General features: G+C 35.1%; 2 protein-coding genes across 2 annotated transcripts; one reads left to right on the top strand and one right to left on the bottom strand.

Annotated features, from left to right (window-relative positions):
- Positions 1–23,231: 23,231 nt before the first annotated feature.
- Positions 23,232–24,577, top strand: LOC113353938 (protein PLANT CADMIUM RESISTANCE 8-like). Its single transcript, XM_026597407.1, has 4 exons — positions 23,232–23,532; positions 23,664–23,735; positions 23,845–24,057; positions 24,202–24,577. The coding sequence occupies exons 1-4, from the start codon at positions 23,436–23,438 to the stop codon at positions 24,267–24,269; spliced, it is 450 nt and encodes a 149-aa protein (XP_026453192.1). The 5' UTR covers positions 23,232–23,435; the 3' UTR covers positions 24,270–24,577.
- Positions 24,578–25,655: 1,078 nt separating this feature from the next.
- Positions 25,656–26,792, bottom strand: LOC113353937 (probable xyloglucan endotransglucosylase/hydrolase protein 26). Its single transcript, XM_026597406.1, has 4 exons — positions 26,613–26,792; positions 26,440–26,571; positions 26,146–26,339; positions 25,656–26,058 (listed from the first exon to the last, which is right to left on the bottom strand). Exons 1-4 carry the CDS (start codon positions 26,790–26,792, stop codon positions 25,656–25,658), a joined length of 909 nt encoding a protein of 302 aa, XP_026453191.1.
- Positions 26,793–72,089: the final 45,297 nt, after the last annotated feature.

Here is a 72,089-nt window from a genome sequence, read left to right as displayed (position 1 = left end):
ACTGTTCGACAGAAGTACCCAAAGAGAGAACAGAAGCATTAAGAGTTCATATATGCAGTAGTAGCTAAAGTTTTCTTGCAACAAGGCGACAATGGCTGATCTCCTGCAACAGAAGCAGCAATAGCTAGAGTTCTTCTACAACTACAGTTTGCTTTCTATAAACTCCATTATGTCTAGATAATTTACTTATTTGATTGAGGATGAATTCTAAGTACTATATATGATTTGATTTAGCATATGAATCTGTTCTGATTTCTTCATATGACTATTGTTTGTGTTTATTATTAAAAATGAATATGATTGGTTGATAGATTGTTTAGGTGGCCAACTGAATATATTTGTTAACTCAATCTAATGCTAATAAGGGTTAGGATATCCGTAATTGTTGAATAATTTCTTACACAAGTAGAGAACGTGAGACCTTGCGGAGGGATTCCGTAAAGCAATCGCGTGTAAACACAACACTAGAAAGTAGACCGAGCGTAATGAGTCTAACTACTAGGATTAAACCTAAATTCACAGACCATAAAGCATTCGACTGAATTACATCTTGTAAGCGTACCTCAAGGTGGTTCAGACGGATAGACTCTGGCGACTAAGCGTACCTGTTGTTTAGTGGCTTAAGGGATTTTGGAGATAACTAAGCATATTTGTTATCTTACGGTTAGTAATAATCTATGATTAATGATGAATGGATGAATATACTACTTTGATGAATATTTAGTTACGAAGAAGGATTCCTCGATCATCTCACGCCATTTTGTTTGCAATCTTAATTACTTCTCATTGCTTTATAATTTATTTAGCTTTTGAATCTAAAACAAAAACCCCCATTTGTGACATTTTTGACAACTAAACTCCCTGCTCTTCGTGGGAACGATCCTTGCTTCCATTATATTACCAGCTAATTGTGTGGAAATAAGATTATTAATTTGTTGAGCCTACGACACCCATCAGATGCGGCGGGTGGGAGGACGTTGATAGAACGTTCCTACTCCCCTTTTTTATCGGAAGGATGTAAAGGTGGGGTGGGCGTTAATAAAGTGCGCCTACTCCCCATTTCTTTTTATCAGAAGGATGCGGCGGGTGGGGTGGGTGTTAGTAAAACGCGCCTACTCCCCCTTTATTTTTTATTAGAAGCGGTGGGTGGGCGGGCGTTGATAGAACGCGCCTACTCACCCGTTCTTTTTTATCGAAAGGATGCGGCAGGTGGGAGGACACTGGTAGAACGCGCATACTCCCTTTTTTTTATCGGGAGGATGTAAGGGTGGGGTGGACGTTAGTAAAACGCGCATACTCCCCCTTTATTTTTTTATTAAAAGGAAGCGGTAGGGTGGACGAACATTGATAGAACGCGCCTACTCCCCCGTTCTTTTTTTTTTATTGGAAGGATGTGGCAGGTGGGAGGACGTTGATAGAACGCGCCTACTCCGCTTTCTTTATATCATAAGGATGCGACGGATGGGGTGGGCGTTAGTAAAACACACCTACTTTCCCTTTGGCATTCCCATGGTTTTTTGTAGATTCGTCAACCTATTAGGTGCCTTTGGCACTCCCATGGCCTTTTGTAGATTTGTCAGCCGACCGGGAGCCTTTGGCATTCCCATAGCCTTTTGTAAATTTGTCAGCCGATTGGTTGCCTTTGGCATTCCCGTGGCCTTTTGTAGATTTGTCAGCCGACCGGGCGCCTTTGGTATTCCCGTAGCCTTTTGTAAATTTGTCAGCCGATTGGGCGCCTTTGGCATTCCCGTAGCCTTTTGTAAATTAGTCAGCCGATTGGGCGCATTTGGCATTCCCATGGTCTTTTGTAGATTTGTCAGTCGACCGGGCGCCTTTGGCATTCCCGTATCCTTTTGTAAATTTGTCAGCCGATTGGGCGCCTTTGGCATTCCCATGGCTTTTTGTAGATTTGTCAGCCGATCGGGCGCCTTTAGCATTCTCGTAGCCTTTTGTAAATTTGTCAGGCTTTGGCATTCCCATGGACTTTCATAGATTTTCACACCGTTGGTGATAGCTTACGTTTCATTATTCAAAGTAGGTGCTTATACATTGAGCGATTTATGCATAGAACTTCTTCAACCATTTGTTATTGATGGGAGAATTGACTTTGGTTCCATTCATTCGCCTAAGCTTATAGTATCCGCTATCTGCTACTTTTATTATCTTGAATGTCCCTTCCCAGTTTGCAGCAAACTTACCAGCGCTGGGATTCCTTTGTACATGGGAGCCGATTTTTAGAACCAATTCTTCTACTTTGAAGGCTCTCTCTTTCACTCTCTTATTGTAATAATTAGCTGTGCGCTTCCTGTAAGCTTCTGCGAATCGTTCTGCTTGTGCTCTTCTTTATTCTATCGTGTCTAAGTGGGCGAAACGACTTACTTCATCTGGTGTGGTATGGCTGGCCATGAAATCATAGTTGTCCTGCTTCACGACTCTGTAGTTCGTCTCTAGGTACTTGGCCATCGCCTCTTGAGTCATAACTACAGGTTCTTCTTCCTTTTCTCTCGGATCTTCCGTTGCTCCTCTGGTACTCTGTTCGGCACTGGATACCTTCAAAAGTTTTCTCAACTCTTGCTCCCTGCGGACATGGTCCTCTAGCTCTTTCTGTATTTCCTTCAGAGTGAGTTGTACGATTGTCGTGCTCTCGCCTTCATGTTGTTTGTTTTTCTCGTGTGGAGCGTACGGTCTTCTCACCTGTGTGATTGGGTCCGACACTATCCTCACTCTCTCTCCTTCTAGGTTAAGTGGTGTGTCATTCGGTTGGTTTTCTACCGCGCCTGCGCTAGCGCCTCCTAGGTGTGTCATGGTGAGCTAGGCACGAGCCTCCGGGTGTGGTCACCAAATGTTAAGGGGTAATTTTAGTTTAGTTTCTACTCGTCATAGACCCACCAAGTGACCTCACTTTACTAGGAATGGTAAGAGAAAGAGTTGTCTTTCCTTTGTACCTTGTCCTTCCTTAATATAGACTTTCCTAAAAGTCCTTCCTTTTATGACATCATGACACATGTCCTAAACCTCCTTAATTACTTCTAATGTCATTTCCTTAATATAGACTCATATTTATTTGTTAATCCCTTCCTTATCCTTCTTATCTCATGGGTATTTCTTCATTGGACTTGGGCTTAGTCCCCAAGTCCCCATGTCTCATACTAAGCTTACCTCCCCTCTTAGGTAGCACCCCGAACCTATTAATGGGTATTATTTTTCATGTATCAACAATCACCATAGTTGATCTAGAAGTGTTTTGGATGAATGTGGTTAAGACCAAAGTGTTCATATGGTAACTTCATTTAACTGTTATTGAGCTAACTCAATATACACGTTTAGGTACGGTTACCCAGGTATATTTCATTTGTGTGTAACAAGCTAAGACCATATAACGGTGGAGAGATATTGCTTTGGTTTTAAGCAGACTTAGCTTGAATCTTAATTCAGGTCTTCATCTAACGGTGAATATTGAATGCTTTGTTACTAATCTATCTTAGCTTTGATTGAAAGCAAACCCTGATTTGAAAGACTGTATAAGGGAGAGCTCTAGCAACTGGAAAACCTAATCCCGACACTTTCTTGTATCCTAGTTGCGACTAGAGTCGATTCTCCTTTAACCTAAGTTTTTCCAAAACCATTATAGGTTAACGACTTGAAGACTTCATTTGGGATTCGTGAAGCCAAACCCAACTATTTTCTCTGTAGGTGTGTGATTTGATCTTACTTGTTCTATCGTATTGAGTACTATCTTCTCTAAGATTAACTCGAGCTTTATCTCCGATAGGTAATATACAAAGCTCTTCGTCTCATTCTTTGTGATTCCATAATAACTTCTTTTACTACCATATAGTTAAGTTATTGTGAGGTGATTGATATTTCTAGGATTCTCTTCGGGAGTATAAGACCATATTATCAATTGGTTCCTGTTCACCTTGATTTATCAAAAGACGGAACAAAAACTTCGTAGGTACTTCTGTGGGAGACATATTTATCTATCAGAATAGACTTATCTGTGGGAGACCGATTTGTTTATAAGTCTTCGACTTTGGGTCGTAGAAACTCTTAGTTGTGGGTGAGATCAGCTAAGGGAATCAAGTGCGCAGAATCCGGCGTGGTTCTAGAGGCGTAAGGAACGCGACTGTACCTTAATCGGTGTGAGACTTGGTTAGGTCTCAACTACATTCCAGTTCGAAGTTAACTTGTAGTAAGCTAATGTCTGTAGCGGCTTAATACAATGTGGTGTTGAAAACTGGACTAGGTCTCAGGGTTTTTCTGCATTTGCGGTTTCCTCGTTAACAAAACTTCTGGTATCTGTGTTATTTCTTTTCCGCATTATATTTGTTTATATAATTGAAATATCACAGGTTGTGCGTAGTTCAATCAATTGTGAAATCCGACCTTGTTTGTTGGATAGTAATTGATTGGCACTTGGGCATTGATCTTTGGTACCGTCCAAGTTATTTCTCATATCAATCGGGCTCACAGGCTGTTCGATTGCAGATTGTATTGAGAAATTGAGATATAACTCTTTAGTATATTTCTTGATTAAGCTCACCTTTTAAGTTGGTGCTCTTGAAATTATATTGGAGTTAGTCCATACAGATTGTCGAACGAATTATTGGGTGTGGTCGTTATACCCTCGCTTTTTCAACTCCTCCCAAGTCTAAGACTCTCTAGGGTTTTGCTTCATTTGAAGGTGAATTTCAGAAAGAAATCTTCCAAATTACACTTTAAACGGAAAATTATTTTCTACTGATGAGGGTGAGTTTTCAAGTAGACGATCGATGGTTAGAGTTCAAATACATTATTATTAAAAATAATTAAAAACTAAAAATAAAATAATGCTTGAAATATGTAACGATTGGATGAGCTCATTATGGGATTTTTTTCTCCATCATAAGATCACTCATTCAGTTTGATGAAAGTAATGTATCAAAACTCTCCAAAAGTTACATTGAGCACAAAAAATTTCTTATAATATACGATTGTTCTCATTTCTTGCACTCTATTAGTTCTCTTGAGTTTAGGATCAAGTCTTCCTATTGCATAGGAATATACGTGCAGAAGGTTACTCAAACGCTCTAAGACCTTAAGACTATTTCTATTTTAATCTCAAGAATTATCATGATTGTTATATTTGTGTCCTCTCAGTTAAATCCAATATCCAATAGGGCTCAGAGCAAGAGGATTGCTCTCTCTGCTAGCATATTTCCCTTTTGTTCCATGAAATGGATTTTCGCTTCAGGGCAACTGTTACGATTTTCCAAGGTTTTCGTCCATGAGATGACGAATCACCAAAGTGGAGCATAAAAGCTCTCCACCTCATAGAAGTTGCATTTAGGAAAAATCCTTTGTATTATACGGTTATTCTCAGTTATTAGTTTTCTTGATTTTAAAAGCAATTGTTATTGATGCATAGGAATATAAGAAGAAACTAAAAATGACAAGTTGTATTTTTTTATTCAGGTTTGTTATGAGAGATGGATTTTTTCTCCAAGGCAAGTGTTACGGTTTTTCAAGGTTTTCAGTCATGAGTCGATAGATCACCAAGATAAAAGTAGAATCCTCCTCCATTAATGGTAGAGGGAGAAAGTTCAATATTTTTCTTATGGACAGCCATGATTGATTAATTATACCTACCTATGACTGGCCAGTCTAGGTTGACTATGAAAAAGAAAAGTCAATCAACCTGATTGATAGAGTTCTACTTGGATTATAAGTTTTAAAATTTGGAAAAACTTTGGAAACCCTTAGATTTGACTTGTGGATTGCGTATATGATTTTTTCGAGGCATATTGAAATACTACAACTGGAGACATATTAAAGAAAAAGTGAAACTCTTACAAATTCGTATTTAGTCACTACTTTCTTGTACATAAATAAAATATGATTCCAACGAGCCAAGGATCACCCAATTCCAGCACAGAACGAAGAAGTTATGAGCAAGACGGTGAAACCAACTTAAATTTGGTTTATGTTCGGCCTGCGCGGGAAGAGAAAAAAGATTTGCGTTTTGATCTTGTCTTCTACGTGACAAATAAGGTTTTTGTTGGATTTGATGAACTTAAGTATCCTAATTGGATAGGATTAAAAGGAGGTATTAGTATGTGAGGATGTTAAGTTTTCAACTTGGATAGGGATCAAATGAGGCGAAAATATTTAATGGTTATCAGATTTCCTGGTTGGATAGATATTAAGAGGAGGTTCTCAAAGTCTATACAAAGAGGAACCTAGACACAATCTTTTACACATAATTTCCTTTACAACACAAGCGGCAAGAGGAGAGGCATAGAGATTAGGATTTTTCCGCCACGGGGAAAAACCGTGGTGATTTATTGTTTCGTTTTTATTTATTTATTTCTTTGTATTATGAGTATTTAATTATTTTTTTGATCTAAAGTCCTAAATAATGAAAACCTAATTATTTATATAACTTTATTTTAAGTTTTATCGTTATTATCGATCGTATCTATTGTTCTTATCATGAATAATTATTGGGTTATTTAATTAGTCATTGAAATCAACCTTGCAACAATTTTATAATATTAATATAGGGTTGGGGGATACGTGTAATTGTCACATAATTCTCCACACAAGTAATACATCCAAAACAGAGATATTATGCTAAGTGACTGTGTATAAAGATGATACTAGTAAGCAGGTCGAGCTTATGTATCTGATGCGACAGTCAGCCTAACTCAAAAAATTTGAAGCATTCAACTGGGTTAATTACACCTTGAGAGTTTATTATTGGTCGCTTATAGGAATAGAATCTGGTAGTCGAGCGCTTCCACATCTGTATAAAAATAAGAAATATTTTTGATTGATTTTTACCTCTTCCATTTTGTCTTCCTCTTTAAATATAAAAGACGGGTTGTGAGTCAATTTTGTATAATTATTTTGAATATGTACACCGGAAGATGTATCCATAAGTTCAATTGAAGGATCCAAGACAATATCAGATTGACTAGTGGTATTGGCAATAAGAGCAATTTTTGATGTTTCGTTTTCTTCTAAGTTATACAAGTCAGAGGACTCATGTAAAGTTACATTAAACGCCTTGTTACCAGTGTATTTTCTTACATCAGGACAATCTTTAAGTGACCAAAAACTTTACCTTTAAAATATTGTGGCTGATATGCATCCTCTTCCTCTTGATCATTTTTCCTTTTAAAAGGAATACGATCATAAGGTCTGGTAGATGAACGAGTATATTTTAAGTCTCATATTGTTATTTCTTAAGATATTGTGTCCCTATTTTATAGTCACCCGAACATTCTTTCCTTTATCGGGATTTCCCAAGTTCTTTTCGACTTTAAAAGAAATTAGTTTATCCTCTTCTTGGTTTGACTGGAACTCATGGCCAAAGGTCTTCATTTTACATACTAGTACACTTCTAAATAGTTTTTAAAGATCGTTTGCTTATAGGATGGCATGCTTCTTGGACTCGTATCTGTATGGCAACGATCTGAGAATTTTACACACTATATATTTTTATAAATAGTTTTGCCAAGAGTTACAGAGGCCTTTACAATCTTAGAAAGTTTAAGGTGACATTCTTTGAACATGTCATCACCACTCATCCGAAGGTTTCCCAATCAGAATTGAGGGATTGAAGTCCAACTTTTTTGTTTTTTTTTTTTGTTTGTAATTTGTTACTTTTAAATATATTTTGAAGAGTATTGCAAGTCTTTTTTGATGTTTCACATGTGGATACGTGATGATGAAGGTCTCGTCTTACTCCAGTACTATAGCCATATGAGTTCTGCTTACCAAGACGTTTTTCCTCATAATTGTACTTGTCCAATGCTTTGTACTCGGAAATATAGTTTTCAACCTTTGAACGTATATCGACGTTGATAAATAATACCCAAGTATTAAAGTCATGGGACTGAAGCAAAGATCTCATAGCATACTTCCACCAGGATAGTTGGTACCATCAAAACTTGGTGGTATATTAACTAAACTCGATCTAGATAAATTAAGAGTCGTGTCTTATAGTTTGGATCAAACCAAACACACACTGTTAGATATATTTCTTGCGCTAACAACCAATCTGGATAAAGCACGTGAATCCCTCATCAGAGTCCACTACCAATATTCACTTCATAATCCGTCATGAAGACTTCTGAAACCTGAACCCTTAGGACGTCTTCCAAATATTAATGGAACAACCTATTTCGTAACCACTTACTACCAATCGCAAATCATATAATCGATAATTAAGTTCAGAGCCAAGATTGTCCCGTTTAGATCTATATATACCAATATAATATCATATTTGAAACTCATGAATCAAGATCAATCAAGATTTACAATTACCGAAGTAACCCACTTGATTACATTATTTACGTATGTTTGCAAATGAAAAAACTTGTTGATCCACAAGATTTACGTTTATCAACGATACACAACTTGTTTGTCAAGGAAACTAAAATCTTACAAATAACCACACCAAGATCAGTAACACATAATAATCTCAAGTCTTCAATTTTCTTAATCTTAAAAAGTAAAAACCTGCACTTGGTTTCACAATTTGATTTGTCTCACAGAACGAAATCTGTTAACATTAAAATATAAATAGTTCTATCAGCAGATTATGAATTAATTGAATCTTTTATAGTCAGATCTCCAAAGTTCTCGAGTGCTCTTATATCATAAGAAAATGGAAATAGAATAGACGAAAACTTGTCTAGAAGATAACTATGTGTTATTTCAATAATAAGTAAACAACGAAAACCAAATAACAATTTCGTTTTCCTATAATGGTACTACTAGTGCTCCTTGATCCCAAAAATGATTTAAACTAATTAATCGTTTTTTGGTCCAAATTGAGTCAGACTACTTGGTATCGACAGTACCTTAAACTTATTTTAGGCGAGTCCCCGGATGAGTTTGTAAGAATACAAGACTCCATTATTTATAATGTTATGAGCAAGACTTGTTCGGAAACAAGATATTCCAAATTCAAAAACCAAAAGATATTTAACCAATGGCATTCCCGAATTTAGCTTAAATCTAGATATTAAATGATTATATTAACATGCGTAACTCATTTTTAATAAATACAAAGCGTTATTTCTAAAATATATAATTAATAATATTTTTTAACATTAATATTTGAGATATCTACTAGTAAGACAACCGATATTAGTAGTTCAAAATCCATGTATTTTGCAAAACTAAATAAATAGTCAACTAGTTATGTGCAATCTTATGGGAAAAGAAAGCACATCAATTTTCGATACTATGTATATCAATGAAAACAATTACAATTATTAATCAGGATCTAGCCTTTAGTATCAGTGAAATATATATGAAAAATAACAAATTGGAGTAAAATACATGTTCATAATTCTTGATATAAGAACTTTACTTTTCCAACTTATGTCAACATCAAAATCCATTAAGCAAGTAATAAACAATTGGAAATCATAAGTTATAATCAGTTTGGGATCAATCCTGAACCTATCCTGGCATGGGAATAATCCTGAAATACGATCGGTTCTGACATCCTTATTTGAACCCGAAAGTGAATTCGAGTTCAAACTAGCTTTAACACATGTCTAAGAAATTTTTTTCTAACATGTTTTTAAAGCAGAAACTCAAGTTGAAAGTTTAACATTTAATAATACCAAGTATCTTATTCGTGTTATGTCGAATTCACGAAAGAATATAAAACTATATTATGTAACTCAATATAATAAGTTGTAAAAACAATATATGTTTATCCTTTCTCTTGATACTTGGATCATAGACAACGATCAAGTCGTTTGAATACGAAAGGCATACACACAAACTTCGCATGTCATGATTTTAATGAATACAACTAAAAGAACTTAATATAAATGGAATAAGTCAATTAAATAGTCACTAACCTCAATATGAAGGATGATTTCTTCGTTTACTCTTCAATATTTTTTCGTTTCTTCCCATCTATAAATATTAGTTCGTCGAAATTACTACTTTCTGTAAGCAAGTGACATGCAATAGTAATTAGATAAGAAAATAAGAGCGAAGTGCCAAAGTTTGAGTGAGTTGTCACTATCAAACAAATTTGAAGGTTCTCCATCCATTCTTCACATTTAAAGATGATTTGAAAAATCTCTAAATATTTGACGGATGAATGTATAGATAGGGAAGCCAAAATAGAGTGTTTTTACACAGTCTCTCTTTTCAAATGTGGTAGTCACATATCTAACTTTGTATAAAAAGAAGTTAAATAGAATAGATGAACACCAGGAAGAACTCAAAAAGGGTAGCAAAAATGGGTTTGGTTTAAAAATGGTGGGACAAACAATATGTTTTGCCTTTGGATATCTATTTAAAGAGTCATATTGGGAGTACTTTTTGATCATGGAACCTAGCTTGAATCATATCCTACTTTCTTATTATAACACATGAACAAAACTTTGGCATTTGAAACGAACTCGTTCTCAAGATATATGCTTTGGTTTTTACTTTCACAACTTTTTTTTTATCCCTCTTGACTCTGGTTAGCTCATATAATTAGAAACATAATAAAACCCAAATTATGATATAACAAAATAACCTAATTGATGATGTTGATGATGGTTGGGAATGAACTTGTTTTCAACTAATCTCATGTAGTCACTACAACAAATTGAGTTAATGGAAGACCTCTTATTGACGACGCCATCAACAACAATCTCCTTCATGGATAGAGAAACCTCATTTTCTCTTTTGATGAAATCAAATATTTTTTTTTTATGATTATGATATATCGCTTGTTTGCTCTACTGTGAGAGAGGTGTGATGCAGTTATGAAATGGGAGGAGAGAAAATCCAGAAAGGAGAAAACGAAATACTGTCTCAGTATAGTGGTGAAATTTTGTTGGAAAAAATTTTCGTCAACAAAAAAATAAATGCAGAAGGTATTGTCCACCTATGTGAAAGTTGATTACGTGTAGCACTAGGGGAATAGCAGAGTAAAAAAGGTATCAATAGGGATGTTAAACAGGTAAAAGTATTAATAACTCACTTGACTGGTCCTCCTGATTTTCCAACACGTACATGGTTGAGAGTTGTTAAAGAGTCTGACTACTTTAAGACCCTTTTCATGGAATATGTTAAATTCAAGAGCTTTACTCTTTAGGTATTCTTTATGATATTTTCGGATTCCACAAAGTTTTCCAAAACAACAAACGGATTAACCAAGGGATCATTTAGATTAGCTTACATAGATTTAACTATGTGATTACCATCTATAGTTAATTGCCACTTAATTTTATCTTTATTTATTGAGGTACAAATGGGTGTTTGACACGCTGTAATATGTTGAAAATGAATTTTTTGGGGAAAATAAATTCATCCTTTATCGAGATTTTTTTTAACGTCTGGAACATGATTGACATTTTTAATCAACCATCTATACCAGTATTATTTAATAAAAACTATTTTCTATTTTTTTACCCACATGCACATGTTTACTTTCTGAAATGACAAGGTTACCAAGTTCACCACAATCTTTTCAATATCAACTATACATCTGATACCTTGTGTGATCTAATATAGACAAACACTGTCAAGAAAATGACGGCAACAAGGTATACACTTGGTATATAGTATAAGTACGAAACTAAACCTTAAATTATAGGAATCAACAAAAAAAAAAACTATAATAGTGACTTGGATAACGTAGTACAGTGGGTGATGATACCAGTGTCCTGAGTTCGAAACTCTTCAGCACCAAATTCTTTACCGATCAAAAAAAACAACTATTGGGATCAACCCAAGTGTTTGGATTAACATAAATTGTATTTAACTTTAACTATAACTAAAATGATAATTATAATTGCGGAAAGTAAAAGTGAAGACCCAACAAGATTTTGTTAACGAGGAAACCGTAAATGCAGAAAAAACGCAAGACCTAGTCTAGTTTTGAATACTCTCAAAATTAAGCCGCTATACAAAGACTACTACCAACTTCGTATAGTTGAGACCAAGAAAATTATTCTTAGTTACCTAGTTTCCTTAGTATCCCTGCGCCTACAACAAATCTGTCTAATGCACCCAAATCTTAAGATAGAGTCCACTATCTTAAGGAGACTTCAAGCACTAAACTCCTTTGGACCGTCTTCCGAAATAGTAAAAGACTAATCTGGTTGGTAACCACTCTTCCAATCTCAAGAAGTAAATCATATATTATATGTTGAGTTCAACAAAGGCTCTTCCGTTTAATCTAATAAAATCCTTTGTTGGCTAAAATCTGCCAAGATCTAGATTATCGAGATAACTACATAGAGGTATACAAACTATCACATCCGGACACTGAAGAATACCACCAAATGATAGTTTCTCGATCCACTACGGCTATTCAATCAATTGTCTATCAAAGATAAACAAGACCTAGTAGAATCTCAGTCGATCAAGTTTGTGCACAAAGTTAAATCACAAAGATATGAAACCAATCAAAAATATCATTGTCTTCAAATACTCAATGTCTTCTTTTGTACTTGCACAACCAAACTTGATTCCAAGTTATGACCGGCCACACAGAGAACGAAGTCTGATAATAATGGATGATCACAGTCACCATCAGATCTAAAAATAGATATGAAAAACTGTTAATCCCTTGATCTAGTTTGAATGACGTTATGTCATAAGAGAATGCTATCAAGAATAATTAAACTAGGTGCAATCAAGGTTTAACAACTGTTAGTCAATTAAATCAATAATCTAAAACTAAAATACAATGCAAATTCTAACCCTTTGCATATTGATTCTTCTCCTTTACCTCTTATTAATTTGAACGTATGCTCTTAGGAAGTATTGTTGAAAGACTTTGCTTCTTGATATCCACCATTGGAGATACTTGATTCTCAAACTATGCATGTTTACAAACAATAAACCACAAAAGTTCCCAGATTCGATATTCTTTATACACTTCCAAGTGTAGACAAGCATAACAATAAGGAATTTTTTTGGGGTTGATAGCTTCATTTCCGTTTTAATGTACTAATATTTGTAGGAAATTAGTGTTTGCAAAAAAAAAAGTTTTATGGGAGGGTCCTGAAATTTTCTGATTGTTGGTGTATGAGAGAGTTCATCTTGTAAGTTGAGATTAGGACTTTAAACCAAGCGTTGCGTGTGAGGAAAACCATTGATTTTTCTTTGATTTTTCTTTCTTTTCTTGTACTTAGTTTTTTTAATTTCTTTTTCATATCATTATAGGATTTCCTATCTTGTTTTATGTTGGATGATTAAATTTACATTGAGGGAACGTATAGTTTAAGTGGGTGGGGGGTGGGAATTCCTAAGTTTGCACAAAAGTTTTACTTTGAAAGATTTTCCCTTCCCATTAACGTGTGCGGGTTTTCTCTCTTCATTTTCTCCTGCATACACGTGAGACCAAAACACCCTCTTTTGAGTCAGATCATAAAATTGTATTGGTGAGGCAGAAGTAAAGGAAAAATTCTTATTCGGTTGCTCTCAAACCTGAATTATTTCATATCGCATTGGATATTTCTCGTTCAACAATTAAGCGTGAGAATATATTCTTTTGTACTTCTATCTTCTTATAATTAATGTGCAGAAAATTTGTGTTCTCTTAGCTCGTTGGATGCTTGTGCTTTGGAGTATTTGAAAGTTGGAAGATTAGGTTTTGTGGGTATACCTCTTGTGAACCTTCACGAGACTATAACTCTTCCGCTAGGGATACTAGGCGTTCAAAGGCTTGTTACAAATTCTAAGTGTAGCGTATCCTTAATGAAATGAAATTGTATAATTTAGGATTAGTTTAGTTTAGTTTGCTCAAGGACTAGCAAAGTCTAAGTGTGGGGGAATTTGATAGGTTTCCTAAATACCTTGATTTACTATCACTTAATATGGTTTCTTTATTTTTATTTTTTTGTGGATTATGAATTTTACATTTGATTTTGAGTCTCCGAGTCATTGGAGCAAAAGAAATGAAAATATCGAATAGGGAAAAACTGTCATTTCACATTGAACTGATATTGGAAGCCAACCACAGTTTAAGGGGAAAAAGTTCTATCTTAAGGTCAATTATTAAAAGCACTAAGAATTTATATGGGCCACCACCAGCTTAGACAAGAAAAAGGGGCTGCCAACTTGGGTAGCTCCTATCCATATTGTTGGCGCATAAATCTTCTTTCCCCGAATATATTAACCATAATTGAATTTGCAGAAACCATCCTTCCCTAGTTTTTCTCCCATTTCTTTCTTTCTTTCTGTCTCTACTATTGCTGGCTAATCAGTGAGGGTAGAGCTGCCCATGGATCAGTTTTCTACCCGAACTGAATTGGTCCAAACCGACAAAAGAAACCAGAAAACCAGAGACCGAAAAATCCAAAAACCAAGAAACCGAAAAAACCAATTCTAGGTGGTTGGTTTTGGTTTGATGTCATAAAAGAACCAAAAACCCAACAAAAAAAAAACACGAGAGTTAGAACCATAAAAACCGACAAAGACCATAATAATATTTAGCGAACTTTCCATCATAGTATAATATATATACACTTCAATGAGTATATCAATAAATAAAGAAACTATAATTAAAAATATATTTAATATTATATTATATATGTAAAATATATATTATATTAATGGCTATACCCATAAATAAAGAGATTATAATTCAAAATATATTTAATTTTAAGATTTGCTTTACAATTTTGATTTACGAGTTAAAAATGAAAGTCTATTAAAAAAACCAAAAAACCTAGAAAAACAAAAAAAAAACGGTGGGACGGTTCTGGTTTCTAATATTCTAAACCGAGGATGGTTTGGTTTGGTTTTTGGTTTCTTATAAGAGATATTGGTTTGGTCCTTGGGTTTGGAAGAAAACCAAACCAAACCGAACCATGGGCATCCCTTAGTGAGGGGATTGAGAGGGGTTTGCTGTTGATTTATCGATGATTATCATGGGTATGAGAAATATTAAAAGATGAATTTTAAATTAGGGATATGGGGTTCGAGTTAGAAAATAATTAGAGCTCTAGTGGTTGTGTTTCTGCTAATGTGGTCCTCTGTAAGTCAAAATTAATTATAGTTTCTCATTACTTAATATTTATTATGAAGCAAGGGTAAGAAATGATCGTTCCTACAAAGTGGTTTAGGTTTTTAATTTGTTTCAATATTTTATGTCAACCAATGAAATGATCTACTGATTTTGAAAAACTAAACTAAACTAAAAGTTAACAAGCAAATCAAACAAGTAAATCAGAAACATGAAAATATTGGTCAAGTATTTCGTTTTCATTTACAAACATATTCTTGTATTAAAAATTATAATTCATATTTAATCTCTCATTATTAAAAGCCCTAGAATACCTTAATAGCAAAAATGTCACGTAAATTTCTCCAAGTCGTCAACAAATACATTAAAAGATGTGAATATGAATTCTATAAAGAAAGTAACCTAATATATAATCACTAACCAAATTTATATCCCGAGGAGCATTAAGATTCATGAAATTAGGCTAACCAATGCAATCAAATGTGATAAGGCCACTAATCCGATTTCACAAAGATTTCACTTGTGATTACTAGAATATAACACTACAAGCAATAACCATAATTATGCTACTTATATTCAAGGTATATTACTTTTGCGTATAATAAACCAAAAACTAGTTATAAATATGATTATGAGTTCATCCAGTTGGCCGCTTGACAATAAAAAATTAAAATCAATCATACAATGGCGATATTTCCAGTGAAATGTGATTAATAATTATGAGACAAAACTAATTAATTAAATAATATATATATATATATATATGTATATATATTATGAAATCAAACTAACCTGCAACCAATAATATGAAACTAGATATTCATGTTCAATGAATTCATAACAGGAATAAAAAGAAGAATTTTCATGCCTAAACCCTCGAAAACAAGTAGAAAAGGTAATAAAATATATAGAGATTGGATCCCCTTTTATGCGAACAAGGGTTTCTTTTTTATAGACCATTACTAACTAGGTCAAGCCTTCAAATCTTCATTTCCATATGTCCACCAAGCCCATGAGTGAAAACTAACTTTATGGATTTTCTGCATCAAAGGTACCATAATATGATGATGTCTGTAACTGGGGTCAACCTAATGACCGTAAGTTAAGTCTAACGGTGTTTAACAGTCTCCATCATATTTGATGGCGCGATTAACTAAGTCAGTTCACCAGCGAACCGTTCACCACTATCAACTGAACTTGAAACAACAACAAGCACTACAACTCCATTCAATCACACATGTTCTTGAATTTCTGACTCAAATCCAACCCCAATCTGCACCACCAGTTTTAAATCCATATCATTTGAATCTCTATACCTATTTCTTTCTACATAAGAACTTAACCCAAATTTCTAATGGACTCAAATTAGAAACAATTCAAACCCACTGTTCAATTCGTTCTCATATCCATGACAATCCATGGCATCAATATCAAACCCATCTATCTGATTTCTCATAAATCTCAAATATGAACAGAGAGATCTTCAACAAGTCTAATCTTCCCTTCTTCCATCATCAGAATCAATTGACGACACCAACAAACTCATGTTTAACTTGTGGAAACAACATTATCTCCAAATTTTTGTTCTTTCTAAGATTATATTTTTTTTTATTTGAAACCTCAACTGATTAGAAATTGAATCAAAACCCTTGTGAAAAGACGAGGATACCCAAATACACCACAATCTTTTATTTATCAACCTATAAGTCCTCCACGGAATGTGATCGTCTATGGACAGAGTCGAGACAATACAACAAATTTGGTTCATACTTCGTGTGATCGTCTACGGATACGATATCGAGAAAATATAACAACAAGGTCACTTGTGTGATTGACTATGGATAAAAGATCAGACGATACGACAACAAAGTGTACACTTGATAATAGGTTCGTTAATAACCGAAACTATATATGATCAATATCAAGTGTTAAGGAATCTAACGTACAGGTACAATTTACTTTAATTATAATAAAAACAATTATAATGCGGAATAATAAATTTAATGGCACAACAAGATTTTGTTAACGAGGAAACCGCAAATGCAGAAAAACCACGGGACCTAGTCCAGTTTTGATTACTCTCAGGCCGTCATGCAAAATCTATTACCAACTTCTTATAGTTGAGACCAAGCAGACTACCCCTAGCTACTTAGTTCCCTCAATATCCATGCGCCTTCGACCTCTAGAGTCACGCACATGAATAGCAAGTCCTTTGGATCGTATTCCAAACAATAAAGGAAGAATCTATTTGGTAGCCACTATAATCAATCTTGCTAGAAGATATTTAATGAGTTGTTGAAAAGGCTCTTAGGTTTAATCTAATAAACTCCTTTGTCTGGTTAGATCAATCTAAATATTGACTACCAAAATAATCAAGTTCTAGATTCGCAATCAATCAATATAGATCTCCAAGAGAAACTATGAAGCGATGCCGATCTCAAGCAACTAATCAATCAAGTCTATCAAAGATAAACCCATTCTAGTTGGATCCCAGCCGATCAAGGTTTGTGCACAAATCCACAAGATACGAAAACTAATAAGAATTCTTCCTCGTCTTCAAATCTCTATTGCCTTCAAATACCTGCACAACAACACCCTCTTGTGATCAATCACGCAGAGAATGGAGTATGTTAATAATGGATTATCACAAGATGTATTTAGATCCGAAGATGGTTCTAAAGATCCCGTCGATACTTTGATCTAGTTTGAGTGAGCCTTATATCAGAAGAGAAGGTTCTCAAGAATAAACAAACTAGGTGCAACCTAAGTGACAACAACCATTAGTCAATCAAATAACAATGCAATTATCTAGTTTCCCACTAACGGTTCTCGTAGAGCTTCTTGATCCCACAAAAGTCTTTAAACGAGCGGTCATAAGAGATTTCGCCTAATTAGGGTACTTTCCTCTCTGAATAGATGGTTCCACCATAAACTACAAGAAATGAAGTTTTCCTGGCTCTTATGATAGTTTGCAAGAAATGAAAACTCAAGTATTTATAGGCCAAGGTTATTTGGATAACAAGAAAGTTCCAAAGCCGAAAATATTCTCAAGATATGCATTAAAGTACCTAAATTCGGTTTTCCTGTTTCCAATTAATGTTAACCAATATTTTCGAAAACTCTCATGGAAAAACTTATATTATTAGTCTAGCACATTAACTAATAATATTTTCCAGAGGAAATGCTTTAATTTCTGGTAATTAAAACATATATTATTAAAATCATAATTAAATGTTTTTCACTTTTTCGGACCAGGGATCATCACCTTGAGTATCAAGGAATATCTTTGAACAATAAATGATAAGAGTTATGTACATGTTCAAATATGTGGACATCTGGAAGCTTCTTACCTTGACAAACCCAAAACCCCAATTCACACACACCATGAAGAAATATGTGAATCATGGTTATTTTAGAACCGATTAAACCATCACCCCAAAATATGTTGTGACCGGTTATAACATTATTCCCAATACATGCCGTAATCAGTTACACCTTGCTCACAAAGAAGCTTGTGTCTGGTTACACCTTGCTTCCCGAGTTAGCTTGTGATCAGTTACAACTTGCTTCCCAAAGGTATCTTGTGATCGGTTACAACTAACTTTCAAATTCATCTTGTGACCGGTTATACCTTGGTTCCCAAAGTAACTTATGACCGGTTACAACTTGCATTCCAGTATAGCTTTTGATCGGTTATACCTTGATTTACAATGTAGCTCATGACCGATTACAACTAGCTGTATTATATATGCTATGTACGGTTATGCCTCAAGTCTCAACAAAGTTAAAATAGGTTCTACCAAATTCATCTTTCATTGGTCACCCAAAAATATATTCAAATAATAACAAGACCAATCATGATTTCCCTTTCGATTATGAAAAAAAGTTCATACATTTACTTCCTTAAACTCATGTAAAGATACATAGTTTTCTAGGATGAAATCATACCTATATAATGCACACATAATCAAATAAATATATACAATAGACTATGTCGATGTCGTATTTACGAAGTTCCAAAAGATAAGTGTTTATACTTCGTAATATGTTTCCCTTGACACTTTGATTATACTATTATGACCAAGTTTCACCACTAGAGTATTATATATAATATATACAGCTTCGTATGTTATGTTTTTAATATAGCACGACTTGAAAGATACGTTAGGAATGGAAACAAGATCAAGTCGATATTACTAACAAGTGGAAGGATAATGTCGTCGTTGTAACCGTTACTTCTTCTCATTCTTCAGGTCTTCGGAGTAATACTTGTATGTCTCAACATTCCTATACTTTGTAGTCTAACCTAAACGAAGTTGACTCTAGTATTTAATCAAGCGACTATAGATGAGTTTTGATATTAAAATACGACAACCAAACTTGACATACTAACGCTTGGTGGGTTCAACCGAGCTATGCTCTAACACCTTGAAATCACTCTGATTTCTATCATCAATTCAAATAAAACCATTCTAAACTCTCTCAAGCTCAGAACACCCATGGATCTCCACCAATTATTACCAGCAATAATCATCATAATCTCTAAATTTTCAAAAACAATTCTTTTAAATCGCCACAACATCATCATAATCTCTTTTTTATTTTTTTATGGCACCTGATAATATCACTTAAAAGATACTCATGAGTCCTTGAGACATGGCCTTGCCAATGACTACATAAAAATAACGATCTCAGTTGAGAAAATTAGGAAAATGCTCCACATTTGCATATGCCCCATCGGGAAAATTCCCTATGGAAAAAAAATTATGGGAAAATGCCCCATCTTCTATTTTTCCATCCAAGAAGATATTGACTAGTCAATATCTCGTGTAAGGAGATATTGTCGATGGGCGGAATTGCCTAAATAACACTATGTAGTTTAAGGTTTCAAATGACTCCACGTGGATATATCTGGTAACTTCAATCTCGATTAAATCCTATGATTGAAAATTGGACGACCTAAAATAACATTTTACCCTCACTACATCCTTTATTGATGGTTTTGAATATGAAAACCATCATATTCAAATTAAATTAATATTAATGGTTTTGAATTGAGCACTTTAGAATAGTTTGGGATTTTGGCCACTTCAGAATACGAAATTGCAGACTACTAGTTGTTCCCCAAGTTTAAATTAACCAAAGGGGATTAGTCCAGTTGGTCAGGGGTTGAACTCCCAAATTATAGGTTAGGGGTTCAATTCCCACTGCTGATTGATAAAAAAAAAACTGAAGTTCAAATTAAATTGTATTGATGGTTTTGAATTGATTCAGGGAGGATCTGCTATAATTTGTTTGCTACATCCCTATTTCTATGAAATATGTCAAAAATGACGGGTTGGCGGATAACCTGCGGGTTGATCCTAACCCAAACCTTTTTAGACTGGCCCTAACATATCAACCCTAACCCAGCCTGTTTAGGAAACGGTCAAACCGAGTCGGGTTAAAACGGGCCGTGTTAGGTTCAACTCGCGGTCTCAGTAGCAAATTGCCAGATCTACCACAAGTGATAGATCGTTGATCTATACAACAAGCTATAAAAGGTCTATCGAGATAAACAAGCTCTTCAGATATCAATCAATCAAGTGTATATGAAGTATCACAAGGATCGCAATACTAAAAAACAAATCTTCAGTCCTTAAAGCACCCACACAAACAACTTGATTCTCTTATGATTGATCACGCACATAATGAAGTTTGAGTGATCTTATATCAGAAGAGAAGGATTACATAATAAACAAACTAGGTAATATCAAGATTCCACTATACTGTTAGCCAATCAAATCAATAATCGAAAACTAAACTAATAACACGATTTTAGTTTCCTACCAACTATACTATTAGACGCTTCTTGATCCCAAAGAAGACTTTAAACGAAGTGGACGTAAGAGATTTCACCTAATTAAGATACTTTCTTATGCAGTGAGTATTACGAGAATACTGCTAGTCGGCTTACCTCACACCAACTACAAAATGAAGCACGTGTCATCGCAGAATAAATTTACAGGAACAACAAACTTCACTATTTGTAATGACCAAGGTAGTTTGGCCACCAAGGAATTGCCAAATACGAAAATAATAAATGATATGCAATAAATACTTATTTTCAGTTTTGTAAATATTCCAACTGTTGTCCAACTAATATGCCGAAATCTTTCATGGATGACAAATCAATATTGGCTAGGATACAAGTATACTTTAGTAATATAATATCCAGAGATATGTTTTAATTATTGGGGAATTAAAGACATATAAATTCCGAATACCGAAGAAGATATTATGAATATTTTGATTTGGCATCTCACTTTGAGTATCAAAGAAAATACTTGAATATTAAATAATAAGAGTTTAGCACATGCTATTATGTCGGCATCTTGTGAACTTTCTGTAATAACCGAACCCAGTTTCCGACCTCTAACACAACCCTAAGATTATAGCTGGACCAGAAAAAACGTTTAAATGTTAATATGGGAACCAAGTTTCAGAATGACTTTTGCAGAATGATTATAGAGAGTCAGTTATTGTCAGACAGTTTAAGCTTTTGCAGTTACTAAAATTCCCTTCCTCAGCATCAAAATTAAAAAAAAAAAGTTTCAGAATGACTTTTCAAAGCAATTTTCTTTTCTTGCAAAATAGCTTTGCTTTTAACTTCCAAGATTGACTTCTACTCATCGATTCTTTTTCTAGATGCCAAACCGAATTTAAAGCCAAACGCGTTTTGATTAATATATACAACACAATTTCTTCACCATTTTACTGTGTTATAGGGAGAAAAAAATTGACATGTGTTGCATACTTTCTTATTTTTTTGGATTATAAATTTCTGTTGGAAAATAATTTTTTTTGGTTTCTCGAAAATCATTGATACACATGATAGGAAGTCTAATAAATAAAAGATGGGAATACTTATCGAGTTGGGCTGACCGAGTCAAGTATTAATATTATGTCATTACGATGTTTACGGTTTCATGGACGTTGCCTCCCGAGATGTTACAATCATGCCTTATAGAAAATAGCACTACAATTTCATTAGGCTAGTGAACCAACACAATACTCTCACATGCTACTCATAGACACTATAAAACCTCTTGAAAAAATCATTCTAAAACTAGTTTTAAACTAGAACAAAAGATGAGTTTATAGGAAGTCATGGTGACTCTATAAGGTGTCTTTTCACCTATACGTGATTCACCACGTCTAATTGTGACTCTCCATAACACGGTGCAGTAAGTGTCTTATGGATGAAAAGACATGACACAGTCACGAACACATCTATCATCCTTCTAATCAAAACCATTTTCACTCATACAAAAACAATTTTACTTCAATTTTCCAATAATTTCCAAAATGAGGTCATATGTCGCTTTCATATTAACAAGCTCTGATTATCTCTTCTGGCTGTTGCCTATCCTTTGAAATGAATCTTTAGTTCCAGATTGAGACTCTTGTCCATATGACTGACTGCTAGTAGACCTGTTAAAATTCCACGAACGTGCTCTCTTACATGACTCAACTCTCAGGAGCAGTAAGCAAGAATGGTAGTATCGTGTGGAATGTAGTCTATCAGGAACATACTTGCATAGAATTTGCTTAATTATAGTCAAAGACAGCTTTGCAAATGCGTGCAAGTTAATGTGGGTAAGAGTTCAAAGGTGGAAAACATAAACAGGATTCAACTTAGAAATTTAAAATGACAATTAAGGCTAAGAAGGACGACTACTTAGGATGATACCCCATAAATTTGAATAATGAAATATCAAGTAGATGGTAATTGAGACCTTCCAAAAGGTAAATGATTTTATTTTCATCTTTGATTGTATAAAATAAATCATAAAAATGAAAATCAAATTATAGTTTCACGTAAATACTCTAAATACTTGGACAAGTGTATTTCACATGGCCGTGGATTGAGTGTTTTGGCTTTCTCTACTCTAGGAGAGTTGGGTGAGGATACTTTGTGTTTTTTCAAGCATCTGAAGAATTGTTTAGTTAGTAACGACGCCAGTAGTGGTTTTGGTAGCTTTATTTTTCATAGATTAGGCGTTGCTATTCAAAAAGGTGTTGGAGCCCAGCTTGTTGCTTGGTTACCAACCAAAAACTTTGTATAATGATTTTCATTAATCTAAAATATACTAAAAATAAAAAATGCATTTAATCAAATTATTAGACCAATAATTTTAAATTGATCACACGCAACGCACAACCGAAAAACAGACTTTCAAAAACAAAAAAATGTCAACGAGTTGTAGCAAAACCAATCTGCCTTGCCAAGACTCCGGCAATCAGACACTTCTATTTATAGTCATTCCCCAAAACAACTCTTAATTTCCATTAACAGCGGTAATCAGGAGATTAGCAAACACAATAAAATCAAACAAGTGAAATCATCGACCAGGGCGCTAGTATTCTCCAGGATCGAGAGTAAATAAGTTCAGGGGAGTCAGCAGTCATGCTTGGAGGAAATGGTGATGTTCAAAAGGCTCACAGTACTGCTGAGATGCCATGGTCAACTGGATTATTTAGCTGCCATGAAAACTTGAAAAATGGTAAATTACTCCCCTCAAAAACACTTCCTCATTTGTTCTTAATTACTCCAACATCTTTCTGATGGTGATCGATTCTGTCAAAGACTACTTCTTTTCCTCTTTTATTTATTTTTGTTTTATGTTTTGTGCAGCTCTACTCACGACGGTGTTGCCATGCGTAACGTTTGGGCAGATAGCTGAGATTGTCGACGAAGGAGAAACAAGTAATCCAGCAAAGATCATATATTTTGTATTTCATTTTAAGTAGATTGTTCTTCAAATTTAAAAAACAAGAAAAAATGATTTTTGATGAAATTTGCATTGTGGATGCAGATTCTGCTAAGGCTGGTTTCATCTGTTGTCTGACTGCAAATATACCGTGCTGGGGAAAATTGAAGGGTTGCAAGTACAGGGGAAAATTGAGGAGAAAATTTAATTTGGTTGAGGAACCGTTGGGAGATTCACTGTCTCATGTGCTTTGTCCATTGTGTTCACTTTGTCAGGAATTCCGAGAACTCAAAAATAGAGGACTTGATCCTTCCCTAGGTATTATCATTAACTCTTATTCTTTATGATCCAGATTTGAATAGTATTTGATGCTGGTCAATGTCGGGTCAGACCTATGATCCTTAGCAATTTGTAAATGCTGGTTATTTGTGATTGTCATTCTCTTTTCTTTTGTCTTTGTAGGATGGGAGGAAGCAAGTATTGTGGCTCAAAACAAGATTCCCCCGGTTAACCAAACTATGTTCAAGTAGTTAGTATTGGTTGTCGTCAAAAAGATATGGGTACTTGCTCGTGAATTTGTGATAGTGTGATCTTTTCATGTACTTTTGTTTCCAAATCGTGTCCTTTGAAATCAGTTATTATTAGTATTGCTGTCTAATGTACTTGGTCTTTTAGTTTCTGATTGTGTATAGGTTGGGATTTCTTAGTTTGTTACAGATTGGAACTTGAATGCTGTTGGTACAAATAAGGAAATGAATATATTTTACCTATGGGGTGGCTGAGAAATTTATGTTGTACTGTACTACTGTTAATGAATATTGAGCAACAATCTAATAGATGGATGTTTCGTCTTGTCCTAAAGTTTATTTTTCAACCCTTGCAAGCTGGGTTGCACGGACGCTCCATTTCTCGAGCCGTGTCCGCGTCCGACTCGTGTCGGACCCGAAACGCGCGTGGGACGCTGACACGACGCGTATTCGACGCGCCAATTTGCGCGTCCTGCGCGCGTCTGGTTTGGACGCGCGCCGATGACGCGTGTCCGACGCATTTTTTTTTTCATTTTCATTTAAACTTCTTCCATTATTTTTACTATTATGAACCAAATGAAGAAAGATAAACATTTAGATTAATAATTTAGGTCTTTATTAGGATTTTGTAATTGGAAATGACATCACGTATATCCTTAGTTGGGCATGTGTTGTTCTAAAAATGCATTTTGATTGTGCCATGTGTTTAACAGTGACTGATTGTTTGACCTTCGACGTGTATATACAAACGATACCTTCTTTTCTTTTGAAATTTATACACATGTAGCATCATTTTCTAATTTTTAGGATCGAAATACTTGACTTTGCTGTATAAATACATGATTATATATATAAATAATATAAATAAAATATGTATATACGTGTCCGCGTCCTACTTTTTTGAGAATTTTGTACTGTCCGCGTCCGCGTCGTGTCGCGTCCGCGTTTGTGCAACCCAGCTTGCAAGCCATGGCACATGGCTCTAACTCCCCAAGTATTGGAGAGCCGATTGGGTCAAAACCAAAAAGAGAAAAGAAAAATAAGTGTCCGACAGAGGCTAAAAGTCCCTGTCGCATTCAGGGTACGATATGCATTGTTTGCCTTGGACTATCATAAGACCTTGTGCATTCTTCCTGTAACGAAGTTATAATGATAAAATACATACTTGTAAAAGATTATTCGCTGCAACAATGAGAATGCTTGTAAAATGATTTGTAAACAGTGGAGTTTTCTCTCTGAAGAATTTGATGGGATGCTTGTGAAAAGAATGGTAAAAATAATAAAACAACAATGTTCAAAATAAAGCCGCGCAACGCGGGGTTATATATCCATCAAAGCACACATTGGTTAGACATAGGTCGTAATTTCTATATGATCAAGGATGCCGTTTTAAAACTGTTGTAAGGAACACTCGCGAGGCATGTTCCAGTTGAACCTTTTAGTATCCTTGCAGTAGTCATAGATCATATACTTGTCTCTAACCCATTTCATTTGACCTTTCTGAGCATAATTCAAGTTGCTATATGCAAAAGAAATGTACCAGTTAGCCTTCGAGGAACAGTAACCGATACTGCCTTGTCCAAACCAAGTGCAAGCTCTTGGCGTGAACTTCCGCAATTTAGCTGAGAAGGGTGATTTATTCCAGTCTATTTTATCAAGCCCACCTCTGGTTGCCCAGTTATCAGCATTCCATAAACTGCTGTAAGCCTTCATACCCTGCCTGTTTGGATATTTGATTCCCAAGTATTCGTAGTTACGGAATGCACGGATTGGAATTCCATCAACAAACCACCTGAAAACAAACACAACCACCATATTAAAGTTTTCTTAGGAAACAGTTGAATCAAAAAGGTTAGAAAATGGAAGGCATATTACTTACACAATTTGGCTTGGGTTCCAGTGAACGGTGTAATTGTGGAACCCTGTGGTAGGATCAAACCAAGGGTAGAATTGTTGTTCTTTGTTTCCAACTCCTTGAGCAAAAACATTTGTATGGATGATATAAGGTTTTCCAGATACATTACCCAAGAACTCGAAATCTATTTCATCGTGCTTATCACCCTTCGAAGAAAGCTGAAAGTACGAAAACAGATTAACCAATGAAATATGTATACAACAAAATGGCAGACGTGAATGCATGCTTGAATCCTATTAACCGATTAAGTATACTTACGTAGTAGGCAGTGACTGTTCCTGCGGAATTTCCGGGTACTAATTTGATTTGCATTTCAATGCTGCCAAAAAGGAACTGTTTCTTGCTTTCAATTCCTGATCCTGCAAAGCAGCACAAATACACATTAGTAAGCTAAATGGAAAAAAATACGTAACGGAACATATTTTAAGGACGTACATGTTAATTACCTGCAGTTTATCGTCGCCGTTGTTGTACACAGAGGAGTGATGAGCTCCCCAGTTGAAATACGTGGTATCCCAAAAGTTGGCTTCAACCACAACCACAGAGAGTTGATTATCAAATCCAATGAAGAAGAGGAAAACAGCCAAGAAAATTGCCTGCGAGTTCCTCATCGTCCAACCTAGAATGAATTTATGCTTAAAACTCAACGCTAGAATTGGAAATTTGGGATGTTTTTGAAAATGTTTCAGGCTTGGGTTTATATAGAAATTTTAGAGACAACACGGAAACATAAAATGATTCAGCATTACGTTCCACCAGTTTTATGATATTGTTAGTTTTATATTTTGATAACATTACTGGATTTTATATTCTCAGGGGTAATTCAGTCATGGAAACAAATTAGAAATACCAGTTCTTAAAATTGTTTTTGCAGAGATATGTTTTTATATTGGCGTTCAACAAGAAAAATCGCAGACAAATGCACGCATTGTAGAGCTGGCAAAGGGTTAAGAGCAAGAAAGAGTCGTGCATGGGACGAAGAAGATGTCAAAGGAGACCAGAAACAGATCCCGCATCTTGCCGAGTGCCGGCCCTTTTAAATCTTGTACCAACGTGTAGGCACTTTTGGCTCTGAACATCAGGGCCAATCTAGTCTTTGTATACTTAAGGACTCTCGTGACCAACGGTTAGTAAACCGAGTACTAAAAGGTAAAAACTGATTTAACTTTGTGTGAATTCAGTCGCATGTTGGTAGGTTGCCAATAGCACATAGTTTTGGAATTTTGGGCCTAAAAATACTACGTGGAAGGGATTTGGTTTAACAAAAAAAAAAATCGCACTGGGCTTCAGCCCACAATTATCTACTAACCACAAATTTAGTACGAATCCTGTGCAGGGACATTTTTTCTTTGAGATTGTTGTGAATCAAGTGACAAATGTGTAATTTGGGTTGAATTCGCCATACAAATGAACTTTTACAACCTAGATCCGCTGACAAGATGAACAGTCAGGTAATCAAAAGAGGGTTGTACGATTCGGTGGTCAAGTAATCAGCTCCACTTGTCTTTTTTCTCCATTGCCAAGAACAACAATAGGTTCGACTCATTCAAGCAAAATAATATGACAGCACAACCTAATATTCTTCTAAAAAAATTGAAATTCGATAGAGAAGAAGGAGAAGAAAAAAAATGGAATAATAATGATTAGATTAGGTTTACTTTTTTAGTAGAATGACATTTTGGTAATTTACAGGAATTAAGGGTAATTTAATAATTTATTTACGTCTTAGAGTCCCCATTACCACTCATAAGATATAATTATCAATTTTTACAAGACAATTTTCTTTTTTGGCTTCTCTGAAATATAACCCACACATTTATTAACCATAAACCAAAAAGTTTAAGTTAAAATGAAAAGTCAAAAGTTAAAATGAATAACCAAACAAGTTATTAATTTTTCATTAACAATTAAACTTAAATCTCGCTCTTACTCAAAATCAAAATCAACCCCAACTTTTTTTCAATAATACTTAAAATTAATGATCATTGTCTTTTTAGTATTCTCACAAATTAAAAATTGTTTAAATCCTAATTCTTATTTTCCCCCAGAACAAAATAAATTTTAATTCTATTTTGCTCTAAAATAATTTTTCTTAATCTTGATCACATTAAAATTGATCTAGATGTATATTCTAATTGTTCTCTTAAAATATTCCACAACAACATCAATACTAAAGTTTTGTTCTTTTCCTACAACCATTCTCCTAGAACTCCATAAACATAATCTATAAAACTAAATCTCTAAGATGATTTATTTTTCTTCTTGATTCTTATTCAAAAACATTAACTATGACAAATATCTTACATAAAATTAATTAGATAATTAGCTTTTTTTTTTGTTGTTGTTCTTGATGTTGATTTAGGGATTTAATGCTTATCTTATTATTTTGGGCTATATATAATAATTATATATAATTTTGTGGGCTATGTAGAATAACTATAAAGGTCTGTTTGGTTGGCATAAGCACTTATTTGGATGGGTTATGGTTAATAAATGTATGGGCTACATTTAAGAGAAGCCTTTTTTTTATATATGCCCCAGAACAGAGTTCTTTAGCATACAAAATAAATGTTATTTGGGATTTCAGAGATGTCTGGAATCAGGTAAATCAGGTCCCAGTTGCGCCCATGACCATGACGAGGTTATTCTTTAAGATTAACTCTCACTTTAGTATTTGTGATCATGCTATAAAATTTGTATTTATTTTAAGGAAGAAATTTTTATCAATAAATGTCACAAACATATATCGTGTAGATTAAAATATGCTTTAAAAATAAATATGTATATACATTGAGTACTCCTAAATCATGAGAGCTGAAATACATCGACACACACAAAAAAAATAAAAAATAAAATAAAATACATTATTTAAATTAAAAAAAATGAATATATACATACAAAATATATTCGCTGATGCACAGTTCGAGCATTTTTTATCCAGCAGCATCGCAACTAATTATTAGGAAACATGAACGACATTTAGTTAATTCACGATCACAACAAATTTTTAAGTTATCAAATGTTTTTGCAAGTATCATCACAACCAAATGTTTAAGAAAAACACCTAGAAACAGGTTCGGTTACTATCAAAGTAAATAGCTTGCCAGTGCTTTACGATCCCCAAGTATAGTCTTTTGAAATCTCACTCTTGTTCGTGAAGAACAAAGATATGGAAAACAACCTTATGCATCACACACACAATCTTCCAAGGGATAGTTTGTGTGGTTATAAGAATCCTTTATTTCTAGTGAATGATCAAAGCTAGGTTGCTTGGAAACAAAGTTATCTTGTCTAGGAAAGGAAACACCGAAGTATTTGACCAAAAAAGTCGTTTAGTCACATATTTCCCATTTTAGTTCACGAACTGTTGTCAAAAGTTCGTGTACCATTTCCTATTCACAAACTTCTTTAGCAATACATAATAAATGTTGCTTTAACAAATCACTCATAACTTCTTCGTTATAACTCGAAATTAGTGATTTTTGGCTTGTTGGGTTCATGTTTTCATTCGCTACAACATGGGGAATTTTCTAGGGACAAAGGTAATTCACGTAAAAGTCTTGGGCTCAAATATCCTCGAGCATATACAAAAATATATATTTATCGTCATAGGAATTGTTCCATAGAGTGAGCGCTTATTCCGGTAGATAGAAAGGCAGAGTAAACAAGAGAATCAAGTGTCTCTTACTAAGCTTTAATGAAGTTCCCCAAGATGTCTTCGTGTAGTCTTCAATCTCCATTCTTCAAAGATAACTTTGATTCTATGTTCTACTTCTTAAACCTAATCTATTCCGACACTGACTTTTAGGACTAAATCAAGAATGCGTTTTGGCATCTAAATTTGACAACTAATTTGACATACCAGCGCTAGCGGGTTCAACCAAGCAATGCTCTAACACCCTATACCCGTCGGTCGGTCCTCTCTCAATTATTCATTGATCCATCATCTGCCAAATTAGAGTTTTATACTTGATGTTCTGCAATGCATAATTCTAATTGGTCTGAGCGCCAATAATTTCTATATAGATTAAGATGTCAATATTTAATTAATTATTTAATATTTAGTCTTGCTACCAATATTTTCGTTCATATATATATCAATTTAATATATAGTTGCTCTGAGAAGCAATATTTTTTCATATTGATTCAACTATAAATATCCAATTTCTTTGCGAAGCAATATTTCATGTTCATCCAACTATCAATATTTTATTGGTCTGTCTTCCAATAATTTAACCTCTCTCCTTTGTCATTAGGATTGCTCATGACATGGTGAATCGAGGACGAACCTTCTATAATTACCCAGCATTATTCATCCTCATACAATTTTCTGTAAAATGCTTGACACATCAAAATATATGTCGGTCTATGATGAATCCAACGATCTCATCAGACTTATGCTTATCAATCCAAATCATTCGAATATCAATGCTTCCCCAGCTGACACAATGATATGTCACAATCATCAATAATCCATCAGACTCAACGTCTATGGTCCGTAAAGCATTATTATTGTCTCAGCAGACACCTTATGCTTCATTCATCATAATAATGAGTCACAAAGCATGTCATATTCATCATTGAGAATTACGCTCAACTCATTTACAAGGTAAGATTCACGGTTTAGCTAAGTACATGATTTACCAAACAAATACTCATCTGCAAAGAAAACTTCACATGAGGCATCAATCATGTCACATGGGGGAATATTCACTAGGGTTTTGTCTGGCGGCCTACATCACGTGTGATGTAGAAATACATCCACGATGAGAAAGTGAATAAGTCATGCTGGTAGTTGAAGGAGTAAATAAAGTAGTGGACTGAAAACCAACCAAGTCTCCCTCACAAAGTGGAACTGGTTCAACCACGATTTCCTATTTCCTTACTCTTTCATTCCTCTTCAATCATCACTACTTACTGGAGGTTAATGTGTTAACTACCTCTGCTACAAACAGGTTCCAAAATCTATGATTCAGATAACTTCAACTTCAGAAGTCTATCATTATCATATACACAAGATTTCTCTCGGTCTAACACAGAGAAATCATCTTCAAAACAGTTCAACACATCATCTGCAACCAATTGCCATTGATCTCAACACATTCTCGGCTTCCCTCCCTACAGACCGACCCTTCTCCTTACTTTGTGACAAAATTGAATATGGAATGACCATTTCTTGGTTTAGGCCAGAGTCTTACAGATTGATTTCTCGAACTCAAAGCACTCCCTTGCAGTATATCTGTTAAAGGGTTTACACGATTTGCTTCACCGAGCATCTGCCTACTCCACCACTTTACACTTTAACCAGTAAATCGTTTTTATCCATCAACAACATCGAACATTGAAAACAAGATTGAGATAACAAAACTTGTGAGTCCGACCGTGCAGTGCTCTAATAAGGTTGTTGAGTACATAATTTGCGTATCCACATTTTATAGGCGGAGTTCAATTTTCTCACATTTTTGCTATTTTTTCATTATTTTTTTATTTTATTCTTTGATAAAAAGGTTATGAATTTACAATTATTGATACTAATATATCTTAAATAAGGGTAAAAAGAGACTTTATCGCCATGAATATTGAACTATACCAGTTTAAATAGACAAGAAAAAAACCAAATTCCACGTAAATTAAGTAGGCAGAGGAAGTATATAGAATAAATCGATAAAAGGGGAGATTATTAGAGCATTGATTTGTTGAATCCACCAAGCGTTGATATGTCAAGTTTAGTTTTAAAACTCAGAGTCGCTTGATTTTTTTATTAAAGTCAACTTCGTTAGGTTAGACTAGGAACATTGAAACGTTGAGACTTTCTCTTGTTACTTATGAAGAATATGATGACATATCAGCAATAACGAAGATATCATTCTTCAGTTCGAGGTTAGTAATTACAAACTTGACTTGTTCCATTTCTATCGTTTGTTGTTTCAGATCATTATTTATTGAAAATAAGACGTACGAAATAAAGTTTGTTTACAATAACTTTACTATTGGTTACTTGGTCATTATAATATGATCAAAATATCAAGGAATGATATACCGGTTGTTTCTACAACTTGAGTATAAGGAGTCAAAAAGTATAATTTTATAATACCCCAATTCGGCAGGTAGGGTTTGCTGATTGGAATACAGGTGGTAAGGGTTTGTCCTTTCGTAACAAGGAGGCCTAATGGGAACACTTGACTAAGTTGTGGGAAAAAAATTATCAGTTAAGCGTGCTCGGCCGCGAGTATTCAAAGGATAGGTGGCCTCTCAGGAAGCTGCTGGTGGATGAGGTAGTGCCATTAAAAGTCCCACATTGCTGGATAACCGCAGTGTGTAAGTGGGAACAATATGGATGTTAGTTGGGATACAACAAGGGACAGGTCGCTTGTGATCAGGTTGGAGAGCATGATGGGAAGTTATTTCAGATACTAGTCTCATAAGAGGCAGGGAACATATACATTATACCAAGGCCTTTTCAGTATAATTGGCTCCAGAGTTGGTAGAAAACTCTGCAATTAAGCGTGCTCGGGAGGGAGTAATCCATGAATGAATGACCTCTCGGGAAGATACCACTGGATTCCCACACAGGTTCCCGTATAAAATCCCACACTTCTGGATAACCGGTGGAGGGTCAGTTTATTTACAAATGGTATCAGAGCCGACGATGGGTCACCTGCCGAGGGTTGGAAGGTACGCAAGACGAGATTTCTCCAGGTGTTTATCTCATGATGGGAAGGGAACGTCGGAGATCTGGGCTTGAAAATATTCGGAGCCGAGGAAGACTCTAATTTAAGCTAGTGGTATTGTAATACCCTGATTCAGAAAGTAGGGTTCGCCGATTGGAATATGGGTAATGTCATTTCCTAACACTGAGGCCTGATGGATACACTTGACTAAGTTATGGGAAAAACTTCTCAGTTAAGCGTGCTCGGCCGGGAGTAGTCATAAGATGAGTGACCTCTCGGAAGTTGCTGGTGGATGACCACAGTAGTGCCGTTAAAAATGCACATTGCTGGATAACCGCAGTGGGTAAGTGGGAATAATATCAGTGTTAGTTGGGATACAACCAGAGACATGTCGCTTGTGCTCGGGTGGGAGAGTATGATGGGCGGTTATGCCAGATACTGTTCTCACAAAAGGCAGGGATAGTCCAATTATACCGAGGCCTTTTCAGCACAATTGTCTTCAGAGTAGGCAGAAAACTCTGCAGTTAAGCGTGCCCGGGCGGGAGTAATTTAGGGATGCGTAATCTCATGGGAAGTTACTGCTGGATTATCACAGCGGTACCCGTTGAAAACTTCACACTGTGGGATAACCGTAATGGCTATGTAGGGACAACATCAGTGGATTGTCGAGCATTACAAGTTTATATATGGACTGTGTATTGTCGACATTGCACTAATTGGTAATTATTTTCGTGTGTTGAACTTCCGTACGAATCCATACTTTGAAATTATGTTTGATTACATAGTTTAAGGAAGTAGACTCACGAAATTATTTCATAGTTGAAAAGGTGATTCAAAGGTTTATTCCAAGGACCGTTCCCTAATATGGATCTAGTCTAAATACCGATCCCATATAAGGATTTCAACTAGAACCGATCCCTAATAAGAATTTTAACTAGGATAGATCTTAAGGATCTACGAAGCCTAACAAGGATCTAAGTTATGATCGATCCTTATATGTCTAATCGAAATTTATACTTTTTATATGTCTGTTATCTTCTACATCGAGGTGTACATGGGTTAGACTAGTAACGTTCATAAATGTCGACATGGTGATTTGAGTATATTGAAACTCTAATATCTTAATGTTCAAGTATTTTCCTTCGATACTCAAGGTATAATCGTAAAACTGATATCTCAATATCTTTTTAGATATCAAAATTATATGCTTATCACATCACATAGGTTTGCATATATCTAGTTATTATATTAGTAAAGTACATAGAATGCGTGCTGATTAATATTAGTTGTTAACTATGAATAACATCAGTTTAATAGTTTTAATACAGTTGGTATTTGTCAAATTCAGAAATAAATCTATACATATATATATTATATATCTAAAGGATTTTCGAAATTGATAACGTCTTCTTTTTTTTCCACTCAAGCTTGGTCATAACACTATAATTAGTGGATGAATGATCATGTGGGAATTCAACTTGTTAAGAGATACGAGTAATCTCACCATATTGCGTTGCCTTCGTTTAAAGTCTTCTTTGGGATCGAGAAGCTTTTAGTAGTATCGCTGGTGGGAAAAAAACCTATCGTTATTTTGGTTTACTAATTAATTGATTTGATTAGGAACTAATAGAATAGTTATCCTCGATAACTAAAATTTGTTTATTCTATGGTCCCTCTCTTAGGCCACTCAAGATTGTTTGAGGATTTAACTATTAGAGATCTCATGATTTAATTTTGTAGATAAAATTATTAATCAATCAACGTTAACAGACTCCGTTTTGTGTTTGGTGATCAATAGTGGAATCAAGTTGTTTGCAACGGTTACTTTGAGGATTGAAGATTGAAAACCTGAAGAATTTTTTATTTTTTGGTTTTTGATCTTTGTGATTCTTATTGCACACTTTATCTTCTGGGATCCAAACAAGTAGTTTATCCTGATAGACATAAGGCTTCTGTAAAGATCGAAAAAACTGTCTAGTTGCTTCTTATGGTTAAGTTGCTTGGATAGAGCTTGTTTACTGAAATTGATTATTACGATAATTTTTATCTTGGTTTGATCTTTGGCCAAAGGAGTTTATATTGATAAAATGGAAGATCCTTTACTCTGCTTTATCTCTGATCTAAAGATTGGTTTGGGAGACTGATAAGTGTTAATAAAACATATTTAAATCAGTTGTTGTTGTAGGTTATGATCCAAAGGAGTTGAGAGCGAAAGTTTTCACAGCGGCGAAGCAACTCAAGATAATGGACTCTGTCTTGGGATTTATGTACGTAAACAGATTGGTTGTAGGCGCATGGATACTGAAGGAACTGAGTAACGAAGGAGTGTTTAATTGGTCTCAACTATACGAAGTTGCGGTTTCCAATTGTATAGCGGCTTAAGTCTGAGAGTATGCAAAGCTGGACTAGGTCCCAGGGTTTTTCTGCTAGGCAGTTTTCAACTTTAACAAACTCTTGTGTGCCTATGTGATTTACTTTACTTCCGCATTATATTTTTTTTTTTATCTTTATTGTTAAAATAAATACATTTAATTCATAAGGTGACGATCCCATAGTTAGTTCGGTTTCGAATCCTGACTATTTACCAAGTTACACCTTGTTGAGATAATCTTTTGGTAGTTACTGTTTCTGTAGGATTATACAAGGTGTGTCTTTTTAGGTTGATATCGAAAAGATTGTGGTTTACTCGACACCTTTGTCATTTCTTGCCTAATTGTCTTGTTTGAGTTGGACTATAATTAATTGGACTAAAGAACTATTTCCCCTCTTTCCTTGAAATATAATTATTTTCATGTAAAAACTACATGCATGGTACAAACAACATATCGACGAAAAAATACAATAAGGTTGAAATCTTTTCAAATTGAAGAACTGATAAAATAATTAAAATTACTAAATACATATAATTTGAAGTGAGAATCGAACTTTTTCTAAATACTTTTTGAATTCACCTAACCATTTAGACTTCTCAATCTGTAATTTAGATTTCTCAATCTTTAAATTATGAGTAACCGTTAAAAAAAAGTATTAATAGCTGAGTATCACAATCATAACCAGTAGCCATGGATCCCACATAAAATTATGTTCAGTGACGAAGCCAAAAGTTTTGATTGATTATAATAACAGAGTATAATAGGGTTATTAATTATTTTACAAGAAATATAAAATTATATAGTGTTTATAATTGTGGGATGTCAGTTATAATTACGTTGAAATTGAAGTGTTAAGGTCATTTGTGAAAGAAATATATGTGACAAAAAATATTGGTGACATTTAGGATTGTTGCAAATTGACGCCACACATATGGATTTGCCGTTGAGTGTGTGGCACTATGTCATATCGAAATCAAACTTCCTCGATGATATGCTTGAATATCATTGGAAGTGAAAACAACGCCATGAGGCTATCAAATTCTGTAGTAGAAGCATGTAATAAATGACCATAATGGCAATAAAAACCCATTGAACTATTAAGAAAAGTTGAACAAAAATATAAATGAAAAGAAAGGGAGTTCTGACTAAAATTTCTATAAAGTATAATTAAATCTTTTTGAATTAATAAATCCCTTAACGTTAGTTATGCCAAATCAGTCACGGCTTCGAAGAATGATGACGGGGTTATACGACACAGGGTTGATTATTAGAAAATTTAGGTATTCTTCGTAAAGATTTTGGGGAAAAGATGAAGACGGTTACCAAAAAATTAAATGGAATAAACTGTATGTAGAGATAATTTTTCTCTCTTATCTTTCCATTAAATACATATAATTCAAAGAGAAACCAGGTGTTTTCAAGAGTGGTTTCTGGAGTTTTTACCAACCATTATGATATGTTCTTGAACTTTGATTCTCCCATAAAATGGGTTGCATATAAAGTATGGTAACCACGATGAAAATCATTAGACATGGATCTTGTATTTAATTGTTGAGATTTACATCACGCTAGAATAAATCTTCTAAATAAAGTGTACAAGAATATATCATAAAAACAAACTACAATGAAAACTGACATATTCTTGGTAACGTTAATGGCCAGTCGTTAGAATATCAACAGAACTTACCAAAAAAGCTGAATCTAAAATACATATCAAGCAACAAAAAATAAGTTTTATTAAAATCATTAATAAATGTACGTAAATTTTCTCTACACATAGTGAAACACATCTGAATTTTTTTCATTTCAAAAAAATTCAACTAGGAGAGAGAGAGAGAGAGCGTGGTGGGGAGATTTTATTGGTGGTGGGTTTCTCGTATTGTTTTTTCGGTTACTAGGTTTTTGTGCTTTCCCCACCGTCTGGTGGCATGGAGACTGTTTCTCCACCGCTCTTTATGCCTCTATCAGCCGTCTCTCAGGTGGTAGCAGGCTCTGTTTTGAGAGGCGGATCTAATTCTTCTAGTAATATTGTGAATGGTACTAGTACTGGGAATCCTATGGATGGTTCTCACTCCTCTATTCCTAGTTATTCTGGGAAAAGTTGGTCGTCGTCTCTTTTTCCGGCGAAAAAGGGGTTTTCTGCTGATGCTGCTATGTCTTTGAAACCTACTTCTATGGTGGATAGAGGACGAATTGTCTCTGTGAGATCTGCAGATCTTGAAGCTAAAGTCAAGAGATGTGAGGATTTGGTGGTTGGAGTCTTTATTGGTAAGAGATTACACTTCTCTTTGGTTAAACGAGTGGCTGATAGAGCTTGGAAACATAAAGGTAATTTCAAACTTAGCATTCATGGGGAATCGACTTTTATCTTTGAATTTGATGATTATAATGATAGATTGACTTCCCTAGAACATGGATACATGTATATTTCAAATCAATTATTCATTGTTCAGCCATGGCATCCTGATATTGAGAGTCAAATTGCTGAATTGAAGTCACTACCTGTTTGGATGAACTTTAGGAAGGTTCCATTGCATTTTTGGGATAATGAAGGTTTAAGTCAGATTGCTAGATATATTATGATGAATTATCAAACCCTTCATAGAACTAGAATGAGTTATGCTCGTGTCTGTGTTAAAATAGATGTAATGTTTGATTTTCCTGCTACCATCCCTGTGGTGATTGATGGTGTGAAGAAGTTTAATGTGGAGGTTGAGTACTCTTGGAAACCTCAGCGTTGTACGCATTGTCATGTGTTTGGTCATACTAACAATTCTTGTGCCAAAGTGAAGATGGAAAAAACATTTGTTGCTACAACGACTATAGCTTCTCAACAGAAACTTAAAGAAGTATGGGTCGTTTAAAATTCTAAACCATCAAGTAAAAGGGATCGACACCCAGCTATGGAGGAGGAAGTGGCAGTGGAAACTTCTAGTGATGGTGACTTTGTTACAGCTATGAGTGATGATGAGGTGAATGTTATTCCTACTGATTTGAATACTTCTCATCAGGTTGGTAATGTGATTTCTCCAGCACATAATAATGCTTTCATTTCCCCTGTTCAAGCTAGTCCATCGACAACACCTGTTGCAATTAGTAATATGTTTCAAGATTTGGGCCCCGAAGAGTCTTCTAGAGTATTAAATGATATTACACAGTTGGATAATAATAAAATTCTTCCGATATCTCCTTCTCAAGTTGATACTTCTGAATTTACTGCCAGAGCTCATTTTGGGACTAAACCCAATCCTTCAATTTCAGCTCCAGGACTGCAAGTTAGAGCTCCAGACCCTAATAAGGGGAGTAGAGGTAATAAATCTCACCTCCCTGTTATCAAGGATGTTTAAAACAACAACTTGGAATGTGAGAGGCTTGTGAATGAGCCCCTCAAGCAAGTAGAAGCATGTAAGTTAATAAGAGATAATAAGTTGTCCATTGTGGGCATTTTAGAAACTCATGTTCAGAGTCAAAATAAAGATGTTATTAGAAATAAAATTCATTTTAATTGGAAGTTTATAGATAATTATGCTAATAATCCTTCTGGTCGAATTTGGGTTGGTTGGAACCCTAAAGAAGTTTCTATCACTGTTCTCCATACTTCTTCCCAAATAATTTTTCTGGATGTGTCTACCTCTATGAATTTTAACTTTGTTCTCTATTTTGTTTATGGTTTTAATGAGAATAATCAGAGAGTGGCTTTATGGAAGGAGCTTGTTGCTTTTGCTGAGTTTAATCATAGACCTTGGATGGTCATGGGAGACTTTAATTCTATTTTATATTCCCATGAGAAAGTTGGAGGTGCTACTGTGACTTCTAGTCAAATAAATGATTTCCAGAATTGTATTCATGAAACCAATCTTTTTGATCTTCATTATTCTGTCTGTTATTACTTGGTGGAATCAACAACAAGGTACTGGTAGGATTGCTTCAAAACTTGATAGAGTTATTGTTAACTTAGAGTGTATTGATCATTTTCCTGATTCTAAAGCTGAATTTCTTACTCAAGGAGTTTCTGATCATTCACCTGCTGTGGTTACACATGGTCCACCTCCCTTCAGGTTTTACAATTATGTGACCGAGGAACCAAATTTTCTTGACTTGGTTAAAAATTCTTGGAAACATAAAGTGACTGGTAACCCTATGTTTGTCTTAGTTTCTAAACTTAAAAGGTTTAAGCATATTTTTATTAAATGGAAAAAAGAGCGATTTCAATTTCTATCTGCTAAAGTCCCTGATGCTAAGAAAGTTATGCAAGATACTCAAGTTCAGCTCCAACAACATCCTCTTTGTCCCCATCTTGCTATAAAGGAGAAAGCTTCTGTTAGGAATTATGCTACCCTTTTGAAGTATGAAGAATCAATGCTTAAACAGAAATCTAGCGTTCAATGGCTTAAATCTTGGAGACTCTAATTCTTCAATATTTTTTAATTCCGTGAAGGAGAGAATATCTAGGAACAATATTCTTTCTCTGATTTCTCAAACTGGTGATATTTTGGAAGAAGATCCCCCTATTGCTAATGAGTGTATTTCCTTTTTCTCTTCTTTGTTTGATGAGACTGGTTCTATTGTCACTAATCCTGAGTTAATTGATTCTCTTTCGTTCAATACTTTGGTGGATTCTGGTGTTGCTAATGATCTTGCTAAGGATGTTACTAGGGAAGAGATTGTTCTTGCTTTATCCACTATTGGCTCTAGTAAATCCCCTGGTCCTGATGGATTCTCCAATCACTTAATCAAATCCTGTTGGTCTATTGTGGGTGATGACGTTGTTGTAGCTATTCAAAATTTCTTCTCAAAGTCCAAAATACTGAAGAAGATTAATTGTACCTTTATTACCATGGTTTCTAAATGTGAAAATACTTCTCAAGTAACTGATTTCAGACCTATTGCATGTTGTAATGTGATATACAAATACATTACTAAAATTATTTCCCTTAGGATGAAAGGTGTGATGCAAAGTTTAATTAATGAGAACCAATCTGCTTTCATTGTTGGTAGATATATTCAGGATACTATTCTTGTTTCTCATGAGCTTGTAAGGAATTATCATAGAACTAGTGGCCCTCCTAGATGCTCTCTCAAGATTGATTTAAAAAAAGCCTATGATACTGTGAGTTTGCAAGCAGTCTTAGCTACAATGAAGAAGATGAGATTTCCTGATAGGTTTTTCATTGGATATTTCTATGTATGTCTACAACCAAGTATTTTGTGCTCATAAATGGTTCATCTTATGGTTTTTTTGGAGCTAAAAGAGGTTTGAGACAAGGTTGCCCCTTATCTCCTTATCTATTTGTTATTGTTATGGAAATATTTAATAATATATTGAAATATCATATAGATAATGGTAGTTATGGGTTTCATCTTAGATGTGCTTTGGCAAAGCTTACACATCTCTGTTTTGCTGATGATGTATTAGTCTTCTTCAAAGGAACTCTTAAAAGAAGCTTAGATGATTTTAGCTGCTGCTCAGGTATGGAAGTGAATAAACAAAAGATTGCTCTTTATACTTGTTCCATTGATTCACTTGTTCTTGCTAATATTATAAAATGCCTTGATTGTTCTTCTGATTCTCTCCCTGTCAGATATCTTGGCACTCCCTTATTATCGACTAGATTATCTTATGTTGATTGCTTGCTTTTTATATCTAGAGTTATTGCAAGATTTAAATCTTGGAAAGCTAAGAATCTTACTTTTCCTGGCAGAGTTAGATTGATTAAAGCAGTTTTTACTAGTATGGTTCATTTCTGGCTTACTTGTTTCATTATTCCTGAAAGATCTATTCAGGAGTTGAATGCTATGTTTAAGAGATTCTTATGGACTGGTTCCGACCTTGGTAAGAAACACAACCCAATTAGCTGAAGTACTATTTGTCTTTCTTATGAAGAAGGGGTTTAGGTATACAGGATCTAGATACTTCAAATGTTGCTTCTAACCTTAAACATATATGGAATATCATATCTGGGAAGCACACTATTTGGACTCACTGGGTGCAAAGAAATCTTATCAAGAATAAGTATTTTTTGGTCTTAAATACCCCTCAAGACTCTTCTTGGTGTTGGAGAAGAATCCTTGAACATAGAAAGCTAGGTAGATCTCAAATTGGTTTCATTCTTAGTGATGGAGCTAAGACAAAGTTTTTAACTGATAATTGGCATCCAAGAGGAAAACTTGTCGACTGGGTAGATCCAGATACTCTAGCTACTCACTTTCCTAATCCTGAGATTAAAGTGGTTGAGTTTCTATCTAATGGTAGTTGGAGTTTACCTACTCCAAACTCTGAACTTGCGGCTGAAATTTTTCTCATATTACTGTTGCAGATTTTAATGTATATGAGGAGGACATCATGATTTGGAAGCCTAATTCTAAAGGTCAGTTTTCTTTGAAGGATACGTATAATTCTATTTATATTCACAAAGAAATTGTGATCTGGCATTCTTTGATCTGGTTTAAATTACACATTCCTAGACATTATTTTATCTCTTGGATTGCTTTGCATGGAAGACTTAAAACCAAAGATAAATTTCTCAAATGGGGTGTCACTGATAATGATAAATGTGTTCTCTGTGATAATGGTTATGAATCTGTATCTCATTTATTTCATGATTGTTCTTTCTCTAGTATCATTTAGGAAGGTCTTCTTTTAAAGATGGGTTATAATAGAGGGGCTGTTGTTTCTTGGGAAGTTGAAATTCAATGGTGCATCGCCTACTTCTCTGGAAAAGATCTTATTAGCTCCATTAAGAAGCTGGTTTTTACTGGATTTATCTACCAGATTTGGAGGGAAAGGAATAGTAGAATTTTCGCAAAAAAGAAGTGCTCTGCTCTTCAAGTAAGTTTACTTATTATCCAAGATATTCAACTTAAATTAAGTGCTCATCCTAGTTTAATTTTTTTATATTCCCGAGAACAAAAGATCCCAATGAACTGGAATTTAGAGTACTTTTATTCAAAAAATATGGAAGGAATGTAGATGGATTGGCCCTAAAGAGAATGCACTCATGATAAACTCTGATAGCTCTTTGACAGAAAATTCTGCTGGTTTTGGTGTTATTTTAGAACTGAACATGGTGAAGTTGTGGATAGTGCTTTTGGTGGTAGTTACCTTATATCAGTTGTTGCTCATGAACTTCATGGAGTTGAGCTGGGTTTACAGTTAGTTATTCAGCATCAAGCTCTGCATATTCATATAAGTATTGACTCTATGGCTGTTTTTCTCTTGTTGAAGAAGATTGATCCCAAACCTCCATGGAATATGTACCACATTTGGAGAAGAGTAGTTACCATGTTGAGGCTATTTGACACTGTTGAGATTAGTCATTGTTTCAGGGAGACTAATAGAGCATCTGACCTTCTGGCCAGCTTTCATCCCAGGGATAAATTTATTAGGCTGAATCCTGAGCAATTCAGTCAAGAGCTTCAAGTCATTCTTCTGGAGGACAAAAATGGGAAGGTTTACTGGAGATAGTCTTGTTCAATTTTGTTGCCCTTTCTGTCTTTTAGTTTTGTTTTTCTTTTGTTTCTTGTTTTATGGATTTTTTATTTTGGTTTTGGGCTTTAGCCCCACTGATCGTATCAAAAAAAAAAAAAAAATCTCTACACATGATGAATCTAATGAACAGTTGGTATGGATGAAATATTTATTTATTTATTATGAAAGAAACCATGAAAAAGGAAGGTGTAAATATTTTGAACTCTTTATTAGAAAATTTAATTACAGATGGTCTTTCGTTTGCTTCTACATGAAAATTATATTTCAAATATGTAAATTAATCATCTTGGCATCACAAACAAAATGAACTTAAATCTAACTATTGGTGCATAAATGACTTACTTGCCATATTGATACAACAACATAAAGAGAGTGCAACACATCCTTTTTAACTATCTTTTCAATTCCATAATAGAAATATAGCGATCTAATACAAATGAAATCAAGTAAAAAAAAATTAAAACAGAAAAATTAAGCAATATTAGGATAAACTGGTAATAGTGTAGAGACAATATTAGTTATTGAAGAAGAAATAGTGAATGAGCCTAGTTTTTCTTGGTAATATAAATAAAATAAGAACTTTTGCACTTAGGGCATCTAAGATTATCCCTTAATAACATAAGATACATATAACATCTGGGACACCCTACCAAGACCATATAAGATATCATCGTCGTTGTTTCTTCAAGGTTGTTTCTATTATCGTTGTACCGACGATTCTTTTCCGATGAAACACATGAACTTGTTGGTGATGATGTTGACGAATTTGATGCAGTAGTTATAATACGTTGTTAAAGCACTGGTGGCGATAAATCTAGCTTCAAGTCAATCTTTGACGACGCGCAATCAATATCTCTCTTCTCGTTTCTCTTACTCATTTTTTCTATTTCTAGTCCTTGTTTTTCCACCTTTTATAAGAGGTTTCACCCGTACATATACAATCAGTAAAAAAACAAGATTAACAATTTTTATGAAACAAGATTAACATACTATAATCACAAGATTAACATACTATAATCAAAAACCTGAATAAGTTTACAAATAAATTAAATTAATATGTACCTTGATATCAAGGAATCTTTGGCAGTCAGAAGGGGGATTATTAGATTCTTCTAGTTGAACTTAAGAAGAGTATTATGAAGGGGTAAATTTAAGTGTGGTGAAAACTGTACATCCAGAAGAACCACCACCATAAAGAAGCAACCACCACTTCTCAATGTAGCTTTTGTTGTTGATGTTGATCCTTTGAGCCCAATTTATAAGGAAAGAATCCCACATATTGACAAAAAGGTTAGAAAATGAAGTTAATGACTCTCTATTTTTAGTAAAAAGATTTAAATTGTATTAAAAGAGGATTAAATGAGGGAATATGAATTGAAGTACATATGTAAATTACAAGTGTTGACCTTTTCCTATATAGCTAGTATATTCATTAATGTTATATACTATTTGATAAAATAGTCAGGCCGGGTCGTAGCAAAAGTGATCAGACTGTTGGTTCGGGCTACAAATTCCAGGGGACCTTTAATAAAATATCTCGATCGCACCATAACGGGAAAAGTTTTATGTAACACCCATAATTTTCGCATTATGCATGCTCAAAGATGCGTCATTGAACCAGATGAATCCTCATCTTAAGCTTATGAAGCTTACTTCGGGATGCAATAATTTCTCATGTTGCTTACTAGAAGAAGCATCAATGATGTTGTGACACCATTATGCTTTGATGCTACCTAAAGGAAACATCACTGTCAGTCTGTCCCTTACTCAGGGAATATTTACGAATAATATTTGTCGTGAAAGCAGGTGGTAGTCCATCATCTCCAGAAATTTTAATTGTAGAAGTGTCAGTTAGACATAAATAGGGAGGAGGTGTTGGTTGAAAGTTGAAAGTTGATGATGCTTACCCAAGAAAGCATCATAGTGCGCTTGTACTGTTATATTCCGGTGCTTACTACAAGGAATCATTACTCACCCTATGTAGCTTCCTCAAGGAAGCATTACTATTGGAAATGGATGAAGCTTCCTCAACGAAAGTATTTTTTTTCCTTGGGTGCTTACCCAAGGAAGCATCAGTTATGCACGACCTTGTATATATCTTGCGAAAGTCTCTTTGTCCTATTTGCACTAGGCATTGCTTGGCTTTGGCCTTGCAATACGAGTTCACTTTAGTTGCTTGCCTCGATGTTGATGAGGTACAGAGAAGGATACGTAGGCAGCCTCCATGAGTTGCAGGATTACTGGTCCAACACTTTGTCGCTTATATCATCTAATTGCGAGGTGATTCCGATATTATGGTGACTCATATTATCTGGCTCCGCAATGCGATACAAGAGATGATTGTTCACATACTTGATAAGGCAGGTTGCAGTCTATTCCTTGGATTCTCATACTTCTTATCAAGCAATTCAAGAAAGGCATGCACCAATTTCAAATTGGGCATTGCCAAGGAAAGAAACCTAAACAAGTATGCAAGTAAGAGAATATTGCATAAGCTGCTTGCATCACAAGGATAATGAAAGGCAACTACGACATGAGCCTGACTGATGCACCTTTAGCACATGCAAGATCAGTGCATGCTTTCAGCAATGTTGAAGATAAGTAAGGAAGCTAGAAATAGACTTGCAATGACCTATGTGCAAATCCAAGGTATTACCCTATGCATGCAAGAATGCATCAACATTAGTCTTTATGGCCTTGCCCCCTTCGTAGAAAAAGGGTGAGTTGGAATTGTGTGGAAGCTATGTTTAAGGCATCATGCTTGTGAACCATGCCTGCAAAGAAAAATGGACGTGTATCTACCAGGCGAGAACTGAAGTTTTAAGACTCGATCATTGCATTATGAGTGGGACATCGGGGATTTTTGGCATGCGCAGTTGGGCGTTGTGGGCGTAATTTTTCTGTCAATGACATTTGTTATCAGAGACAGGTCCCGAGAAAATACCAGGGACTGTGCATTATGGTTTTGTCAACGAGTATTTTGTATTTAGACTGCAAAAATTTCCTTTCAGAAAGGAAATAGTAAGTTGGAAGAGTAGGAAAGTTGTTGCGCGAATCGTGTTAGATTTAGTTTAGTATTGTGAGTTTTTCGGGCCTTAAATGGCATTCCACCAGATAGTTGGTGACAGTAAGACCGTTCTGAATGGTAGGTGGACAATGGTACTGATCATCCCCTCCCGTCAGCTATATAGGTGTGTGTTATCAAGAAGGATAGCATCCCACTTACGAGTGGCAACCCGAAAGACCATTGGAAACTGGACAACGATGGGTTGCATCCGACTGCTCTGGCATTGGAGTTTAGTCTTCTCAATACCGCGTTAAGAGTGATTTTTCATACTCGATGAACCTTTTCAAACCGTGAACTTTGGGGATTTTTCCTGTATCGAGATATCATTTTGGAAATTCCGAGTATGTGGTATGGGACACATGCTTAGGGGATTCAAATTGATATACTCAGTAATTTATGGACTCTCTTAGGATTCCTGCGTACGACGTTAAGAGTGATTTCTGAGCATCGTGGTACGTGACATATGCTACGGAAAACCAAACCAAAGATTTTTTTTCCATAATAGTTTTTATTTTGAATTTTGGGGACTAAATTCTTTAAAGGGGGTAATAATGTAACAAACGAACTTTTCGTATGACACATGCTCAAAACATGAGTAACTGAACCAGATGATGCCTCATCTTAAGCGTGCAAAGATTAATCCGGGATACAACTGTTAGAGCATTTCTCGGTCGAACTCACAAGTGTTGCTATCTCAAGCTTGTTGTCAAATTTAGTTGTGAAAACTATATCTTCATTTCTAGTCTACATTTAGTCAGCCTCGGATTATGATAAAAGTGTGTAGTTGAGATTCGGATATCACTGTGTTCTACCATTTGAAGGCGAAAATCAAAAGGAGCTTTGGAGAACATCAACATCAAAAGGTAAGTGAAGACTGGACCACCATATATCAAGTTTTCACCTTTCTATCTTTGAGACATTGTCGCATGACTAAATTAGACAATACATGCATAATAGAAATTTCGAGTCAAGTTTATCTTGAATATCATTCTCGAAATATGACTAACATTAAGAAAAAATTTTCATACTTGATGAATTTTGGTTTAGAACAATTTATTGTTTATAACCTAATCATGATTCAAGATTTAATCATTTGAAAATAGCCTGAACAATGATATGTGTCATTGATATTATTTGGGAATGTTTCATATTGATTATTAGATATATATATAACAACTGTTAATCTGGATACAGGTCAGGATGCATACCAGTTCACATACTGGGAGAACTATTATAAGTCCAGAGCCGCAGTACATGTTCCCAATACACGTACCGACGTAGTTATAGTTCGGCAACGACTTTTTGGTACGCATACCTGGTATCCATACCATAAAAAGTTTGTTGATAATGAACCAGGAAAGGTACGCATACCTAGTATGCAAACCGGAAAAACTCTGTTGGTTTTAAAACCGGAAAGATACGCATACCCAGTACGCATAAAAGATCTGTGAGTTCCTGAACTTGTTTTTGTCTTAAGGGTACACATACGCGGTACATGTACTATGACAAGAATATTCACGAACAGGTACAATACACGTATAATGTACACGTACTTACCCAGTTGAATATTTTCAGATGCATCAATATTATTTCTATGAGATAGTCGGCATTTGAACAACTCTCTAAAAATATTGTATAGACATTCTTGATCATATGTGTGATTAAAGAAAAGTTTTAAAGTGTTATATGAAAATGGTTAAGCTTATCGTTCTATTGTCTAGTTTCGGCTAATGTTCATGGACATGTCATTCTACACAGTTCGGTTACGGTTCATCCTAATCAGAGTGTATATTCCACTATGTTAATCTCTAGTCAAGTTTTTCATCTAACGGTGATTATTGATTGTTTGGTTCCAAAGCTATCTTAGCTTAAACCTAAGGAAACCTTGATCTTGAAAGTCTATATAAGGAGAACCTCAAATAACTGGGATCTTTGAATCCCTAACACTATTCTTGTGTGTCCTAGTTGTAAATTAGAGTCGTCCTCTCCTTAAAACCCTTATAGGGTTTAACGACTAAAAAAACTCCACCTGGGGATTCGTGAAGCCGGGTCCAACTATCTTTATCTTGGTAGTTTGTGTATCCTAATCTTGTTTTGATTGATGAGGTTTCTCCAGCAAACAAGATAGATAGAAATCACAAAGTTTTTTCGTCCCAGACTTTGTGATTCTACAAATTTCGACTTGTGAGGTGAATAATAATCTAGGATGCTCTTCGGGAGTCATAAGACCGAATTTTGAGGCTTGCTAGACTTTGTCTATTCCAATCGGTTTCTTACCTCACCTTGATCTTTGATCAGAACGGAAATCACATATAGGCTTATCTGTGGGAGGCTGATTGGTTTAAAGTCTTCAATTGAGTTGAAGCAACTCTTAGGATGTAAAGGACGTCAACTACGGAAATCAATTATGCAGTCATGTTGGGATTCAAGAGGCGTAAGGAACGCGACTGTAACTGAATTGATGTGACGGTTTAATTCGGTCTCAACTACATTCCAGTCCGAAGTTTTGATCGTTTGCTAGTGTCTGTAAAGGCTTAATACAATTTGGTATTCAAGTATGGACTTGGTCCCTGGGTTGATCTGCATTTGCAGTTTCCTCGTTAACAAATTTTCTGGCATCTGTGTTATTTATTTTTTCGCATTATATTGTTTATCTTTATAATTGAAATATCACAGGTTGCACGTTAATCAATCAAAGTAGATATATCCATCCTTGTTTGTTGGATACGACTTGATTGATTCTTGTATATTGATCTTTAGAATCATCCAAGTACTCTCACACTAAATTAGGTTCACGGACTTGGTTCTGTAAACATTCTAATTACGAGAGAAAGAGATATAAGCTCTTCATATAATTCCTTGATTAAGATTCATTAAGTTGAACTCTCGGAATTGTGTTCGAGTTTAGTCCATACAGGTTTCCTAAGAAAAAGTTGGTGGTGTATCTTGGTACCCCTACGTTTTCAATTGGTATCAGAGCAGGCAAACACGTGGAAGACCTAAGAAGTATGTGTTTGAAGCAATCTAACTATATGGACAGAGATGAAATCTCTGATAAACGTCCCACCAGTTTGGAAAACACTGTCGTTATGGATTCTTTAAAAGAGTCCGAATTCTCAAACTCTCTTATAGAGGAACATTCCTTTCCCGTAAAACAATGGAATATTGATAAGTGTTATCCCTATTATTCTAATGATGAGTCTGACTCAGAAGTAGAACGGGAAGCAACCAAAGAAAGTACTGGAATTTTAAAACATGTAGGATTTCAGGCTTCTGAGGTCAATCGGCTGAAACACAAAGCCAATACTCTCATTAGTATTATTTTTGAACATCATTCTAAAACTAGGATTTTTCTTGAAGAACATGACAAAGTGAAATAGAAAATTCTTTCACTCGAGGCTAAACTTAAAGATAATTCCTTGGAGATCGAACGATTGTTTACTAAGAATACTACTCCATGTTGCGATAGTGAATCCAAATAAACTACCATGAATATAACTTCTGAAAAATGCGATGAGTTAGAAAAGGTAAGAACACTTGATGTTCATGATATGCTAACAAAACTGCAGTCAGAAACTAATATACAATGTACTAGTACTTTTTCAAGAGATGATTAGTTAAACATATCTGACCAAGAAAAAACGGTATCTCTAAGGAGGAAAAGTTATTCACGAAACGAGTATGATAAAACTACCTATTACGATTTCATTGAAATTCATAAAGTGTGCGTCTATTGCAACACTAAAGGACGTGTTCAAAGAAAGTGTAAACTGAAGTTGGAAAACTATCAGTTTGGCCGTCTCCGAAACACCTTAGATTTAATTCTGAAGGGTGTGACTGATATTCAGATGTCTAAACCTATTGGGGTGAAAACACATTCAAGAAAATTTTCTTCTAGGAATGTTAGTCTTGCCTGGTCCATGAATTAAAAAGGTAGTCGGCAAAATCGATTAAGGAAGAACTTAGAAAATCTGTCACAAATATGGGTTCGTAAGGATACTCATACACCTCGTGAGAAAGTTTATTTATTCATCAATGAAACAATCCAGCAAATTAACATGAATTTTATCATTACAGGATATAAAGATCTCATTGATAAACTATAGTCTACCTCCAAACAATCAAGTGAGGGTTCTACTTTTTGTCTCTTTTCATGATGACAACAAATTCTATGATCACTTTTCATGTTCAAAATGATAAGGAAAAAACAAGGGTAAACATCAGCATAATCCCCCTGGTGAGAGTTCGGCTCACCCTTGTGCAAACTAGTCACAAGTATTGGAACCTTATTCATAAAAATCCTGTTGGATAAGGAATTGTTGTGTAACAGGTGTACCATTTGTTTCAAATGATACTTTGTATGATGAGCTATAATATTTTTCATATTGCAACCTTTACTTATTTTCTATGGTATTATTATCTACAAGATTGCTAAAATTTCATGTTGAGCCAGGCTCTTGGAAAATGAACCATTCAATGATATTTTCTTCTCATGAATATTGTTCTTGTGCTCTAAACCTTGTTTATTGAGCTAAGAATGACTCAAGAAGAAATGTGTATATATATTCATAGAATATTCGTCCTATTGATAGGCGGAAGGAAAGGCCGGCTACTAGGTATAGGAATAGCTTGGCTCAGCCTCAACTTGAAGCTATTACCTTTGGCTCGTTCTCTAATATATATCATAGAAAAAGGTAGAAAATTGCAGTACTGAAAAATATATTGTGCTCTCTAAAGATTTCTTTTTCTGAAAAAGTCCTTGTTTTAAAATAGTTAGGGACGTTGGTTTGCGTACGCTAAGTAACTACCTATTTTTAGAGTTTCCACTTAAAAACCCTATTTTCTAAGAAAGGTCGCGAACCGACCCTCATCCCAGAGATACCCCTTACAAACTTGTTTATATACCCTAACTTGTGTTGATAAATTATCATCCAAAGTTCCACAACCAAGCATGTATTCTCACGAATCCTTAAAAGGATGGAAGAAGCTATGTGTGGTGGTATCGAAACAAGAGGAGAGAAGAAAACTCTGGTTGATGATAAAGTGGTTGAATCATTTGAAGATCTTCATGGCGTTAATTGTTATTTTGCCTATGATTATCAAGATGTTGAGTGCGAAGAGATGACCTCTGAAAATGTTGTTTATAATTTTCTAAAACAATTTGAGGAAGCAAAGTTGGAACTTATTGAAACGCTAAAAGGTCTAGACATGTTACGAACTGAGTTGAAAAAGGTTTCTGCTGACCTTTTTCTCATGAAATCTCATGTTCGTGATCTTCTCAATGAGGATATTTTCTCTGAAGAGTTCGTGGATACAGTTGATGACAAATTCAAAGGTATCAATACTGATGAAGAGTCTAGAAAGATCTAGCTTATTTTGCTTTCGTTTATGTACTAGGAAACTTCTTGTGAGAATATATTCTCGCATTCAAGAAGGATAACTAGGGTTTGGTATAGCAAATATTGTGACTACACAAGCTATTTCTAACGATTTTTCATCTTGCATGTTTTTAAATTTATTTATTTAAATTCTAGAGTTTTTGGAAGATGAACTTGAAGTATTTAATCATTATTGGTTTAATGTATTGCAAAGTCTTATGACATATATGTGTCCTTTACTGTGAAATGAACTGATATCTCGTATCATTATTGGTTTAATCTACTATGTTTTATGAACTGAAAAAAACAAATTTTGTGAGAGTTTTTCGCAGTATTGATCTACTTGTGGTCACACTTTTGTGTAGTTACTTCACTATCCGCTCCGTAATATTTTCTTATGTTGAGTCATACCGATTAAAATTATTTCTTTATTCGTAACTGGAGTTGAGATTAATTTATGTCGATGTTCAGAATACAAATTCATGTTATTTGTTAATGTCCGACAAAATCCTTCTTTTTTATTAAAGTAAGGTCACTCATGCTGTTCTCTTGGGAATTCCATTAAATGGGGGAGAGTTCTTAAATGAACTTATGCTTAACAACTATATCTTTGTGGGGAGAGTGGATGTGGAATTTACAGGGGATGCTTGTATCTTAAATCTCCTAGATGAGCGCTAAGTATTTCATACTCTGTGATATCATCTAAATAAAAGTTGATATGTAATTTCTTTAAGTCTTGAAGTATCTTTTGATTGAATTCATTACGATCCCATAGTTTTCGTACCTTCGCCAATTTTTGTTGACAAATAGGGGGAGAATTAATTAGTAGTTTCGCCCTACATACATATGGTTTACGATTCATTATGTAAAGGGGAGTGAATCAATATCTATAGGTTTCACCTATTATGCAAAAAAAGTAAGTATTGTTTAAGGGGGAGAAATATATCACCGTAGTATTACTTCGAAGTTGTGATACAATTGAACTTTGGAGAAGATAATAATACTATGTTTTTGTATAATGACGATTGAAAATCTCTTTTCAAAGTTGTTATCGCTATGGATCTTCAACAACAACGATGCTGAATTGAACACGTTCATTGTAACTTGAAGTAACGAAGAATTTAAGGAGTTGAAGAACCAAGGAAATCAATCATGGTGGATTTTGTAGTTTTGAAGCTTTATTTTTTAATCCATATGTATTGATAGTTTTGTCACTAAAATTGACAAAGGGGGAGATTGTTAGAGCATTGCTCGGTCGAACTCACAAGTGTTGCTATCCTAAGCTTGTTGTCAAATTAAGTTGTCATAATAAGTTGTCAAAATTACATTTTGATTTCTAGTCTGCATTTAGTCAGTCTCGAATTATAATAGAAGTGTGTGTTAGAGAAAAACCCTCGGTTGAACCCACCAAGCATTGGTATGTCAAGTTTGGTTGTCATATTTTAGTGAATCAAAACTCATCTAAGAGTCCCTTGATTATGTATTAGATTCGTATAGGTTAGACTAGAAAGTATAGGAATATGAGACATACAAGTATTACTCGAAGACCTGAAGAACGTGAAGAAGTAATGAGCTACAACGACGACATCATCCTTCCTCTTGAGGTTAGTAATATTGACTTGAACTGTTTCATTCCTAACGTATCTTTCAAGTCGTGCTATATTGAAAACACAACTGCGAAGCCGTGAACACGATCCTGTGATTATAGTATTAAGGAAATAGACTACGAAGTATAACGCTTATCTTTTGAACTTCGTAGATATCACATCGATATAATCTTATGAATGCTATTGTGATTATGTATATGGGTAAAGATGGATATTTCATCCTGGGAAACAATGTTTTACATTTGTTTAAAGGAAGTACATTCATGAACTTGTTTTATGAATCGAAAGGGAAATCGCTAGGCTTATTGGTATTGTTATTTCATTGCATATCTTTGGATTACCAATATGTGTGAGATGGTAGAACCGATCATAACTTGTTATGTATCTTAGTATAACTAATCACAGTGCCTGACTTATGATTTGGTATGACTAGTTTTGATTAATTAGTGTAACCGATCCTAAGTAATCACCTATGATGGTATGATCGATTTTTGTAATTGGCGTAATCGTTCCTAGTAATTGGTGTGACCGATCACAAAAGAGTTGTGTAATCGATCCTTGTAATTGGTGCAACCGGTCCTAGTAATTGGTGTAACCGATTCTGGTAATTGGTGTAACCGATCCTAGTGACTGGAGTGACTGATCACAAGCAATACCATGAGTATATGGTAACCGGTCCTGGTAATTGACGTAACCGATCCTGGTAACTGACGTAATCGGTCCTGGTAACTTGTGTGACCCATCACAAGTGTTCCATATTAAGGTATAACAGATCCTAGTGATTGGTAGAACTGGTTGAACCAATTCAGATGAACCAATTCTAAACTTGTTTGGAAGTGTGGTATAATCGATTCCAAGATTGTAAATATGAAAGATGATTTACAAAGAAAAGATGTAAACATACTTTGAACACGAACAGTAACTCTTATCTTTTATTGTTCAAAGATATTCCTTAATTACTCAAGGAGATCCCGGTCCGAAATAAATTAAGAATCTTTTAATTAAGGTTGTTAGTTTTGTATGCTTTAATTACCAGCAATTAAATACATATCTCTAGAGAATAAAAATTAGTAATCAACATTTACTAATTGGAATTTTCTATTGAGAGATTTCGGAAAATATTGGACAAAGCATTTCCTAGAATTATGAAAACCGATTGCGCATTTATTTCATATCTTGAGAATACTTTCGGTTTTGGAAATTCCTTGGTGTCCAAACATCCTTGGTTTATAAATACCTAAGTTTGGATTTCTAGGAAACTATCTTAAGAGCCAGGCAAACTTAATATTTTAGTTGTTTCTGATGGAGCCGTCTATCTGGAGAGGAAAGTACCCTAATTAGGCGAAATCTCTTACGACCGTTTGTTTAAAGACTTTGTGGAATCAAGAAGCTCTACGAGTACCGTTAGTGGGAAACTAGGTAATTGCAGTTTATTTGTTTTTCGAATGATTTGATTAACTAATGGTTGTTGAACTTTGATTGCACCTATTTTTTTTTATTCTTGAGAATCTTCTCTTCTGATATATGATTTACTCAAACTATATCGAAGTGTCGACGGGATCTTTAGAAATGTTTGTAGATCTAAAGACATCTTGTGATAATCCGTTGTTAACAGACTCTGTTCTGTGCGTGATTGATCACAAGAGATTCAAGTGGTGTTGTGCAGGTTTAATTGAAGATTAAAGAAGATTTGAAGACGAAGAAGATTTCTTATTGGTTTCTCATATCTTTGTGTAGCATAAACCTTGATCGGCTGGGATCCAACTAGAATCGGATTTATTCGATTGATTAGTTGTGTGAGATCGGTAACACCTAATAGTTCTCTTGAGTTTTATTTTGATTGTTACAAATCCGAATCTTATTATTTAGGTAATAAATATTGGATTGATCTAACCAGGAAAAGGATTTTATTAGTTTAAACGGAAGAGCCTTTGCATATGACTTGAGATATTTTTATCTGGAAAGAATCAAGAGAGTTGTTACCAAACAAATTTGTTGTTCCTTTACTGTTTGGAATACGATCCAAAGGAATTGTTCCAGTGCGTGCACTTATTGAATTTCGGAAGCGCATGGATACTGAAGAAACTAAGTGAACTAGGGTTAGTTGCTTGGTCTCAACTATGCGAAGTTGGTTTAGATTTTGTATAGCGGCTTAATTCTGAGAGTACTCAATTATGTACCATGTCCCGGGGTTTTTCTGCATTTGTGGTTTCCTCGTTAACAAAATCTTGCTGTGTCTTTTATTTTTCTATTTCCGCAATTATAATTGTTTATTATAATTAGAAGTAAAATACACAAAAGTTAACTCCGCTTTACTTTATAGTGATCCTATAGAGTTTGGTTAAGTCCAAACCTATTATCGAGTAATCACACTTTGATTCTCGATCTCGTATCCATAGACGATCACCCAAAGTGTGAATAACGATTTTTCGTATTGTCTCGACTTTGTCCATAAACAATCACTTTCGGTAAGAGGACTTATAGGTGGATAATTTAAAGATTGTGGTGTATTTGGGTACCCTCGTCTTTTCAATTGGTATCAGAGCAGGTAAACACGAAAAGATATAACAATCTGTGTTTGGTGCGATCCAACCTATAAGAACTGAATCTGATGGATGATTCAATTAACGTACAATCAAGGTTAGATGACTCAAAGTTGTTCGAAATAAACTCAAACAATGAAATTGTTGAGTCTCTACGATCCAAAGAAATTTGGTCTATAGAAGATTGTCAATTATATCTCAGACTCACTGAAGATCCTAAAGACAAACTGAGCCGAAAACTCATTGAGTTCGCTGAAATTGAAAATTAAATCAGTAATCTATCTTTAGAACTCGAACTTTACGATCTAAAGGAAGAAGAGTCTTTTAAAAAGACCTGCAAAATACTCAGTCATAGTCAGCAATTACCAGACGATGTGGATAATTTTCTTTTGGAGCTTGAATCTCTAAAACAAGCTTCTAAGGAACCAGTGTCTGAAAGAAGTCAATTTTTACATGACTACTGTGTGAGTTTTTCTCTTGATAACAATAATTTGGATTCCAGTCCAAATTCTGTTGATGACAACTCTGATGTCTGTATAAATGTATTATATACAGATACCGGTTCTAGAGAAAAACAAATGGCTAATAATGATGAATTACCCAAAATTCTCATTGGATATACAACATATTCTAAGCCCAAAAGTACTTTTGGACATAAGCAAATTGATCCACTTGAAGAATGGGTTTCAGATTCATGGTCTAGCTGTAGAACCGATCCATATGAAACCAGATGTGAACCGACACATAGTTCAATGATAATAACAAGGGAAAATTAGGCTAAGGCCCAACCCATGGATAACCCATAATATGAGGCCCTTAATTAAAAGAAGTTTAAATCTAGACCCAAATTATTAAAGGTCGTTGATACCCTTATGCATATAGTCAAGCCCATAATTAAATAAAATTTAAATTTAGGCCCAAAATTATTAAAATATTATGTGATGATGTTCCAACCACCTCCGACCACCACAGTCACACCACCTCCGACCACCACCGCCACCAACCACCTCCGACCACCAACGCCAACTACCTCCGACCACCACCCCCAACCACCGCCACCACCAACCACAACCGTCAAACCACCTCCGACAACCACCACCTCCACCTCGGACCACCACCGCCGCCACCACCACCTCCGACCACCACCTCCACTGACAACCACCGCCTCCAACCACCTCCCGCCACCACCCCACCACCACCAACATATGCATGTGTATCCAGAAGTTACACATGTCATAGTTACACATGCATATGACATGTGTAACGCAAAGTTACACTTGTATATAGATGTGTGCTCAGTAGTTACACATGTGTACGCAGAAGTTACACATGCGTATGGCATGTGTAACTACAAGTTACACATGCGTGTATGTGTACTTATTAGTTATACAACAAAACTACACATAGAAAATACATGTATTACTTTAATTTTCAATAATTCGTTTGTTTATCAATAATAGTAATTGCTTGTTATTCACAACAAACGAGTCAAAAAACTAGATATGTAAAACGAAATCATCGAAATAAGCCGCTATATCTTAGAAATAAGCCACGATATCCTACAATAAAAATGTTCTCTTCCCTTTGTCTTCCTCGATTCCAAAATGCTTGGATATCTGAAAGAAATTAAACACCCATGGGATTAGGTTGGGATGAAGAAAAAAAAACTGAATTTGTAGAGCATATGCCATGTAACCAACTTAAAGTAATCAGAAAAAAAAAACTATGAAGAGAGATGTGTAATCAGAAATTACACATGCATATGGCACGTGTAACTGAAAGTTACACATACATATAACTTGTGTAACAGTAAGTTACACATGCATCCGACTAGTGTAACAGTAATTCAATCACTAAAACCAGAAGTTACATATTCAATCAGTATGTGTAAGTAAAAGTTACACATCTAATTAGCATGTGTAACTAGAAATTACACATCTATTTAGCTTGTGTAACTAGAAGTTACACATCTAATTAGCATCGTAACTAGAAATTACACATTTATTTAGCTTGTGTAACTAGAAATTACACATCAATTAAGAAATTCCTATCATTAAAATCTAAGGTTCCAAACATGATTCCATGAGTGACAATGTGAAAACTCATCTTAAGACGACAAATATCAGCATATGCTATCTTGTTTCTTGTCCAACAGTAATATAGGGAGGAAAAAAAATCCTACTTACATGTTTAGTCGGTACTCATCATCAATTTTTCTCTTTCAAATTATTTGCAGCTTCGGCATCAAGCTTCATACAACATGAAACTTTGCAAGTAACTTCTCCCCTCATTTGAAACTGGAATACAAGTGAGAGATTTCAGTTTCAAAACATAATAAACATCAAACGATTGGTGACGAACATCAACCTTCTAAGCAAAAGCATTTAAGAAATGATAAAATATAAAAATAAAAATGATACAGGAAGTGGAGGCTCACTGTGTAAATAAGAACCTCTCCTAAATTCTCAGCAGTGTTCATAATTTTTGTGCGCTTACAGTATTTGAGAAAATAATACTGATCATAGTTAAGTTGGGCTCATGTGGAAGAAAGCTTGTCGACTTTCACTTGAATACCATCATCCTGTACAAAACACCAAGGCCATTAGATGAACGCACGATAACTGACAAAACTTAACAATAGGAAACTAGATAAAATGCCTACAATTTTACTAGTTATAATAAAAATTCTTCATTATAACTCTAAAAAAACAAAAACTTAAACAATAGAAACTTCAAAACATTAGACAAACTAGCTCTCACTCACAGAATGCTATTCCTAAATTTTAATTTGATACACAAGCAACCATGCCCTAATCAAGTAAGGACTCTCTACAAGGAAACACCATCGGTTCAAACAAAACAAATAATATCTTGTACGAAGTCAAACACTACAACAGAATCGATTGAAACTCTATTACACTTATTTTGCCACTTTGTACGTCGTCACAGTAAACTTACCTGAAACCAACAACATGAAACTAGTTATAATCAAATCTAGAACTATCTAGGTCTTAACACTACTTCAATAAAATGAAGTATCAAGAATAAAACCTAAAATTAAAATCAGAAAATCTTACTAGTCGAATTTGCAGATTCAGAAAACATAATCAGTAAAATGCATTAACCAAATCGGAGATCCAACACTTTATACCACCACTGTACAAATACAAGTATGGTTCTAAAACACATGTAAGCAATACTCATGTTATAACATTATAATTATAAGCTTCTCATCCTCACTTATGCTGAGTAGCTAGTGCTTCGTTGCCTGCAGATTATTAGACGGAAACCAAAAACTGGGAATATCCCAGATTCAATTACGCTGCTTCCAAATCTTGTGGTTTTGTGAGTACCTTTCCTGCAACTCCTTATTTGTTACCTCATGTTGTTTAAACTCATTTATCTTTCCTATTTCCCCCAACCGTATCGAATAACATATAAAGATCTTTCCTATTTTGTATGTGTAAACTGCTGTTACACATACAAAATGCATGTGTAATAAATAGTTACATATGCATATGGCATGTGTAACCATAGTTACACATGCATATTAGCATGTGTAGCTAGAAGTTACACATCCAATAATTATTTGGAGGAGCAATCATTAGAAAGTTAAGACACTCACATTCATCCGAGCGATGCAACATCCTTATTGGTCTGATTAATGTCACCCTTAGTACTCCAACACATGCCTATATCTTGTATGCGCAGTAGCAAGTAAACATTAACTAACCTGCAAAAATCAGTAAGCTAGAAAAAAACTACTAGTAAACAACAAACTGACGCAATTCAATGTGTCAAGTTGAAAAGAAGAAAGAAACTCAACAAATTCAGTTGCAAAATGATATAACCCAGAATAACAAAATCAGGGACTACTGAAGGGGAAATATACAAGTCACAGATTCAGGTTAGACGCAGTACAGGGAAGCTAAGTAATCAAGCTTCCTGCAATTATAATAGCTACTAGTAACCAATGATTCAAAAAACAGGACCTTATGCACTTGTAACAATTACAGGGAAATCAAATTAGAAAACTAGATAAAGACAACAACGAAAAAGAAACCAGAATTTATATAATTCATGCACCTATACCAAACAAAGTAGATACATGCTCAATAGAGGACTTAACAGGCCAGCCCTGGAAATCAGCAGATATAGGTACATACTAGAAATATCCATCACCCTTATTATGATATACCAGATTTCTCAGAAATAAAACACAAAAATCTTCAAAATACTCAAACTATACACAAAGGCATCAACAGGATTGAAAGACAGAATTAAGAGGATTTATTATGATACCAGATTTATTTTTAGTAATTATAAACCATCCTCATTTACTACTTCAATTTCCTTTCCTTTTAATTGCATCTAGCATTTTATCTTTGCCTTTGCCTCCGCTTCTTCAACCTTTGAACATGAACTGAAATCTCCCTAATCGGATTTGCCTTTTTCTATCTCAGGAGAGGAATTATAGGGAGCTCTTCGACTATTCTCCTCTGGGAAACACCATCAAAGAGCTTAGACAGAGATACAGAGACGATAAAAATTAATAAATCAATTGATCATGGAGATATATAAGTTCAGATCAGATCGAAAATCAAAAGTAAGTAAATATTCAAATCTATTCAGAGGGTAATAAGGATTAAGATGCTCTAATCAAGAATCACAAGTTCAATTGTCGATCGAGATTACAAATTAAGAGACAGATCAATTTCTAACAATAAGCCCTAGAAAATTTGTCGACAAATATTTTTCAAATTTCTTAACTCAAACACGAAGATTGGGATAAGATGATAATCGATCTATACTATGATCATGAATTAATCAATGAATTTCAGTTGAAATCAAAGTTAATTAGATTTTCAAGAGACGTAAGAATTAGTTTCTTTTGAGTTTTATTTCCGAATCAATTTCTGAATCACTTAATAATAAATTTCAATTGATCTAAATAGGATTAGAAGGGAGAAACTTATCTTTCTCAACTTTTTGTTGTTGAATCTTCGGATCTAATTGTTGATGACAATCTTCATCATCTCTGCATCTCGATTTTGACTTATTCAGAAACCAATGATGATCCAGACACATCGTCAGTAGATACATAAGTAGAGTTCAAAGAATCTTATCATTTCTTCCTCTTCGTAGTACATCGAATCAAGAAAACCCTAGAAAATGAATCTAATCTCTGGTTTTCGCTCTGGTTATAGATGGAGAGAGAAAATGAAATAAAAAATGAAACTGAACATAAGCCGGATACAGTTCATCAAATGTAGATGGGGTATTTTAGGTATTCTAAAAGTGTAGTTTTATTGGTAAGCCCTAATATTAAAAGTTTTGGGGATGACAATATCAAAATGTGAAAGTATGGAGTTGGGAGAGAAGGATCCATTTTGTGGGGCTTGTATATATTGAACCCATATAGTAGGGTGGTTCTAGTATTTTTCACTAATAACAAAGAGTGAAAGTTCTTCTCTTATTATCTCTTCTTCGAACAAACCGAAAGAAAGATAACAGTTCGATTCAAAATCAAAAATCAATAAAAACCTTGATTCTCACTTGAATTCGAAGCAAAAATTTGGTTCACCATCATTCAATCTTCAAAGGGTATTTGCGATTTTCATCAACTGCACTTCAGAAAGAAAAGTTCGGACATCAACAGACAATTCCGGTTGTAAGTTTCTTCTTCTTCTTTTCGAATTTGTAAGTTCCTACAATAAACCTAGCAACATGCATAATAGGAATTTCACTAGAGGAGAAGGTTCGAATCAAACCTATAGAAGAGATGCACCAAATTTCACTTTCTTTGATGAAACCATTGCTTTTCTTTCAACGATGATTTTCGATGTAAACTCCGAACTTTACTTTGTTAATCAAGATTGTTTTGATAAGTATGTATCAATGCATGATAAAAGGATTATTGTTGAGAATAAATTTGTGCATGTTGATCTTCCGGAATATGTAAGTCTGTATCACAGCCGTGACGATTGGGGTGATATTCACACGGGTAACTATACCGGGTCTCCTAGCCTGACTGTATAATTTTATGGTAATATGTATGCTATGGATGATAAAAGGTGTAAATTCTTCATTATGGTTGGGAAACATTGCTTTGAAGTGAATAGAATTATGGTTGGTTATCTTCTGTGATGCAGCATTGAAAACACATTTCTTCCTGGAAGTAATGATTTCAATAAAGAACAAATTACAGAAGTTCTTGGCGGAAAGACCTGGAGTGGAAACAATCTCTATATCAATGAGGTTCCAGAACATCTCAAGTTCTTTGGAAAACTTGTTGTACCCAACCTGGCATCTAGAAAAATGCACAAGGTAATGTGGAGTCGAGATGTGGAAGAACTGATTTATCACATGGTACTTTGTACTCCTAACTTCGACTTTTGTTGCTTTATTATCAAGCAAATGATAAGAATCTGGAATAGTGGCAAAAGCATGGGTTTTCCATGTCTTATCACTAAAATTTGCAGTGTTTTTGAAATTGGTGCCAATAATTCTCGAAAAATTGTACCAAAGCCACATAATTTTTCTACTATCAATAGAATGAGAGGACAAAGTCATGCTGGAACAAACACAAGTGCTGCTTCTAGTGCTCCTATGCAAGATGCTGATCTTGAAACCTTCTATCGAAGGCTTAACAAGAGGAATGACTTTCTTGGGCGTCAAGTTAGTTTTGCATCAAACAAGTTTCCAGAACTTGTTGAAGATCTCTCAATGATTGCTCAGGATTACAAAGACACAAAATCCGATGATGAGTTTGGTCCGAGTGACACCAGCTCAAGCACTTAGATTTTCTCGTCCTAATTTGTTGAAACTGATGTACAATTTTAGGACTAGTTTATCTTTTGAACCTTTTGTTTAAGGTGTTGTAAAACATTTAAAGTTTGTAGTTTTTGTTACTCTTGTTCTTCATAACTTGTTGTATGTCTGTTAATGACGCAGTTTAATTATTAATCTTTTCATGCTTTATTCTTGCTCTTCTCAAACTTCATAGCATTAGAGGCTACTCAAAATGAAAAATGATTTCAATTTTTTTTTCGGTTTATTGGATATCTGATTTTGGTTTCATAATCTTAATATTCGATCTCATATGATGTGAACCCTTATGGTTTGTGTGACTTTTTGATTTAGCGGGATTAAGTTCTAGCCCATGTTGGTAGGCTTTATCAAAGGATCATAAGGTGTTCCGATTGAAACTCATATGTAAAAAGTCACAATGTGTTGAATCAATTTGTGTTTACATGAGTTGTGTTTAGCATAAACATATGTGTTTCGGGTTTTCAACTTTTGCTATTGGCACACATTAGTTAAAACCGTTTCAACCTTTATCTAGTAAAGGTTGCTCTTGTTGTTGTTCTTTTGTTCTTGCGGGAGGATGAGAACATACTGGGGGAGAGTTCTATCTTGAACTTGCGCTTAATGATATATCTTTCTGGGGAGAAGAGGATGCAGAATCTGAGGTGACGAAGTTGTTAGTTAATCGTATTCCTGTTAAGAAAAGCCTTCTTATATTGCATATATTTTGCTTTTGCTTAACAAAAATTTGGTACAATTGATATATATTCCATTATGTGTGTATGGATGTGTGTGTGTGTGTTTCAATTTTTTCCGGTTAAGAAAAACTTTGTTAATTTATCTGACTTATTGTTTGGTATCTTCTTTATTGAAGAAACTAAGTGAACTAAGGTTAGTTGCTTGGTCTAAACTATACGAAGTTGGTTTAGATTTTGTATAACAGCTTAATTATGAGAGTATTCAATTCTGGACCAGGTCCCGGGGTTTTTCTGCATTTGCGGTTTCCTCGTTAACAAAATCTTGTTGTGTCTTTTATTTTTCTATTTCTGCAATTATAATTGTTTATTATAATTAGAAGTAAAATACACAAATGTTAGCTCCGCTTTACTTGATAGTGATCCTATAGAGTTTGGTTAAGTCCGAATCTATTATCAAGTAATCACACTTTGATTTTTGTATTGTCTCGATATCGTATCCATAGACGATGACACAAAGTGTGAATACCGATATGTCGTATTGTCTCGACTTTGTCCATAGACAATCATTTTCGGTAAGAGGACTTATAGGTAGATAATTTAAAGATTGTGGCGTATTTGGGAACCCTCATCTTTTCAGTGTGTATTTGAGATTTAGATATCACTGCGTTCTACCGCTTGAAGGCGAAGATCAATAGGAGCTTTGGAGAACTTCAACATCAAAAGGTTACTGAAGACTGAACCATTTATATCTCAAGTTTTCACCTTTCTATCTTTGAGACATTGTTGCATGACTAAATTAGACAGTACATGCATAATAGAAATTTGGGTTATTTAACTGTTGGTACCCAGCAAATGTCCGACACCTAGCTTTGGAACCCAATATTTGAAATATTAAGGGTTGGTACCTTGACCATACGTTGACCGTCAATGACTCTAATTGACTGATTTTTATTTTATTATCTCTAATTATTATGAATTTTATATTTTATTATCTCTAATTATTATGAAATGTTTTATGGAATTTACAAATTCGTCCCTATTAAAAACCCCAAATTATCAAATACTAATTTTTTTCGTATCATTTTTCAAACTTTCGAAACATATTTCAAACTCTCATTACTACTCTTCGCTTTCTTTTTTGATTTTCTTTCATATAAGCAAAAAGATCTCTTCATGTCCTTTACCAATAACACAACAATACATCCAAACATTATCTATCCTCGCGTTTTTAGGGGCCACTCAAAAGGATTTAGGGGCCAACAATAAAACAAAAAAGGTCACCCAAAGGGAAAATGTAGCCAGCCCTTATCTCGCGTAATTCATAATGGCAAAATTACCCTTATATATTCGGAGGATATGATAACATTTTTATCCTCCGATTGGAATCGGAAGCCAAAATATTACCCAGACTTCTGATTGTAGTCGGTGCAGTATTAGAATGATTTCTGTTTCATTTTTTTCATTTCTTTTTCATTTTTGAGTTGTTAGAGTTATAGAGAAGAAGGTGAAGGAAAAAAGGGAAAATCCATTTTATCACTACAAAAATGGATGGATATGAAGAAGAAGGTGAGAATCATGGCGAAGAACAAAATGTTTAGGGTTCACGACCGTTTAGAGAAGACGATTTGGGGTATATGTTGAATGATCCAAACTTTTGTGGAGAGGAAAACCTAGACGACCCTTTCATGGAAGAAAATGGAGAATCGCCTGATATTGGAGCTAACGATGCATGTAAAACACAGGTATTGTGTTAAGAAACTCAAATACTCGATTTGCATGCGTTTGTGTGCTTTTGTAAACAATTAAAACCGATTATTGCATGCATTGAATGCCATGAACTACCCAGATTCGGTAGATAATTTCTCGAATAAACTTACGAATATAACACACTGAGTACCAAATATGTATATTCGGTAGTTCCAAGATAGTAGTTTACTGCCGAATATGAGAAAAAACCCCAAACTGGTTTTCCAAAAAAATCTACATTCGGTAGTTATGTAGAGTTATTTACCCCCGAATGGCCCCAAAAACGAATTCCTCAAAAAATTTCAAAACTCAGTATTCTTATCCTTTACAATCGGTAGTAGTTTAACATTATTTGACTGCCGAATATAACAGTGGCCTCAAAATAAAATTTCCGAAAACTTGAAAATCAGATGTTTATCGATTAAAGTTATCTCCCGGTTATTTATATTCGGATGTTTTACTATATATTTTAGCTTCCGATTATATCTTTTTTTGCACTCAGTAAACTGTGTACATTCATTTGCATAAATCGGGTGTTTTGGGTAACCGATAGGATTCCGAATATAGTATATTCGGCAGTTTGACTTATTTAATAACCTCCAATTATTGTATAATAATTTGTTGCTTTCATATGCAGGCCGTTGAAGAGTTTGTTGATGATTTCTATTTGAGGCCCGACACTTCCCTATACTATGCAAACGATTTGGTATACTCATTACTACTTTTTTTTTTTTTTCAAAATTTATATGTTAAATGGTTATGCTTATTAGATTTTTTTTATGCACGTTTAGACATTTGGAAGTAAGAAGGAGGCAAAGGAATGGCTTATGAACAAGGCAAAAGATAGCATGTGCGTGGTAGTTCAAAATAATCATGTTAGTGACACTCGATTTGAAATGATTTGTGAGTGAGGTGGGACGCGAAAGAGTCACGAGGGAAAGAATAATAAGTACGTACAGAAGACGAATAGGAAATACCGAAGCAATACCAAGAAGATAGGATGCCCATTTAAGATTGTCTTCTATAAGCCCGATGGTATTAAAGGTAAAGATTATAAAATGTATAAAGTTGATAACGGTTGTCACAACCATGATGATCCGTTGGATTTAATTGGACATGTAATGGTTTCCAAGTTAAAACCACATCAAATGCAGACGGTGAGGTCTATGCGGATCCAAAAAGCGAGTGCGATCTTAAGTAAAATAAAGGCAGACGACCCCGATAACTTGTCTTCTTTGTCTACAATTAAGTCGGCCCTAGCTACGATCAAAATGACTGAATGGGATGGTAGAACGGTCATGAAAAAATCGGAGTGGTTAGCGGAGTTACACGGATACACCTTGATAAGGGAAGAAAAGGATGGTATAGTGGTTCGTATTTTCTTGGCACATCCCGAAATGATCCAATTGGCTCAATGCTTTCATCAAATTTTGTTGATAGATGCTACTTATAAGACAAACAAGTATAACATGCCGTTGTTGAAAATTGCTTGCCATACTTCGGACAAAAACACGTTTACGATTGCATGGGGTTTAATGGATCATGAGAACAATGTGAGTTTCATTTGGATGTTAGAGACGTTGAGGTCCATTTATAACGGTGATAATTTTCCAAGGGTTATTGTAACGGATAACGATCAAGCCTTAATGCATGCAATAGTGGTAGTGTTTCCGGAAGCCCAAAACTTGCAATGTACGTGGCACATTCAATGCAATCTCAAAACCAGTTTCCATCATCATTTCCAAGCTAAAAGACCGAGGAAGGGTACCAAGAAGTCAAAGGAAGAGGATGAGCGCATTAGTAAATTAACCGTGGAAGAACGTAAGGAAGAGGATAGGTTATTTGAAGAAAAGTGAAAGAAGGATGGAATTATTTGGAACATGAAAGCATGGGACAAAATCGTTTGGTCGATGACCGAGGAAATTTACGAATGTAACTTGAAGAAATTTGAGGATGAATACGGCACAGACTACCCAAAACCGGTTGAGTATTGTAAAAAACAATGGTTAACGATTATGGAGAGGTTTGTGTTTTCATGGACATATGAAAATCGTGTGCAAGAATATCCGAGCGTTACACTACATCAAACGGCACCAAAAAGAAAATATTGATGCATAATGTGGAGGAAGCCCTTCACCCTTGTTTAAGGGAGGTTGATGAACCTATTAAGTAAAAGAACACCGGTAGGCCGAACACCGAAGTGTCGAGGACCATCCAAAGAAAAGAGTTGAAGGAGTATTTGTCTAATAAAAGAATATTGTCTAGGCACGAGCGTTCGGAAGCCGAATTTGAAGATGAGACGGAACCTAAGAAAAGAGGTCGTCCAAGAAATGATCAAAGTGGACCAACCACCCGACAAGTAAGGCCAAAGATCTCTACAGAGTCTTCTCAAGTAAGTCAACCCAATGTTGTCGAAGAAGTTGTTGAGCAAATGAAGGCCTCGCAACAAACTCAACCAATGGAAATTCTTACTATAAAAGAGGACAAAGGCACTCTTCGTTACCCTAGAGATCTTAATGGAAGACCAAATCGATCCACATATACAATATACAAAGAGTATTTGGAACAACTCCCTCCACTTATCATTCCATTTTTTTTGTCGACCGACGAGGTTGATGGGGATGGAAATTGTGGGTTTCACGTTGCTACGGAACAAATGGGTTACTTTAGAGAGGCGGATATCGAAGATGTCACCCAATGCCAATATTTAAGAAATAAGATGGCGGTACAACTAGTGAAGGACAAGGGTTTTTATATGGAGATGATGAGGCGAGGAGATATATACGACAAATAACAAGAGTTCAAAGACTTAGTTGCGCGTGTGAAGTGCCGAAAGGGATTGAAGACAATCGGATCCAAGTATTGGATGACAATGCCTAAATTTGGATATCTCCTAGCGGACGTTTTGAATTGCGTGGTACATTTCTTTGTTCCTCCTATGTATGGACTTAGCATGACGTTTTCACCCACAAGAACGGCTTGCGACGAGTCGGTTAAATATAGAAGATTCGTAATGGCATTTGTGAATGAAATGCATTTTATCGGTTTAAGAGTAAAGAAAGATTGTCCGTTACCTCCGTTGAGTAAGTGGCACGATTACTTCCCAATGAACCATTGCAAGGATTGGGTGAAACAATATGAGTCCAACATGGTTGATTGGGATCGCGTTATGGACAACAACTTTCCTGCTGAGTTACTCGAATTGATCCCCTCGGATGATGACAATGTTTGATCGTTTTTTTTCGAACATGTAATTTGTACAAGTTTTTTGGAAACTTTTTTGTGAAGATATATGATTTAATCGTTCGCAAAAAATACAATGTTGTCTCCCGAATGTAGGAATCGGGCTCTTTAATTTTTCCTAACTCTCCGATTATATGCATTTTGAACTCAGAACCCAGGAGAAATTGGAACACTCCTATATTCGGTAGTACATATACATATCTTACTTCCGAATGACGTGCCTTCGAAAGTATATTACTTCGTTTTACTTCCGAATATTATAATCGGTTGGTATTGATACACGTTTTGATTCCGAATATTATAATCGGTTGGTAATGATACACGTTTTGATTCTGAATATTATAATCGGTAGAACTCTTAAATATCTATCTACCGATTTGGTGGGTATTTCGAGGCACGACTATAATTTTTTTTGAAACTATGTAATCGGAACAACAATATTATAACACTTCAATCCGATTAATCATATTCGGGAATTCCATATTTTATCAAACCACCGATTAATATTAAAAATTTGAATTTACAACACTCAAACATCACATGTTATTCTTTTTTCCCAGTCCGAGATGCAACAATCAACGCGGCTTCGAAATGTAGAAACGACTCTCCTCTCTACTTGGAATAAGCATCTTGTGCCGCAAACCTGTCGTCTCTGTGCCTAGCAAGAATACGTTGTACTCGGTGCACAATTTTATAACATGGTGCACCCTTTAAGAAACATGGGATGGTTCATAATTGTGGCGTGGCTTCTTGTACTTACCAAAAATCAGAATATGGGTTGTCTAACCTTCTATATTGGCCCTTGGAACCACCTAGAGCCATGGCATGGTTTGTTTTGAACTCGTAATATTCGGAGAATAATTTTTTTTTGTAAAGTCCCGAATGTACGATGGCCCAAAAATCAGAATTTGGGAAAAACTGATACTTTTCAAATTTTGAACTTGCAATAATTGGAAGTCAACTCAGTTACCCAAACTTCCGAATATGGGTTGTCTAACCTTCTATATTGTCCCTTTGAACCACCTAGAGCCATGACATGGTTTGTTTTGAACTTGTAATATTCGGAGGATAATTTTTTTTTGTAAAGTCCCGAATGTACGATGGCCCAAAAATCAGAATTTGGGAAAAACTGATACTTTTCAAATTTTGAACTTGCAATAATCGGAAGTCAACTCAGTTACCAAAACTTCCGAGTATGGGTTGTCTAACCTTCTATATTGGCCCTTGGAACCACCTAGAGCCATGGCATGGTTTGTTTTGAACTTGTAATATTCGGAGGATAAATTTTTTTTGTAAAGTCCCGAATGTACGATGGCCCAAAAATCAGAATTTGGGAAAAACTGATACTTTTCAAATTTTGAACTTGCAATAATCGGAAGTCAACTCAGTTACCCAAACTTCCGAATATGGGTTGTCTAACCTTCTATATTGGCCCTTGGAACCACATAGAGCCATGGCATGGTTTGTTTTGAACTTGTAATATTCAGAGGATAATTTTTTTTGTAAAGTCCCGAATGTACGATGGCCCAAAAATCAGAATTTGGGAAAAACTGATACTTTTCAAATTTTGAACTTGCAATAATCGGAAGTCAACTCAGTTACCCAAACTTCCGAATATGGGTTGTCTAACCTTCTATATTGGCCCTTGGAACCACCTAGAGCCATGGCATGGTTTATTTTGAACTTGTAATATTCGGAGGATAAATTTTTTTTGTAAAGTCCCGAATGTACGATGACCCAAAAATCAGAATTTGGGAAAAACTGATACTTTTCAAATTTTGAACTTGGAATAATCGGAAGTCAACTCAGTTACCCAAACTTCCGAATATAGGTTGTCTAACCTTCTATATTGGCCCTTGGAACCACCTAGAGCCATGGCATGGTTTGTTTTGAACTTGTAATATTCAGAGGATAATTTTTTTTGTAAAGTCCCGAATGTACGATGGCCCAAAAATCAGAATTTGGGAAAAAATGATACTTTTCAAATTTTGAACTTGCAATAATCGGAAGTCAACTCAGTTACCCAAACTTCCGAATATGGGTTGTCTAACCTTCTATATTGGCCCTTGTAAAGTCCCGAATGTACAACACAAATCATTGTCATTTATCTGCTCTTCTTTACTTTACGACCGTGACTACCTCCCAAACCTGCACGACCACGGGTTTGAGCACCTTCAGCGCTCGATGAAGATCGAGTTCTTTTACCCGTCTTTGATACTGCCACCTTGGGAGGATGCCTCTTCGTGACTTTCTCCCCAAACTGGGCAGCATAATCTTCATTATCCATATTATCAACTAGGTCTCTAGCCTCTTTGATCTTCTCAGCTGGCATGGGATCTCCGCTCTTCAGGCATGCAGTTAACATTTTGGAAACACGCTTGAACCTGTTCACCTGTTTTTTATACGAAATGACATAACATCAAACGGTAATTACCTAAGATTTATAGGAATATTATAAAATGAACAAAAATATAAGAACACGCACCAGTCTATCATAACCAGCTGGTTTGTCTTTGATGATACAATTATAACTTGAACCCGCCGCAGTAGTGTTGGATTTGATTTCATGGATAACCAAAGGATGTGATACGTTGTTATACCAACTCATATAGTCTGGAGAATTTTCATCACCTCGGGTGGTTCGTCTACCAGTATCGATAATGAAGTCATTCCTCTTATCCCAGTTATCAAGAACAGTAGGTGGGCCTGTGTGAACAATCGTGATATTGTCACCACTAGAAGAGCACAACTCCAACTCTAATTTGTAGTAATCTCCCATTTCTTCCACAGGTTGATGTTGTATATACCCGTGTTATCGCATCACCCTAGAGGGGTTATACATCACATATCCTGTGGGGTGCCACAATGGTCCAAAATAAAGGGACAAGTCCGACCGAACATTTATATGCCCACTGGCTTGATCTTCCTTGTATGGATCAAAGAATACGTCCGAGGCGTTCAATTGGTCCAAAATCTCCCTCATGCGAATCAACTGCTGCTCTTTGTCCTAGAACGGTTGTCTTCAAATATATACTTTGTTCCTCTAGGAGTACCTTTGCACCACCCCGGGTTCTCTCCGGCCAACTTCAGGATAGGGAAGTGGTCATAGATCCATGCCTATATACATAAGAAACCAAGTTTTAGTAAATAAATTGTGTATATTCGGTAGCAATTTCCAAACATTATTTCCGATTATATATAATCGGAAATAAAACTAAGTACCTATCCACCGAATAACCAACATTCGGAAATAGATATGGATCATTTCCTAACGAATATGCGTCATTTGGAGTTCAGTAACCTATAGTTTTTCTGGCCTGTATATTCGGTTCTAATATCAAAAGAATATTTCCGATTATATATAATCGGAAAACAAAATAAGTACCTAGCCACCGAATAACCAACATTCGGAAAAAGAGATGGATCATTTTCTACCGAATATGCGTCATTTGGAGTTCAGTAACCTATAATACTTTGGCCTATATATTCGGCAGTAACTCCCCAAGACTAAACTCCGATTCTAAACAATCGGAAGTAAAACTAAGTAACATGTTCCCTAATATGCATAGTTTGGAGTTATGAATATGCATCATATGTATTATCTACCGAATAACTATAGAGTGAGTTATAGAGTTAAAGAAAAAACCTGCAATATAGCCACGTTCCCGGAAACTTGGCAGGTTCCTAGCCTCGAAGCGTTTCTCAACTATTCCATCAAGAATGCTAGGCATGCCGTGCCCCAAGAATAGTCACCGACTTCATGGAGAGGATCCAAAAGTTGTATAAGGTTGGCGTCGATCCTGTTGCCAGAAGTATTGGGGAATATGACACATCCCAATACACAAAGGAGATATGCGGTGGCAGCGTGGTTCACTTGCTCATCAGTTAACGTTCCATTCTTTTCCTTCTCCAAGGTGCCTCAGAACATATTCATCAAAGCTGTAATATTGATCTGTCTTGTTCTGTAACTTGCATGCCTCCTAAACTCTGCTGTTGTTGTCTCTTCATCCCAACCTAAGCACTTTTTAGTTAGAGCATAAAGTTGTGCCCAACTTAACTGCTTTGTGTAGTTAAACTTCACAGCTGTGCCTTGGTCGGGAAGGTTAAGAATCTGCACAACATCATCCGGGGTAATCGATCTTCCCAAACGGCATATGGAAAGTATCGGTCTCAGGATACATTCTCTCCACGAACGACGATATGGCCACACGATCATGTTCCAACAATGAATTCTTGACGGCATTAGCTAACCCCGAGTTGGCAACAATTTACTTGAACCTTTCACAT

This window comes from Papaver somniferum, chromosome 2, assembly GCF_003573695.1.
Source record: "Papaver somniferum cultivar HN1 chromosome 2, ASM357369v1, whole genome shotgun sequence".
NCBI classification, from domain to species: Eukaryota; Viridiplantae; Streptophyta; class Magnoliopsida; order Ranunculales; family Papaveraceae; genus Papaver; species Papaver somniferum.
The sequence above is the reverse complement of the archived record's forward strand: the minus strand, read 5'-3'. Positions and strand labels throughout refer to the sequence as shown.

Bases quoted from the DNA above. Each gene is read 5' to 3' on its own strand.
- LOC113353938 (XM_026597407.1), top strand. From the start codon at position 23,436: ATGCTTGGAGGAAATGGTGATGTTCAAAAGGCTCACAGTACTGCTGAG. The intron at 23,533-23,663 runs GTAAATTACTCC...TGTTTTGTGCAG, and splicing joins CCATGAAAACTTGAAAAATG to CTCTACTCACGACGGTGTTG. The intron at 24,058-24,201 runs GTATTATCATTA...TTGTCTTTGTAG, and splicing joins AGGACTTGATCCTTCCCTAG to GATGGGAGGAAGCAAGTATT.
- LOC113353937 (XM_026597406.1), bottom strand. From the start codon at position 26,792: ATGAGGAACTCGCAGGCAATTTTCTTGGCTGTTTTCCTCTTCTTCATT. The intron at 26,572-26,612 runs GTCCTTAAAATA...TTTTCCATTTAG, and splicing joins TGCAGGTAATTAACATGTAC to CTTACTAATGTGTATTTGTG. The intron at 26,059-26,145 runs GTAAGTAATATG...GTTTGTTTTCAG, and splicing joins TGGAACCCAAGCCAAATTGT to GTGGTTTGTTGATGGAATTC.